Source organism: Parus major, chromosome 1, assembly GCF_001522545.3.
Source record: "Parus major isolate Abel chromosome 1, Parus_major1.1, whole genome shotgun sequence".
NCBI lineage: Eukaryota > Metazoa > Chordata > Aves > Passeriformes > Paridae > Parus > Parus major.
Genome location: NC_031768.1, coordinates 85434629 through 85503190, shown reverse-complemented (window position 1 = coordinate 85503190; position 68562 = coordinate 85434629). Strand labels below are relative to the sequence as shown.

General features: G+C 46.6%; 3 protein-coding genes across 7 annotated transcripts in view; 2 read left to right on the top strand and 1 right to left on the bottom strand.

Moving 5' to 3' along the window:
* The window catches only part of LOC107210942 (alpha-2-macroglobulin-like protein 1), a 22320-nt gene extending 10199 nt beyond the window's left edge, over positions 1–12121 (top strand). Inside the window, exons 12-34 of the mRNA XM_033514511.1 lie at positions 255–345; positions 691–836; positions 1119–1268; positions 1502–1654; positions 2241–2325; positions 3122–3236; positions 3737–3962; positions 4092–4218; positions 4778–4899; positions 5354–5408; positions 6018–6101; positions 7035–7211; positions 7354–7435; positions 8213–8369; positions 8582–8656; positions 9051–9213; positions 9607–9821; positions 9956–10171; positions 10276–10400; positions 10701–10791; positions 11481–11549; positions 11843–11945; positions 12079–12121. Coding sequence (XP_033370402.1) covers positions 255–345; positions 691–836; positions 1119–1268; positions 1502–1654; positions 2241–2325; positions 3122–3236; positions 3737–3962; positions 4092–4218; positions 4778–4899; positions 5354–5408; positions 6018–6101; positions 7035–7211; positions 7354–7435; positions 8213–8369; positions 8582–8656; positions 9051–9213; positions 9607–9821; positions 9956–10171; positions 10276–10400; positions 10701–10791; positions 11481–11549; positions 11843–11945; positions 12079–12119 — 2868 coding nt within the window. The 3' untranslated portion in view covers positions 12120–12121. The remainder of the gene's footprint in view (positions 1–254; positions 346–690; positions 837–1118; positions 1269–1501; positions 1655–2240; positions 2326–3121; positions 3237–3736; positions 3963–4091; positions 4219–4777; positions 4900–5353; positions 5409–6017; positions 6102–7034; positions 7212–7353; positions 7436–8212; positions 8370–8581; positions 8657–9050; positions 9214–9606; positions 9822–9955; positions 10172–10275; positions 10401–10700; positions 10792–11480; positions 11550–11842; positions 11946–12078) is intronic.
* A 330-nt stretch (positions 12122–12451) lies between these two features.
* Positions 12452–36831, bottom strand: LOC107200641 (alpha-2-macroglobulin-like protein 1). 4 transcript variants are annotated; one of them, XM_015619416.2, is made up of 36 exons: positions 36592–36830; positions 34203–34389; positions 33702–33864; positions 33220–33272; positions 32893–32913; positions 31482–31635; positions 30998–31082; positions 30277–30397; positions 30060–30177; positions 29098–29207; positions 28588–28758; positions 27929–28153; positions 27749–27812; positions 27101–27246; positions 26796–26945; positions 25780–25977; positions 25041–25128; positions 24260–24413; positions 23240–23468; positions 22767–22890; positions 22465–22586; positions 22005–22056; positions 21529–21612; positions 20978–21154; positions 20592–20673; positions 19573–19729; positions 18908–18982; positions 18575–18746; positions 17887–18101; positions 17389–17604; positions 16874–16989; positions 16127–16217; positions 15777–15845; positions 14454–14556; positions 13734–13775; positions 12452–12628 (listed from the first exon to the last, which is right to left on the bottom strand). In XM_015619416.2, exons 1-35 carry the CDS (start codon positions 36660–36662, stop codon positions 13735–13737), a joined length of 4404 nt encoding a protein of 1467 aa, XP_015474902.1. In that variant the 5' UTR covers positions 36663–36830; the 3' UTR covers positions 12452–12628; position 13734. The 4 variants fall into 4 exon arrangements, with proteins under 4 accessions (XP_015474902.1, XP_015474893.1, XP_015474910.1 ...); XM_015619407.2 differs by having other exon boundaries at positions 12454–12634; positions 36592–36829; XM_015619424.2 differs by having other exon boundaries at positions 12454–12634; positions 32893–32910; positions 36592–36829.
* Positions 36832–38390: 1559 nt separating this feature from the next.
* LOC107200667 (alpha-2-macroglobulin-like protein 1) lies at positions 38391–67399 on the top strand. Of its 2 annotated transcripts, none has more exons than XM_033516615.1 (37): positions 38391–38561; positions 39182–39365; positions 40405–40455; positions 40791–40935; positions 41577–41629; positions 41942–41962; positions 42491–42650; positions 43260–43344; positions 43738–43849; positions 45097–45205; positions 45745–45854; positions 46664–46828; positions 47122–47346; positions 48244–48307; positions 48750–48895; positions 49469–49615; positions 50808–50981; positions 51973–52078; positions 52632–52740; positions 52835–53060; positions 53294–53420; positions 53560–53681; positions 53856–53907; positions 54218–54301; positions 54878–55054; positions 56262–56343; positions 56443–56599; positions 57862–57936; positions 58682–58835; positions 60218–60399; positions 60774–60989; positions 62230–62351; positions 63103–63193; positions 63838–63906; positions 64161–64263; positions 65429–65516; positions 65859–67399. In XM_033516615.1, exons 1-36 carry the CDS (start codon positions 38494–38496, stop codon positions 65473–65475), a joined length of 4320 nt encoding a protein of 1439 aa, XP_033372506.1. In that variant the 5' UTR covers positions 38391–38493; the 3' UTR covers positions 65476–65516; positions 65859–67399. The 2 variants fall into 2 exon arrangements, with proteins under 2 accessions (XP_033372506.1, XP_015474954.1); XM_015619468.2 differs by having other exon boundaries at positions 38392–38561; positions 65429–65470.
* The last annotated feature ends 1163 nt before the right edge of the window (positions 67400–68562 follow it).

Sequence of the window (68562 nt, the reverse complement as noted above, 5' to 3'; positions counted from 1 at the left end):
CACTCACCAATCTGCAGTGACCCCACTACCCGTCCATTGTCCTCACTGAACAGACTAGACCAGAGACACCTGTGTTAAAGCTTCTTCTCCCAGCTGTGATGCCTGCAAGTCTCCTCAAGTCTGGGGTTGGATTGAGCCCACAGTTAATTCTGGGGGTTTTATTTTGCTTTTGAGAGCCAGATGCACATAGGTAAGTGTGGATGTGCTCTGGTGGCAAACAGCAGTCTGCTCATCCCATGTCCCTCCTCCGGCAGGTCACTGGCAAGTCTGGAATTGTTGTCAGAGGCCAAAGGAATATCCAGATTGGGAAACTGAACAGTAAGTCATGGCAGAGAAGGGGAAAGAGTTGCACCCAGTTGTTTTCTAGGTTGGATGTGAGGCCTTCCATAGTTTCTCCCAAATTCCCTCATTCTATAGGTCCATAGCAGCCAACAGGACAGAGGGAGGCTGAGGAAGCAATTGTGTCACCTGGAAGAGAGCAAAAAGACAGAATAAAACAATGATGGGAAGAGAGAATGGGAGGATGTAGGGGAAAATGGAGTATGTAGGCTCAGAGAATGGAGGGAGAGGGCAGACAGTGCAGCAGCAGGAATCGATTAGACATTTTGGGATTATATAGCACAAAAAGGATAAGGGCACAAGAAGGTCTTGGTGGCCTATGATGAAAATATTCTGCCTTTCTCTCTTCAGTGTTGAAGGGCTCATTCTTCATCCCTTTGACCTTCAGTGCCGACTTGTCCCCATCACCTTCCTTAGTGGTGTATGCCATCTTCCCCAACGGAGGGGTCACAGCTGACAGCATCCGTTTGGATGTTGCCTTGTGCTTCCAAAACCAGGTGAGACTCACCTCTGTGGCTGGGAGAGAGCTGATGAGCAGAAGTCAGGAGGCTTGAGGGAAGGAGATCAGAGCCTTCCAAGAAAGAACTGGGCAGAAGAGATGGAAAGGGTATCTGCAGCACAGTGCCAGGGACCAGGAAAGCTTCAGCAGCGACTTCTGATAGCTGTGGCTGAGCAGGGGAGATTCCAGCTAGTCTTCCTCTTTCTGCTTGTGCCATCTGTCTGTCACCCTCCTCCATCCCCTTCCTTTTTCATATTCCTTTCCTGGTGTGTTGCTGCAGGTCAGGGTAGGATTCCCAGATAAAGAAGCCCATGCAGGGTCAGCAGTGCAGCTGCAGCTGCAGGCAGCACCTGGCTCCCTGTGTGCAGTCCAGGCAGTGGATGAAAACATGTTCTTCACCAGACCAGACCGTGAGCTGACCAGCCAAATGGTGAGTGTCTGTGCAACCAGGCAAGACCTCGGGAGCGATGGATGAGCTGGGCAAGGGGCTGTGGCAAGGAGAGCTGGAGGCCAATGAATGAGGAGGTCTGTGAGTGAAGGAGAAAGCAGGGCCTGCCTAGGAAGAAGGACAGGAACTGATGTGCTTGCTAGGGGACGATGGAGAGAAGCATCTGGAGGTACCTTCTCCTTGCCCAATCCTTCCCTCCCTGTGAGTTTCCCTAGGTCTATGGTTTGTTCCCTGCTGCCTACCAACGTGGATACCCTGCCCAAGTAGAAGAGCATTCAGATCGCTGTGTGCAGCCCCAGTCCATGTCATCTCTGCTACGAGGAAGGCCACAGAATTCCTTTCAGCCTGACATCTTCAACCTCTTCCGGGTAATCATCCCGTGATGTTTCCCAGAGCTGTTGCAATTATGAGGATCTGAGGTATTTTCTCCCCAAGCAGTTTGAGAAAGCCTTTCCTCCTCCAGCCAGACCCTGCTGTCTGCCCCGACTGAACTGTGCTGTCTCAAAAGATGTACAACCCCATTGAGTAGGAATACCTGTATTTCCCTCCACACATGCACAAAGCAACATCATGAAATCCTAGACCATCAAATTCCATTTTTTTGGACTTGAGTGGGAATGAGGAATGAGGTCCTGGGGTGTGTACTGTTTGTCTACAGTATTAGAGAGAGACAGGCAATTAGATCACGGACTAACAGTGACGTGGTTTAGTTGTTAGCCTGCTCTTTTCCACTGTTTTGGGCAGTTCCCAGGCAGACCTCTTGGTGTCTTTAGGGCAGATCTCCTCCATGCCTCCCTCAGCAGTGTCTGCTTGGGCCAGTGCTGCTCTGGGCTGCCTGGGCACTGGGTTGTCCTGACCCCCACGGTTTCCAGAGCAACTTTGAAGAGAAGCAGTCAATCTTCCCCACTCACAGATGCTTTTCTGCCTCCCCTGCCCTCCTTCTTTTCCTAACAGAACATGGGTCTGAAAGTCTTCTCAAACCTTGTAATCAAGAAGCCCTCTCCATGCCCTCGTCGAGCGGATAGGAGGCCAGTCATAGGTGAGCACTTTGAGCCTATCTGGGACATGAGATCACATCAGGTGGCAGAGCCCTCTGATCTTTGGGGTTTGCTGGTGGTGGATATTGCCTCTTTTAGGAGTATCAGGTGCTGCTGCCACAGTCTATAGCTGCCCAGTCCACCAGACTCAATAGAAGTGACCCTGTCCCTATAAAAAAGGGCTCTGAAGAATGTCACTACCTGGATGTTCCCTGACACTAAAGGATGGCACTCCCTTTCCTCACAGACAATCCCAAGTGGAGCCCAGGATCTGTTTCCCCAGGCTGTACTGAGACCCAGCTTCTGTCCCCACTTGGGGTCAGAGACAGTAATTTTCTTCCTCTATGTCTCAGTTTGCACTTGATAACTTGTACTAAGCTGGCTCACGTGCCTGCTGTATTTAAACCATTGCTTGCTGTGGAATGTGAGTTTTGTGCAGCAAGAAAACAGTACTGTTACTCACAGAATTATAGAAGTGTTGGTTTAAAATGGCTTTCCAGAGGTTCTTAGTCTCTTGAGCAACAACTCTGGGTCAGGTCAGGAAAGGGCTCTGTCTATCCAAGTCTTGGAAACCTTGCAGTCAGCTCACTGCAAGCTGCTTCTCCTGCTGTCACTCTCTTTTCCCTTCATTTCTAATCTCTCCCATGAAATCAGTCCAGTCCCTTGTGCTTTCCTCTGCCAGACTCTCCTCATGTCTCTCTTCCTGCTTGCTTTGCCTCCAGCCCCACTGCTAGGCTGTCTATGGTTGGCAAGGTTCACCTCTCCCACTCTGGTGGGACTCCTTACTTTTTCTTTCAGGGGTGCCTTCTACAGAAGACCAAAGAATCACTGAGGAACAACCCCAATTTACAACTCACAGAAGATTTCACCGCTATTTCCCTGAAACTTGGATCTGGAATGTGTACCCTATTGGGTAAGTGATTCCTGACTTCACAAATGGACAGGATGACCCTTTGTTATAGAGACTTGGCTGACTTGAGTTTCTGTGAAAAAGGTGTAAGGAAATCTCTCCATGCAAATTATGTTGCTCTTCCCTGCATTTGTAGTGTGTCAAACTAGTAGATTTTGAGATGCAGAACTGAAGTGTACAGAGATTTGTGGAACAGGAGTACAGTTCCAAACCAAACCACCATGAGTGTACAGAGCTGGAATACTTGGGCAGTGTCTTGCTCAGGAAAAGGACATAGAGGACATTTACTGATGGCATTTAAATAGGCTTTATGGCTCAAGAGAAAAAATTGTGCCTTTCTGTGAGCCACTGGAGCAAAAGTAATTAGCAGTACAGCAGAGGTTGATGCAAACATGAGAACCTGCGTCACCTCCCTCAGCAGGGCCATGAACACTCCTCACAGCATCTCCTTCCCTCTCCACCAGCAAATGAATCTCTTCATGCAAGTTGTCTCTTCCTCTCAGCTCCAATGGCAGCAGGAATGTCTCAGTCACAGCCCCTGCTGCTGCTGCAGAGTGGAAAGTCAAGATGTTCTGCTTGGCTGGGAGGGGGTTTGGCCTTGCCCCAACCACGGGCCTCAGAACAGTTCAGCCCTTCTTTGTGGACGTGACACTGCCGTATTCCGTCATCCGTGGAGAAACCTTCCTGCTGAAAGCCACTGTCTTCAGCTACCTGCAGCAGTGCATTCAGGTGTGTGCCTGTGCCACAGGCAATGCTGTGAGGGACAGACCTACTCTGCCCTCCAGTTTTAGAGCTCCTTGTGCCAAGCCATCTCACCTGAGTTGCCCAGTTACTCACCTGCATCTGTCATTCCCTCAGATCCAAGTGGCCCTGGCTAAATCCTCAGACTTGCAGGTGGAGCCATGTCAGGCTTGCAGGGACAAGGAGTGTCTGTGTGCAGAGGAATCCAAGATCTTCATGTGGAATGTGACAGCAGTCCAACTGGGTATGGCAGCAAAAAGGGGCTGGTGGTGGGGAACCCTAAAACTGAAGTGAAAGGTTGTGGGAGATCAAGAGAAATTGGCAGACCCGGGTCTCCACTGAATCCTGAAGTTTGTCCTTAATGCTGCAAACATTCAATCCATTCTGTTTGCTTTCTTTCTCTCAGAGTCACCAGAGAGGGCAGGAATTCCTGAAGAGAGGCCTGTGGAACCAGCTGGGGAGGAAGAGGCTGTGTGGATGTGGGTGGGGGAATTTTGTATTGCTGGTCCTGTGCTTCATATGCAATGGGAAGGGTATGCTGGGGTCCAAGGGCTGCTGGACCCTTGTTGTTCAAGCCAAATTGCAGCGCAGTGAAGTCACTGCTGGCAAGACATTAGTGAGTTTCCTCATGCTTAAGGTGTCTGGACAAGCTGTCAGCGCTGGCTGGCTCACCTTTACTGGCCAAACCACCGAGCCCATGAAGACCAACAACCCAAAGCACCTCAGGCCACTATTGGTCAAAGAAAGTTTACTCTGTTTGGCCACAGGTGTAAGAAAAGGACTCTGTTGAATTTATTTGCTAGGGACTCTGAATATCTCCGTGAGGACAGAGGTACTGGACACCACGTCACGGTGTGGGGGCAGGAAGCCCTTGCCAGCTGCCGTGAGGGGAAGGCACACACTGACCAAACACTTGCTGGTCCAGGTCAGTATGAGAACAGCCTCACTTCTGTCTGTGATATCCCTGCCCAAGGGGGAAGGCAGACTGAGGTGGGCTAGGTAGTTTTATCACCTCAAATTTTGGCCAGCAATAGTATACCAAAGCTGTGGTTTAGTTCACTTTATTTCTCCAGGACCTAGCCAAGCCAGTTCTTGCAGTACTCTTTCTACAGCTGCATTCCCACATCTGTGTTTCTCCCTGTACCTTTCCCTGCTTTCATGCTGTACCTGAGCTTCTGTAAGTGCTCACTGGCCAGAGAGCCCTGTTCCTTGGGCTTTCTCTTGATGCTTTGAGCAGTGAAGCAGGCACAGCTGCCAAAAATGAGGAGGGTGGAGTCCCTGACCTCTGAATTCAGACTTGAACTTGCTCTGAAATGTTGCTGTCATTTGGGAATTTTATGTGTTTCTCCTGTCCCATGTGCATGTTCCTGCCCTGGCAGCCAGAGGGTGTGTTAGTGGAGAAGTCCTACAGCTCCTTTCTGTGCCCAAGAGGAGGTATGTGCCTGAGACGAGGTATGTGCACAGCCTGAATGGGTTCTGCAGCCTGAAATAACTACACCTGAAAGCAGAACTAAACTGTGGGAGGTCTCATGAAAGCATGCTTTGAAATTATTTTTCATACAGGAAATTTCACTTCCTATCAGACACGAATGAATAAGGAATATTACTCCCACATATGCTGTCCTACTGAGTTTGCTGCTAAGTGTCAAAATCCTGCTCTGTAGTCTCCTTCCCACAGTGCAGTCCTTGGGTGTTCCTGGGGCTTGATAGTCACTAGTGAGAGGTGCTCCAACCCTTCCTGCAGCATTGCAAGTCTGGCCAGGATGTCCTCTGGTTGAGAGATGTCCAGCTGTGATTCTTGTGAGCCTTCTGAAGGGCAGTGAATTGAGCTGAAGTGAAGCTTGGTGGGCCCTCAGTCCCCCAGCACCTCTCATGTTTCTAATTTGAAAAGTTTCCATGCAATGCACCTTGGTGCAATGACCAGGAGAGTAGGTGTGAGCAGGATGTAGGCAGTGTCCCACTTACTTGGGCCAGTCTTGTCTCTCCAGTTAGAGCCTTTTTGCTTGGTTTTTCATGCTACACCTTTTATCCTACTGTTACCAGGAAACATAGCTGAAGAACCCGTGTCCCTTCGCCTTCCTGACAATGTAGTAAAGGGATCTGCCAGGGCTTCCATTTCTATCACAGGTAAGTGACTTCTGCTGTGGGCTCACAGGCTGCTGGTACCAAAGAGCAAGGCTTAACTTGGTGTCAGAGGATCCACTTGACATGAAACTGCTCAAAAGAGAGGATGCTGTGTTTCTATGCCCTGCAAACACCAGGCTTTCAGATTTTTTGCTTTCATGGGAAGATTAATCTTCACAGGAGAATAATCCTTTTTCTAGCTAGGACCTTGGAACAGGGACTCTAGGACCTTGGCTATTTCTGTGTAGGTAGAAAGATTAAAGCTCAAAACCATGCTACAGCAGAAACTCCTGGAGAAAAGCATTTCTCAGCATTATAAATTTGCAAAAGAACACTTTGAAGAGGCCAAACCTACCATTAAATACGTCTATTTGTATTGCAGGCCAGAACTGGTTGGAAGCCAGGCCTGGCATAATATTGTGAACAGAACCCCAACAGAGGAAACAACACAAGGCTTTTCTGACTGGCTGGAGGATATATGGACACCTTCACACCATCTGACTAGCACCCCTGCTGGCTTCCTCACATTTTGGTGCTTGACATATGGCCAGGTAGAACAGGCCTGGATAAAGACCAGAAGTATTTTAACCTTTCCCTGAGAGTTGTTATATCTGCTTGTCTATGTGACACAAACTGAGCAGGTGCAGCTCTGCTCATAGCCTTTTACAAACAGTATTTTTTATATCTGGAGCTCTTCAGAATGCAAAAGCTCATATAAGGTGAAGTTCTCTAGGGTCTCCATAGTGTAGTCATGATGCCAAGCTGCAAGGAAGCAAAACAGTCACCACTCTCCATCTTGCACTCAGTTGTTTACTTCTCTTTTCTCCTTTCTCTGGCACTTTCCCCCTGCTGAGATAAAGCACTATTATCCTGCCTGGCTGAAAAGGCACCTCAAATCATACTTGCACCTTCTTTGTTTCTTACACCCCTGCATAGCTGACCTCATGGGGACAGCACTGCAGAACCTGGACCACCTGGTGCAGCTGCCCCATGGCTGTGGGGAGCAGAACATGGTGCTGTTTGCCCCCATTGTCTATGTGCTGCAGTACCTGGAGAAGACGAGGCAGCTGAGCCCTGAGATCAAGGACAGGGCAACAGGATTCCTGCGCAGTGGTGAGTACAATAGACCCACCTTGCCCCTCTGCCTTGCCCTGTGTCCAACATACACTGGTAACTCTTGCTCTGGCACCTACTCTGTCAGCACTGTCCCCTCTGTGTAACTGTGCCATATTAATCACCGCTCCCATCTCACCAGGGTATCAGACACAACTTCTTTACAGGCACAGAGATGGCTCCTATAGTTTCTTTGGGCAGAAGGATGGAGAAGGAAACACTTGGTAAGCACTGAAAATATCTCTCACTTCTGATTATTGCTGTCCTGGTCAGAGCAGCTAATGTATCTGAGAAAGCTGACATGATGTTCCTTCTGTGGGATGGAGACAGAAGGAACTGTTTGACAGGGAGAATCTGAGGCACTTGAGTCACTTGAAAAAGCAGTCAGGCAGGGCAGCAGAGTTTCTGGAAAAGTAAAACAGCAAAGATGTGGTCCCAGGGAATGAAAGGTCTTTTTTTGTCTCTGTGCCCCTGCTGTTAGCCCATAGACAATACCAGGTCATGCTGCTGGTGACCTGGCAGCCAAGAGGGGTACACATGTCTGGAAAAAAATCAGGTGAGAGCAATAAAAAGTCCTGTCCTCAGAGTGGAGAGGAACTGCCTTGGCACAGCTTACACCTATGGTGCTTGGCCGAGATGAATGGAGAAAGGAAGGGAGGAAGAAAATGGGGAATTCCAGATTGTCTCTAGTAATGTGGGGGAGATGAAGTGGAACAGGTAAAAGTAGAAGGATTAGGAAGGTTTTCACCTGTAAAATGACTGGGTACTAAGTAGTACATAAGTAGTATATCTATGGAGATGGGCAGGGAGAGGAGCCACTGGGGTGGGTCCTGTGGTCCATTTCCACTTTTAGATTGACTTTCTCGATGAAAATTAGTCTTTTATGCACCTCCACTATGTCATTAGTTAAGGGACAAGCACCAGGAGACCTCTGACTTTCTCTTTGCCTTTTTTTTTTTTTTTTGTTTGCCTCTTTTTCTCATAACTCATCCTCTTCCTAGGTTAACAGCTTTTGTACTCAAGAATTTTGGCCAAGCCAGAAAATACATCTATGTAGATGACAAGAACATCCATGATGCCCTACGCTGGCTAGAGCAAAACCAACTCCCCAGTGGCTGCTTTGCCACCAAAGGGAACTTTTTTCACTCCCCTCTAAAGGTAATGGTGGGCCAGGACAGGTAGCACTGCTGGGGAATGACTGGGCAGATTTGTAACAGCAGAAGATTGTGGGATCCCAAAGGATCCTAGAAAGTCATTCTGCAAACTCTGCAAGCCCTAAAGAGAGGGAAAACATGAGGGGAATGCTTTTCCTTCTGCGGATTGGGCCCTCCTAACACCCCGAAAGAGTGAAAGATGTGTTCCCTTCACAGGGCAGCACAGATGATGAAATTTCTCTGGGGGCCTATGTCGCTGCAGCACTGCTGGAGATGGGTGTGCCACTGCAGGTGAGCATGCTCAGCTCCCTCCTGCTCCCTCCTGCTCCCTCCTGCTCCCTCCTGCTCTCCTGGGCACCACCACGGGGATACGCCAGCTTGTGATTCTGCTGTTCTCCAGGCCATGAACTGGGAGGGAACTTCTGGGAATGAGTCAATGTTTGGTCACATGATGAAGTCATTCCTCAAAAGAGCCAGTGTTGTGAAACTGGCCTGATGCAGTAGTGCCTGGTGGCGATGGCTCACAGCACACACTGGGGCTGCACTGGGTTTTCCAAAGACAGTCTGTAACTTAATGGGTTCCTCTGGAGCTACATGGGGAAGATATAGTGTGGCTCCCTGGAATGAGTTCCCCAGTCCCCTCTTTCACCTGTCAGAGTTTGGCACGTGTCTCCTCCCAACACAGGGCAAGCTGGTGCAGACTACTCTCCACTGCCTACAGAAGGCGGTCCACAACATCACCAACATCTACACAGAAGCCTTGCTGGCCTACACCTTTGCCCTGGCTGGGGACTACGAGACAACCCAGGAGCTGCTGTACAAACTGGAGGAACAGGCCATCAAATCAGGTGCTGCCTGCTGGGATTCTGGACTAATGTATGCCCAGCTACAGCAGTCAAAAATGATATGTGTATTTATAGATATTCCTTGTATTTGTGCAGTAACTGCATTATACTGAAAATACAATAACTGTGTGACTGAAAATACAAAAACCACAAGCTGTGAGGGTGATGTAGAAATAGTTTCTTCAGACTGGAAGATTTCAAGATCATTTGGGGGAGGAGGTAGGAGCCTGTGAGCTAAAACAAGATGAAGCCTTGGAGAATAAATTCAAGAAAGCAATCCTGACCTGAGTACAGGGAATGTGCAGAAGGAGGGCTGAAAGTACTGTGGGGTTTGTTTCTCTGAAACCCAAATTATGTCCTCCCTAAACAGCTTTCATAATCCTTTCCTTTCTGCAGGAGGACAAATCCACTGGAGCCCCAAGCCAAGCTCTCCAGCTTCCACAGACTTCTGGCCTGGTACTGAGTCAGTGGACATAGAGCTGACAGCCTACGTGCTCCTGGCGTACCTCTCCAAGCCACGGGTGCACGCGGGTGACATGACAACTGCAGCTGGCATTGTGGCGTGGCTGACGCGGCAGCAAAATGCCTACGGGGGTTTTGCCTCCAGCCAGGTAACCAGCAGGATTACCCCGTGGATCCTTTTGTACCCTGGGCTGGCAGCACAAGTCCTCTTGAGGTCTTCCTGTTCCAGGAAGCTTCGCTCCCGCTGGTGCTTTCAGAGGAGTGACTGTCTGTCCCTCTCTAGGACACAGTTGTTGCCTTGCAAGCCTTAGCGAAATACGCAGGAAGGACGTTCAGCACATCAGGCCAGGCAGTGGTGAGGGTGAGGTCCCAGAGGGCCTTTGGGAAGGCATTCCTGGTCAGCCGTCAGAAGCGGCTGCTGGTGCAGCAGGCAGCGCTGGTGGAGATCCCGGGGCAGTTCCTGCTGCAGGCCCACGGCAGCAGCTGTGTCTTCGCTCAGGTGAGGAGGTGGGATCAGCATGGAGAGAGGAGGACTCTGCCTCTTTTCTCCTGCATGGGATCATGCCTGGCCCGTCTTTCCTGCTCCTGGCCCTTATCCTGCAGACAGTGCTGAGGTACCACGAGCCTTCCCCACGGACTCCTGTGATCTTCACACTGCGTGTCAGCACAGAGCTGACCAACTGCAGCCGGGCGAATCCGCGTGTCCTCACCGTCCACATCCTCACCAGGTGAATCCAAGGGCTGTTTCCTCCTCCAGCAAGATGGAGGGAGCTTGGGGACAGCAGCCAGGAAATTCTTCAGGCTCCGATGGAGAGACCTGGCCCGTGGGGTGAACGGGGCAGAGGGTGAATCGGACGGGTGGGAGGCTTGGAGGGGTAAGGTGCTGGCTAACTCCTGGGAGAGGGAGCAGTGGCTGCTGTGCCCCCAGTCCCAGATGGGATATCTGGTTCAGGGCATGTGGTGGAAGAGAGGCTGGGAGGGCACTATCCTCACAGAGTCAGGCCCTATGTCTGTTTTTTAACCTCCAGCTACATCGGCAGCAGAGTCACATCCAACATGGTGATCATAGAGGTCTCCCTGCTATCTGGATTCATCATGACTCCCAGATCCAGAATGCTGGTAAGAACTTTGGAATAAGAAAACTCAGCTGTGGTAAATGGATCCTGCCTATTGTTCATTTCAGGCCAGGCAGTAGCTAAATTTGCAGGGGACCTTTACTGTTGAAATTGCACCAAAACTTGTTTTCCTACAGCCCCCACAAGGGAAATCAGAGGTGGTCCAGCTTCTGCCACTGACAGTATATGGACTTGGGCCAGGAACAAAGTTTACTGCTGGGTGTGCTGACACCAGGGTTTGTTTGTCAGAAATTCTAAGACAGGACTTCTCAGAGATACTCAAGCTCTAGCTAAAAATATTCTTTTTGTTTCCCAATTAAATCACAGCCCCCATGCAGGTCTTTAAAAGCAGTTGAACTCTCAGTGGGATGAAATAAGAGTCTCTGCTGGTGCCTGCACCCATTTGCTGACCAACATATCAGTCATATGTACTACCCAGACAGCCTTTGGTCCCCTGAGGGGGAGATTCCTCTGCCCTGGGCAGGGTCAGTGTGGTTCATACATGAGATGTTCACAAGGAATGTCCAAGAGGGACTAGCAAAGATATAACCACTAAAGCCCTTAGGCATGAGAAAGGCATAGCTCCACACAGAGTCCAGCTCTATACCTTCAGTAAAACACTGGGTCTCTCTGGTCAGGAATCCCTATGGAAAATGCTCACAAATTTCATTTTATTATTGTTCCCTATCCTAGCTGGAGAACAGAACCATTGTTAAGAAAATAGAAGTGAAAGCTAATGTGGTCTACATTTATCTGGAGAAGGTAAGCTAGAACCAAGCATTTGGTGTGGCACAGTGAAAGCAAAGGGTCAGAGGGCAAGGGGCTGTGTGAGGAACCTGGTCTAGGTAAGAAAAGAGCGCTGGTAAAATTGGGGCCAGAGGAAGTTTGCCCAATTTCATTGTCACTGGATTAGAATAGTGCTATTCCTCACACGATACTCCATTTTAAAGTCCAGATTTTCTAATGAATTAGAGAAATGTAATGCAGGAAAACATTCAAATCATGGAAGATGAAGATTCTCCCCTTCCTTGCTAATTTCCTTCCATCTCCACTAGCTCAATGATGAATCTCAGACTTTCATTCTGCAACTGAAACAAGTAATTCAGGTGAAGAACCTGAGACCAGCCAGCATCAAGATCTATGATTACTACCAGCCCGGTGGGTTGCAGATTTTTTACTCTTCTGGGGTGGGGAGCTGGGTTCCTGATTCTCTGGATGGGAAAAGATGTGCAGTCTTCTCTGTGTAATGCATGCATCCATGTGTAATCACCTTCCTCATTTCCTTTTGCAGAGGAGCGAGCCTTGGCTGAATACAGTGCTGTCTGTAGTTGAGGTAGGCAAAAAGTTCCTGTGTGACACCAACAGTGGCATCAGGAAACTGTGTGTCTTGGGTGGGAAGCATGGAATGTAAGCTGAGACAGGAAGGGGAATGGTAAGCAGTGGGGAACATGTACCCAGCTAGAAACAGGAAGTATCTGTTTCTAGGTTTATGGATCAGTTTTTGGGTTTTTTTTATGCTCTGTTCTGTCCTCTGCATGTCTGCACCTGGAGGGGCAGAGTTTTGTACAAGAGCAGAGGTAGAGAACTTGTTTTTCCCAGCTGCTCTTAAATGCAATTTTCCTGGTTTGGGAGAAAAACAGTAAACCTGAATAATCATTCAATCAGACAGTTCTAGTCTTCTACTTTTAATGAGATGCCACACACAGTCTGAGCCCTACAGAAACTAACTGCTCAGCAGAAAATTCCAAGCATTTTCTCTTTTCTTCATATCTCCATGTGGTGACAGTTGGCAGGGGTGACAAAGGACTGATGGACAGAGACTGCAGTGGAGGGATCTACCCCTGTTCCTGTGAAGACAATAAAGGAGGAAAAAAAAAGAAAAAAAAAAAGAAGAAAAAGAAAAAGAGGAAAAAAAAAAAAAAAAGTGTTCCTGAAGTATTAAAATTAACCACTGGAAACTCCTTTTTTGCACCTTGTGACCAAATGGTACTGTCAGGCCAAGAAGGACAGAGCTCTTATCACCTAGAGGGTGGCTGGGCACTGGAACAGGTTACCCTGGGAAGCAGTCACTGCACCAAAACTGACAGAGTTCAAGAAGCATTTGGACAATGCTGTCAGGCACAGGGTGTGACTCTTGGGGCTGTCCTGTGCAGGGACAGGAGCTGGACTCCATGATCCTGATGGGTCCCTTCCAACTCAGAATAGCTTATGACCTAAGATTCTCTCTCACTTTATCTATACAAAGCCTTTGTCAGAATCTCCAGTAAGGGTGTGGAGCTTGTGGCAGACATCCCAGGACAGGGTTGTGTGCCTCCCTACAGGTGATTGATGGAGCAGGTAGTTTTCCCAGTCTTGCAGGCTGTGGGCAGGAAAGTACACAGGTGCAGGGAAAGTTTAGAGCAGGGGCAGGCACTGGTCAAGCTTAAGCTTTGTTTGTGTTTGCTCAGCCTGGAAGGAGGACAGGCAGGTGTCTGTTCCGTAGTGTGGATCAGAAGCCAGGCTGAGGTGGAGAAAGGCTTAGCACTGAAATGGAGCCAGGCCCTGCAGTAAAGGTGAGCGTGGCACGCTGTGTGCACAGGGCTGGAGGGATGCAAAACTACAGGGAAAGTGTCAGGAAAGGGAACTGTGATGACTTGAATAAAGTGTATTTGATGCAAAGGGCCAGGACCTGTGATAGTACTTGGTACATGCAGTCCTTGTTTTCTGGAACGTATCTCCAACTTTGTCATGATCTTGTCACATCAAATCTTCTACTCTAGTTCTCTTTCCCTCAGTTTAACCACTGGGATATAGGAACTCACCCTTACTTGGCATTGCAAATTGCTTTCTACCCTGGATCTGCAGTCTGGAAAGTTTCCTGACCAAGGGCCTTTGCCTGCATCTCCCTCCCTTTCCATGTTCTTCAGGACCATGCCCATGATAACAAAAGAGGTGTTGGGCCCTCACCTCACTTGCACGGGACATTGTAGCTCATCACTGCAGTTTCTTCTGGAAGACAAGAAATAAAGTCCTGGTGAGACACATTGACAAAAACCCACGAAAGCAATCCAGCCTTGTGCCACTGTTCCTAGGAGAGGTGTTCCCTCAGTTTACAGGCTACAACTCCCTTCTACCTGACACATGAAACCACTGGTGTGTGCCACAACTCTGCAGCTGGTCAGGATTCACCCAAGGCATGAGTCTGCAAGTCCCAAAGAGGTCTATCACAGTTATGAATTCCTCACATTCTGAAGGAATAGCAACCCCTGACACATTTCTAGCTTTTTTTCCCACTAGGAACCCCACAGAACAGAGGACAAGTTGGTTTTGGTGTTATCCTTCTGAGAGGGCCCTTACTCTTCTGAGTCATCCTCTCACTATGGTCCCTCTGCCTGTGCTGTCTCCCATAAAGTAAGTGTTCAAAAGCACAGCTCCTTGCTCCACTCTCGTTGGGAGAGCCAGACCCTCAGTGGTTCTACACATCAGCTTCAAGCCTGTGAGTTCTGGAGCCAGAGAGAGGAGGACCTACCATTTTGAAAACCAACAGGTTTTCATGCCAAGAGAACTTCTAAGGGACAATCAGATAACTCTGTTAGAGATGGTATTGTCTTGGACTTAACAAAATTCAGAAATTTTCTTTCCAGAAGTACATTTGGACAGTTTTTGCAGTACAGCATCTGAGCTCACCTGGCATATAGTAATCATAGATCTTGATGTTAGCTGGTTTATGATCCTTCACTTGTGTGTCCTGCTCCACCAGGAAAGTGTAGGTTTGAGGCTGTCTAGTCAGCTAAGACCAAGAAATGCAAGGATTAAAAACAGAAAAGGACAGAAAAGTCCTGTAAGACAACCCCTTTCATCTGCTTGCACTCAGGTTCTGTGGAGACCTCACCACTGTAACAGGTCTGTTCTGCTTTCCAGTCCATCTCAGAAATATCTTTTACTTCCCATTCTGTAACCATCTCCCTCCCCTTTTTGGTCACCAAATTTAACTCAGCTCATGAGGAACATCAAAAACCTAGAGTGTCAGTGTGCACTACCTAAATGGAGTGCTAGTGTTCCTCACCAATCCCACCTTCCCATCCAGCTCTGCTCTGAGCTCCTTCATGCGCCTTGCCTGAGTGGCGACTTTCTTCTACACAGTGACATCAGCTCTCATTCTCCAGTCTCACATAACCCTCATCATTAAGCAGACAAATACGAGCTGTGGATGAACATCTGTTGTGGGGTAGTACTGCTGTTGACTGGGGTGTACCTTGTGTTACCTGGCAGCTTGAGCTGAAATACTTCTCTGTATTGCCTTTCTGCTCTGTGCTGTAGATGTAATGAAAGCAGCAGCTCTGCAAGCCTAATGCATCCAGGTGACACTAACCCACTTGCTACGGGGCCAGCTTAGCTCAGCCTACTGACAGAAACTGAGGATGAGGAATCACAGAATTGCTCCTTAGAAATGCTGGAGTTTTCAATACATGCCAGGTCTCATTTCTGGTGCTGTTTAGGTATTCATAGAGCTAGAAAAATGCTGGAGTGGTTGTTAATCTGTTGATTCATGAGAGTGTGGAGTGAGCACTTCTGTTCACACAACCATCTGGTTTAGTTTCAAATGATCTTGGAAAAATCTCTGAGGAATTTTGCATGCTCTCTGTTGCATTCAGGTTGCTTAAGAGCTTTCTAAGATTTCAGGCTTGATTGATGCTTAGATGCATCTTATTACTAGTCCCCAGCCCTCATCAGGCACCATATATATGGACTTCCAATAGTCTCTGAACAGTGCCATCTAACATAGGTTTAACATGAGAGTTTGCCTTGTTTCACTCAAGTTAAGTAGCCCTGTAAGTGGCTCTACAGATGAACAAATTGCCAACTGACCCTTCTCCAATCAGCAAATGTAGCTGGTATGCAGGAACAGCATCTCTGGATAGTTAAAATAGTAATGAAACCAGTAAACAAGAACAAAGCTGTCAGTCCCATAGCCCCTTTAATGATGATGTTAGCCCAAATTACACTCACTTCCTCCAGGTAGAGAACGACTTGGTCAGCTTTGCTTTCAACTTTCTTCACTAAAGGCATTTTCTTTAGCTGAAAATTTGGGGAAAATATCAGAAAGGTTTTAATAAAAAGCAGAAATATTCAGGGGTATTTGTCCTTGTGAGAGTATGGGCAAAATGTTTACGTGGCCAGGGAAGCTGTTGATGTAGGGAAAGGCAAGGTGCAGCTTGGAAAAGACTTTAAGGATTTCATAGGAAGAAAATAAGCCTGTTTCTCTGCCCACAGGAATGATCACATTTCAGCATACAGTCCTGCATGATGGACATCCATCACTGTTCCCATCCCAGCAGGACACAAATTTGTGGTCTCACCTCTTCCAGTGAACCTGCCACGGGGCTGTATCCAGACAGCAGCTCCACTTGGATCAGGACCATGTTGGTGGACACACGGTTCCCTGTGTAGCTGCAGCAGGAACCCAGGGGACAGCACTAATGTTACTTTCTGAGCCATCATCTCCAGATACTCCAGCCCAGCTTTGGTACTCAGGTGGAGGAATGTGCCTTTCTTTCCAGTGTTTCTCCTGTAAGCATACCTGTTTCTGTACTGAAATAAATCTTTGTGCTTCCCTTGATCTCGCTTTTAGTTGTGCCAAGGAGAATAAGATCCTTGGAAGCCTTCTGGTGCTACCTTCTTTAGGCATGGCAGGGAATATCACATCCTATGCCTGCTCTCTTGGCAGTTCTGTCCCAAACCAGGCAAGAGTACAGCAGAGGAGAGTGGTGTGACAGTCAACCAGGAGCCGAGGAGGGATCACTTAGGAGTGTGTGTCAGTCCCACAGGACCTTCACATGATTAGTGATTTGAAACCTAATCCTAGAAGGGGGTGAGACCCACAGACCTTGGGGGAATCTGTGGAGAGGGGCATGGGACAAGACAGAACTACAGCCTGAGCCACCCCTCTGGGGCCTTGTGCCTCTCACCCAGCTGGGGAGAGCACAGTGGGGTCACCTCAGTGCTTGGACCTCACAGGTGAAGGGGAACCCCGCCATCAAGAGACTGGTGTGGTGTCAGAAGCTTCTCAGCACAGGGGAGGAAAGGGGCAGCTGAGTGTCTCCTACCGAGCACGAATGGTGACAGGGAACCGGGTGGCGTCAGGCACGGTGCACTCCGTCTGCACGGATACAGCAAAGGTGGCCTCGCTCCTCAGTGGAGGGATGTGGTACCTCAGGGTGGCCTGCCCAGACAGAAAGAAGCTGGATGGCAGAGAATAGCAGGTTTGTTTTTTTTTTTGCTGGAGAGTATTCTTTTCTCTCCAGCAATGAGTATTCTTGTCTCTCTTGTATTGGTGTAAGAGAAAACTATGTGGCAGAAGCAGAGGTTCTGCTAGTAGTGCTCTGCTCCCGGTGGATTTCTTGGAGGAGAGGAGCTGCTTTGGCTGGATGGAGATGATCCAGATTTCAACTGGAGAATAGATGTTACTTTCCTGTTGGATCACAGTTACCCCCACCAGCCTTGAAGCCCAGTAATTTACTACAGCAGTTTGTTTTCACTGTTGGCTAAGCAGCAAGGTAGGATGTTCTCTGGGTTTCAAGACTTTTCACCAGGCAGACATTTTCTTCCTGGCTGGGCTTACCTGCAGGAAAAGACACCCATGGCCCTGCACACGCAGGGTATAATCTTGAGGAATGGCTGGCAGCTCCACTGTCTGTAGCAGGAGGCGATTGCTTTTGTCTACTTGGAAGTTTTGTCTGAACGCCTTGGAAGTGAGAGAAACCTGAAGATCAGGGCTATCATTGCTGAAGATGTTGGTTGCATACAGGGCTAGGGCTTCCAGAGCAGCAACTGTGTCCTTAGGAAAAAAATTGGGAAAAGTAGGATTCCTGCTTCCTATGCATGCCCAGTCCTTAGCCTTTCCCTCCCTCATACTGCAGCTACAGCACAATAAGGGTAGAACTTTTCCTTTTGACTTTTAGCATGGGAATATCCACAACTCCCAGGATCTGTAAATCGATAGGTCCTTTTTTAATTTATTAATTTTTTCTTTTTTTACCATGGGCTTTTAGAACCCATTGGTCTCAAAAATCCAGCATCAAATCTGATGACGATGATGATGGTGGCTTAAGGGGATTACCTGGGTTGAAGCAAAGCCTCCATATGGGTTTTGCTGCTTGGTGAGCCAAGACACAATCTGGGATGCCTTTTTGATTTCATCTGATGACAAACTTGACTTTGTAAGGTGAGCCATGAGGATAGTAGATGTCAATTCCACATCAACAGATGGAGCCCGATACCAAGATAGGGAATCTTCTTCCTGTTTGGACTGTTGACTCCAGAATATTTGGTCATCTAGAGGTGGAGTGGGAACGTTTATAGAGTGTGTAGCTGTATCTAGTGACCCTGGAGTTCTACTTAGCCTCTGTATATAGGTACTAAACAAACATGTACACTGGGCAGAATACAGCTGGACAAGATGTATGTGCATAGCTTCCTATTTGCTCCCCACACCTTGCTTTTCCCAGCAAAACCTTAGGCCTGCAGGCTGGGGAGGAGCTCCACAATATCCATGAAGCTCCCCTGGACTGGGAGGCCAGGACTGTGAGATCATTCATAGAGACAATCTGTCTCACAGTGTGGGTATAACCTGGGACAGCTTGGCAAACTGAGGCTTGGATAGCCAAGCCTTGGACTCCCCACAAAGCTCTGGCAGCTCCATCCCCCCCGCCTCCCATTCCTGCCCTCCACTCCCATGGTTGTTCAACCCAGGGATTTCCACACAGTTCTGCCAGATGCCCTCCCTCCTGCCCCAGAGTCTTTGGTACCTGATATTATGGCAGCCTTATCCAATCTTTTGAGGATTTTCTGCCTGAGGGCCTTGTCACCTGCAACTGCAAAGGCGTTTGCAGCCAGCGCCAGGCTGTAGAGGTTGGGACTGCCAGTATCAGCATTGACCAAGTCCCTTAAACATCTCAGAGCTTTCCCCACAACTGGGTCCTGGGATACAATTGAAAGCACTCTCGTTATGGGCAGAGCATTTGGGAAGGGAATGCAGATTTCATGTGTGCAGAAGAGGGTGGAAACCAAAGGCAGAGCCCAGGCACTGCCTGCGAGAGGCTGCTCACACAGCCCAGCCTGCTCCTGCTGCCAATACTCACAGAGTGAGGCATCCCCGAGTGTATGAGAGCTACCACGATCACAGAGCTCAGCCCCAGGCCTTCCTCCACTGCACCCTGCAGACACCACAAAACACAGAAGGGGGATGCTCTGAGAAGGCAGAGGGGAAAGGTTTCCAGTGCCTTCTGGTCCCCTAGCAAATGCCAGCACAGGCAACAGTGCTGGTCCTACTCCTTCTCCTAAGGAAGTGACTTGACTGGTATCCACTTTTAAAGGTCCTGCTTACCAGAGCACTTCTCTGCCAGGGTTCTCCAGTCTCTTCTGGGTAGCTGATTCCCTCCCTCTGCCGAGCACATTCCCCTTTTCCCTCCCAAATGTAAGATTTTTCTGTGGCAGATTTCAATGCCAGGGGAAAGTGATGTTCCCACAACCACCCTGCAAGGTGGCATGTGTCAGCTTTTGAGATGGACGTAGGGGAGGGCACTGTTTCAGTTCCCAAGTGCACATCATCAAATGAAGACCTTCATCATTCAAAGCTTGAACAAGTGCCACCATAACTAGGCAACCCTGAATGTCACCCAAGGTTGACCCTGGGCACTTCAGAGCCTTCCTCCTGCAACAGAGTTCATTTGTTCTTGACACCCAAACTGGACCAGAAAGTGAAGGAGCTCTGAGGTACCTAATGAACCACCAAGACATGTCATACCATCAGACCATTGTTGAAGAGCTTCCCCACACTCTTGAAGCAGCCAGATGGAGTCTGACTTTTAATCAGGGCACTGGCAGCATCCTTTATATTTTGTTCATCTATGTGGATGAAGTCCTGGGCTTGGCTGAAGGTCTTCAGGACAAGAGCAGTAAGCCTAGAGCCAAGGAAGGAAGAAATAAATAGAACTGAACTGTCACTTGATGCACATCTCGAAGAGGAGACAGGAGTCTCTGTGTCTTCTACTACATTCTGCCTGTAGAAATACCAGCAGGCCACAGCCCCTGTGCAGATGGAGAACTGGAAGCAATGCACATGAGCAAAAGAAGCTTGAGGCCAGAGCTATCTGCAGCAAGAGAGAAAAAATTCAATTCTTCAGACCTTCAGAGCTCTGCTAATTCCAACAGGGTGCTTTGTTGTCCTAGAGGGCTGACATTTAGTGAGCTCACTCAGACCCATTCCCATTCCTGTTTGGGTACCAAGCATTCTGAAAACCTATAAAGAAGGTGCCTTTGCTGCCAAGTTTTCAGAATCAGACTTATTTGGAGTGCCCAAGAACAAGCAATTCAACGGGGTACTTCCAGTTAGTTCATTGTCACCTTTGACAGAGGTGTTCCATAGATGAAACAGGAAGATTTTGTACATTTATCCAAACAGATAAATAGGGAAAGTGGTGGTGTACTGGGGAGTGTGAAACCTGGCACGACATTAATGTTATGGAGTAAGAGATGGATATTGCCTTGGTTTCAGCTGTGGCTGAGTTAATTTCTTCCCAGTAGCTGTTACAGTGCCATGTTTTGGATTTGGCATGAGAATGGTGTTGAGTGAACAGATGTGTAGTCTGTAATTTCCATCTGGGCTTAAGCCATGACACTGTCTAAAAGGTCTCAGGAGCAATTTCTGTTCAAAACTCCACACCTTCACACAGCCTCAGTTTCCCTAGACCAAAATCCAAGCCAGCTCGAGCCTGACCAGGTCAAACTGTTGTTCCTCAGTTATGTCTGGATATCATTGCTTACCAAGTGTTTCCTGGCTCACTTCCTTCCCCAAAGGCACTGTATGAGCCATCTGCGTGCTTGTACAGGAGCTGCCGCTGATATCCTGCAGGAAGAGGCTGGGGGTAGTGAAGATGCTGTGTGCCTGTCCTGCTCTCCAGGTGCCAACCTGCCCCACCAATCCTGCTGATCATTACAGAGAGCATTATCTCTGGGGAATTTAGCAGAGGGGTGCCGTGTGCCACTTGTTCTGCTGACACCCCCTAGCCTGATTTATACTGCTGTGATTACCACGATGTCAGGCAAGTGATGCTGCACAAATCCTGCTCGGTACCAGACCTCTGCCAAAGCTCCTTCCACACAAGTACTGTAGTGGACATCACCAGCTTAACAAGTAGAAATCTACTCACCGCTTTCCAGATAGCCAATTGCCTTCCGTTTGATTTCTGGAGTCAGCTGTCCTGTCTCTTCAAGGTATCGTGTGATAAAGACATTTGGGGCAAAATGCACCATGTTCTGCTCACCACAGCCACTGGACATCTGGAGAAGTTCACCTATGTTGTCCAGTGCTGTTCCCATAATATCACCTGTAGGACAGAACCACAGCTTTGAGAGACATACATATTCTTGTGTGTGAAACAATTCTGGTCTCACAGATTCTCCAGATAACCTGCTAATCTTGTTAAAACTGATCTCAGTTCACCTCTGCTCATGTGAAGTCTACAGACTGTAGGGACAGTGATATGGTACTTGGCTTTCTTTCCTCTGGCTTGGTGAAATTATACATTCATCCATCCAGTGCCACTTGGAGAGAAAGGATACTGCTCTGGAAGACAGTACCACACCTTGCTGTTCCTATTCCCTTTCATTACTTTGTTTGCCAAAGAAGACACAGTGGCACCAGAAGAGATGTGTCCTTCAGGGAAAAATATTACTGCACAAGACTCTTCTAAAAACTCACCTAAAAAAGAGATGTGGGCTCTCTCTGACCCAAGGACAATGTTCTCTGGCATAGTGAAAGAGATTGTCTCTGAAGCTGAAGTTCCTGCAAATGGCAAAAACATCAAATAGGCATGAGGAAGATGGCAGAGTCACAGATGTCCTCCAGGAGGTGGTGTAAATAGTTCTGGGATCACCTCACCAGCTGGTGAAATCAGCATTCAAAAGGGAGGATGACACAGAGATCCAGCCACCTATTGATGAAGGTCTGTGATGTGGTTAGACTGTGGCTGGATGTTGCCAGGAGATTTTAGTACTGGGTAGGGCTGAATGGCTTTGCCTACCCATAAAAGCTCCAAAATCCCTGGCTTTCTGCTCCCTATGCACCTCCAGAGAGTCCTAGAGTTGCTCAAACACCACACTGCATCCATCTGTTCTCCCTGTTCTGTGCACAAGCACAGCCCCTGTAAGACGGTATTTGGGGGTCTCTGCACCTACCTTCAGGGCACAGGAGTGAAGTGTGGGTCTTCTCCTCCAGCTGTCCCTCTGCCTGGTGGGGAAAAGGCTGGTCAGCTTAGAAGGGAGTGCAGTAAAATCAGAGAGCAGCTGTGCAGCACCCCACCTTTGTGCAAGCACCTTTTCTGTCCTTGTGGGCTTTGGCAAAGGGCAGACACAGCAGAGATATCCATGCCTACAGTGAAGCTGTACTGGGAAGCAGGTTTCTAAGCTGCTGCATGGCCTTTGACCCCACTGCCCTGCCAGCAAGCAGTTCTGACATTTCTGTCTCATCCAGTGGAGGAGCTCCAATCCAATTTACTCTTAGAATCGCTCCTTGACCAGTCTCCCTGAGAAATGTGGCCACCTCCCCAGCTGACTCTTTCTTCCCAGAGCCACCCACCAGACTGTCTTGAGCCCAACCCAGCTCCAGCCATGCCAGGACCCTGCAGTGCAGCCTGACCTTCACCAGCAGGTGTTTAACCACTGTGTCCTTCCCTCCAGACTCTGGCACAACAGCTGTATGCTCCGTGCAAACGTCTTCCCGCTCCATCACCTCAGCAGTGACAGTGAAATTCACCTTCCCTAAGAAACAAAACATCAAGAGGCTGGTTAGCACATCTAAGCCTACGTTCTAGTTCACTCAGCCTTGGGCTGCTCACTTGTGCTTTGCACAGCAGGCCAGTCTCCCTTCCAGCACAGCTCTGGCTTCCTCAAGCAGCTCTGCCAGTGCCTCCCATCCCCGCCCCTCCCTTGAGCCCTTACCTAATTTTGTAGCCTTCACGTCCCAGGAAAATGTTTTTGCTGAATCAGAGCACAGGCAAAGAGTGAATCTGACATTTTCATGCAGAAATTCAAAATCCCTGGAGTCCATTAGGCTGAGCTGGAGCTAGAGGTAAAACAAAAGGGAGTTCAGGTTACAGAGCTGCTGCTGCTGCTGTGTTTTTCCATTTGGGTCCTTGATTCAAATAACAATCAATCCCAGAAGCCAGGGGTGAGTATGATGATGGCCTGTTGCTGGTGGGACACCAGCAGTATCCCATGGACGTGCAATCATGTAAGGTTTGGCTTCTGGGGAGGGATAAACTGGTCAGTGATGGCTCTGTGTGGAATTGGATAACTTCTTTCGTGTCTTTTGCCCAGTGCCTAAGCAGGCAGCCCCTTTGTTTGGGTCTCTATTAGTAAAGTAGTTTTCACACATTCCCCTGCTCCAAACCATGCTGGAGGAAGCCACTCACCGCCATGCACTGCTTCAGGTAGCTGAAGACTTTGACTTTCAGGGGAAATGTCTCTCCCCGGAAAACAGAATAGGGCAAAGTGGGTTCCACAAAGAAGGGCTTGAAGCTCCGCAGGCTGGTGGTCTCTGAGATTCCCAACCCATGGCTCTCTGAGGTGCAGAAGGTCATGGCTCTCCAGTCTGTGATGCTGTCAGGTACTGTGACAGCTAGCTCAGCAGCCCCTGAATCACTGTGGAGAAAACAGAGTGGAAGAGGTTGTCCTCACCCTGGAAAGATTTCTGTTGGGAAGACAAATGCAGAAATTAAGACTATGAAATGGATGTGCATGTGAAGGCGTGGGGATTCCTGGCAAGTACGACAGAGGGAAGGATAGAAAATAGGTGGGCAAGGAATGACTTGAGATGTCAAGAAAATGCAACCCAAAATTTGCTTCTGGGCAGTGCTGCACCTGAAATTCTTCTTCTGTGTGGGCAGAGAGGGCTCACAAGGGTGCGTGTTATACACCCAGTCTATGCCATGGAGTATAATGTGACACTTCCTATTGGGAAGGTGTGGAGACAACAGAACACGTCTCTTCTGAGGTGCATATTGACAGGATCAAAAGTAACACACAGCTGGAACATGGGAGATTCTGATCTGACATAAGAAAATACCACAAGGATGGTCAAACACAGAAACACAGTTTGAGGAATCTTCATCCTTGGGGATACAGAGTAGTTTACTACAACTTGATATAACAGCACCTGCCTTATGCAGAATGTTGGGCTATGGATCTGTGGAGGCCTCAAATCCTACAAGAGTGTGTGATGTTAAATTCCTATAAGCATTTGAAAAATCTCAAGCAGAGACAGGAACTGAACCAAAACTCTGTTGTCCTTATCCACTTCTTCACGCCTCCCTCCTTTAGTTTATGCACAGAAGGCAATAGTGCCCTGCCTCTGCTCCTGCCCATTCCCTCTGCTCTGCTGTGTCTGGTAGAAAGTCTGTATCCCTGTGGAGCCACAGCCTGTGATTACTCACTTGATGGGAACCAGAGTCCAGATGAATGTCTCTGGGAACCAGGTACGTGCTGGTGCTGACTCGCTGCCCAGCTCGGTGTGCTCTGCCTCAGCAGCTTCCACAGCAGCATCTGCTTCTGGGTAGAAGCTCTCCAAGTCTGCCAGCTCATCAAAAGCTATTGGGAATACAAGCATTCATTCAAAGGCAGAGCAACTGTGAAACCAGGACAGAGTTCAGCCAGGAAAAGCTCAGTTCTCCATCCCTCCCACTCCCAGCCCGAACCCCCTTGTCCTCTCCAAGATGCCCTCAACTTCATTATTGTCTTCCACAAGACAACCCAGGGAGGCCAGGGAGATTCCAATATGTGTGTGCTCCCCCATGAGACATTTTACCTGCTCACAGTTTTGCTCTCGCTCTCTGCAGAAAAGCCTAGATACTGCCCAATGCCAATCTTGGTTCATTCTCTGATTTCCAGAAAGACCTTTCCTAGTCTTACAAACAGATTTTCTTTCCTGAGACAGATGCCCCATTTCCCTCCTTGATCATATTATCTTCTTGTTCACCAGCTGAAGCTTCCAAACAGGTTCAAACCCTGCAGCTACCCCACTGCCCCTCCAGCGCACTGGATGCACACTCATGCCAGGATCTTTCCCCTCTCCCTCTGGAGCACATCTCCTGTGCATCCTCCCACTCATCTCTGTAAGCCATCCCCAGCTCCTAAGCACACTGCATATTCAGCTGCCCATGTGCAGCCTATATGTTACCCGTGATCTCCAAAGAAACAGGAAAAATCGAGATGTACACATGTAGTCGTAGTCAAAAGTGGTCTGGGTGCGGCACTCAATTGGAGACTTGATTTTAAGGCTGGTTAAAAATGTTAGACCTGCATTCTGGAGGAAAGAGGAAGAAAAGAAGGTATATTTCTGTGGGGGGGTTGGTGAGTCTGAGGGTCTGTTTCTCATCCTGCCTCCCAGCGTATCACAGCTACTCTGTGTTGTTGCACCTCACCACAACCTGCAAATTTATATCAGGAGAGAAGGCAGAACTGTTGGGTTCCCAGAGCCTGGTGCTCATGCCAAAGGATTGTAGGGGTGACCACTCACATGTGCATGCCTGTACACAAAGTCATTATTTTGGCACCACAGTTTGCTGCCTACCCTAACCCAGACTTTTCTTAATCCTTCACTGCCATTCCTCCCTCCTATTCTTTCTCTCCTTTCCCTGGGTCTCCCTTTTCTCTCAGGTGCTCTGCTCTTCCAACCTCCAATTTTCTCTGATACAGACTGACAATCAACTCTGCTTCCAATCCCTAGAAAGTCTAAAGGAGACTAATGGGGGTTCTAGGAGTCTGCCTGATCAATGGGAATTTATCATGCTGGAAGCACAGTGTCATTGAACCCTTAGTTCAGAAGCTTAGCAAATTCAGATCATGAGGTCACCAGCATTTACAGGAAAGACAATCTGTGAAGCTACCTGGTGCTGACCTGGGATACAGAAGGGCTCAGCTCTGATATTTCAGGCTTTCTGGAAATTAGATTTACCTTCAGAAGTTCATAAACATCTGGTTGGGACACCGCATAAGAGTATCTGTTGTACATGAATGGTGACATCATTCCTGGAGAAAGGGTGGTCTTGGAGGCATCAGTGATTCCTGGGCTTTTGTGGATAGTGCAGTAGTCACTGTAGACATCTGTGAGGGTGCTGAGCTGCTCCTGAGCATAGCTGAACATATTATACACCTGTAGAGAAAGAATGAAAACAGTACAGGACAGTGTGAGAGGTGGGAAAATTTTCATTTCTATCCAGAGATTGCCTGTGACCTCAGAGGCCAAGCTCAGATTCCATGTGTCATAAAAAAACAGCCCCAAGGGGTTTTAAATTTTATGCAGAGCCTCCACAAATTTTGGATGCATAGCACCAGAGAAGAACATGAGCCCCTCTGGGGTATGGCTGCATAGCTGTGGCCACTTCTAGCTTAATAATTGTACCTGTGAACTCAATGCAAACACTAAGGACACCTTCCCTGCATAGGGGGAACATTGGGCAGCTTCTCGTCTGACTGAAGACATCCTGGATCCACCAAGACAGAGTGAAGGGCAATTCAGGTGTTCTTAGACCAAGATCTAGAGGAGAAAATGGACCCTTCCAGTGCCAGTGCACCACTTAGAGCCCACTCTGTGGATGGAAGGACTGTCTGGTTCACGTGAGCTGTAACAAGGACATGGAGCCTACCCCATATTTGGCATTTTTTTAACACGACTTCTTTCAGAGCACTGTCATGAATCTGTTCAGGAGACGGATGTCTCTTGCCTTCTGCTTGCCACTGTGGTAAAGCACTGTAAGTTTAACAAGGATATGACTTCAGGCTGCAGCTGGGGATGACAGTGGGTTATTCTGTTAGAATAACACTCCTCTGTAGACACTGGGAATTTTGGCTGGTGTTTAATGTTGGCTGCCATTTTTTCTCATTAAACCACACCCTGTCCCCATTCAAGGACTGGTTGGAATAACCACCATGCCTTATTAACCAGCAACATTCAGCACTGAAGTGACTCACGCTCTCCTTGGATAGCTCAGCCTCTGGCCTCAGGAGAAGGACACTTCTGTCGACTGCACGGATGCTGCACAGGGAGCCTGGTGCAGCCTGCAAATGGAGATGGACAGTCGATCCTGGGAGAGCCACTGCGTCTGAGAAGCCAAGCTTCACCTGAAACAGCAGAAGAAAGGGGGACTGCAGGCATCGAGATGTGAAGGAAAGGGGAAACTGTGGTTATTGGATTCTGCTGGATATCTACTGCCAGTTTGCAGATCATTAGCCACCCTCTAGCTCACTTGCCCTTCCATGTTTTGTGCACTGCTTACATGGTTCCTGAAGCAGCTGGAGACTTTCAGACGGAAGGTGTCAGCTGCCATTCGTCCCTCAGGGAAGGCAATGTAAACAAAGAGGGTAGCCATGGATGAAATGAGGTCAATGGGCAGAGTGATGTTGAAAGCCCCACTGTACTGACCTGAAAGAAGAAGGAAAAATTGAAGAAGTATGGCAAGATGCAAATATGTCTGCAATTCAAGGATTACAGCAGCAACATGCTTTTCCTCTGTAATACTCCTGCACAGATTCTTGGATAAAAACTGTTCTGCCTTGCTTCTGGGGAGGCCACAGCTAGGGCAGGATGGAGGTTTTTATAGCCATGACCTTATATCATGACACACTTTTGTTACAGTGAGCACTTGGAAGAGAAATTACTTCCCACTTGAACCCAGAAAGACTCCATAAGTTACCTTAGAAGTCTCTGATAATTTCCTGGTTGGCAGATAAACTCTGACAGTTTCATCATTTGATCAGCAGAAAAAAAAAAAAGGAAATTGGAAAAAAAAGCATATTTCCTACAGGCATTTTTTGTGCCATCTCTGTGGTTTCCTGTTAGATCTCTTTTCTCTCATTCTCCATCTAGGCTGGAAAGACTTTCTTGTTGGATCCTTAATCTGTTCCTGGTAGTTAGATGCACTTACCTGATGGTGGATCAAGAAGCACTGTTGTTTGGCCATGATGCACAAGGGACCCTCTGGCCATAACCTAAAGGGATAGAACAAAAGGTTGAGAGTGCCTCTGCTCCATGTTTCTGGGCCAGCAAAGGGGCCTGTGCTGACACAGACCCAGCGCAGAGCTGACCTCACTGGCGCTGCACTCACCAGGTGGTAGAAGTGTGCTCTGGCAGACCCATGGCCCAGCTCTGTGGCAAATATGTGGTAGTGCACAGTGACCTGCTGCACATCCCCACAGGCTGGCACTGCCTGCACTGGCTGGATCCTCACAGAGCTGCGGCTGGAGGAGTAGAAGGCCCTCAGCGGGAGCGATGCGGTGCCATAAGAGACCTTCACATTTCGACTGCTCGAGTCCTCCGGCTGGGACTTCGCCTGTGGCACAGAAGAAAGTGTCTGAGGATTTCTTGCAGCTCTTCCTACGCCAAAAGACTGTCTAAACAGTGGGCTCTGAACGATCCCAGGGTAAGGTGTCTATTTCCACCTACAATCAGTCCTCTTTTGTGGAGCTTGGCATTGCCTGCTGCACCACACTCTGGGATAACTAGTGCCTAAACAGGAGCAGGGAGCTGTACATTACTAGAGCTTTGGCTGAAGTCTGAAATCCTGCAATGCTGCTGCTACCCTGGCAGCAAGTCAAATCATTTGACTATGTAAAGTGGCTTATTAGCCCTGGATCAAGCCACTGAGCCCTTTGCTTCTGTCTGGTATATGTGGATAAGGTATTAGAGTGGATCTGCCCTTATAATATATTTCAGTTCTAGTTACCTGCTTAGCTCCAGACTGGTTTGCAGTAACTGGTTCCTAACCTGTAGTATAACTTCACTGCTGTTGTCCCATGCTGATGTCTCCAAGATGAAGGAGGCTATCCCAGTGTCATCTGTGAGGTAGGTCTTGGTCTGCTTCCTGCTCCCATAGGACACTGTAAGAATCACCTTCTTGTTCTTCAGGTGCGTTCCATTGGCACTTTTGAGTTCCAGCTGTAATGCAGGGAACAGTCAGAGAACTGGAGGCCTCAGGATTGAAAATCCACCTCCCAGGAGAAGTCCCAGTCTGCCCCTCTGCAAAGGGACTCTCATGTGAATTTTAACCTCTCCATTTTAAACCTTTCCCTATATACGCAGCAGCCATCTCATTTGGTGAGATGGTCATACATTTGGATAACCTCTTGGTAGATATGTCAAAGGAGGGACTGGGAAAGAGGATTGTGCTGGCAGCTTTGGGCAGCTCAGAACAAGGGGACCCCTGGGCACTTCTGTGCCTACCACCTGCTTAAGACCAGCTGCTGGGCTTTCCATGTTTCTTCCCTTTTCACTCACATTTCCATAGTAGGGAGCTCCCTGCTGATAGTAGTAGCTTGTCCCCCAGAACTGGAGAGTTGTGATATCAAAAGTGACCTTGCAGTTTTCAGTGGTGTTGAACTCCACCCCTGGGAAAGACAGGAGGCACATGCAGGTGAGTATCATGTCTAAGCAGGCATCAGGACTGGATGAACCCAGTTAAGGGCTGGACTGTCACTCATAAGGGATTGTAGTTTCTCCATGCAACTTCAGGAGTCATTTAACACACACACACATTCAGCTATAGTGCCTCCTACATTCTGACATGACAGAATAACAGCAGTCTATCTGGAGGTCTCTGTCAGACAGATCTCAAACAGTCTCTCCCACTTTAAGATGGTCCTACTCATAACTGACCCCTTCCATTCTCTTTCCCTCCTTACAGCAGTCACTGGAAGGCAGCATTTTTCCTTGCCTTTCCCATGTCAGCTCGAAGTCTGATGTCTTGTCCCGTGTGTCCATCTGAAATCACTGCAGTTGTTTGTTAATGGAATGTGTGTCACTGTTTCTGGCAAGGGGCTGAGAAACATTTTCCTGTAAGGAAGGCTTTGCAAAGTCTTGTGAGAGAGGGAACCTTATAAGAAACCTTATCTCCATAGCTGGGATATGGAGATAAATCTAATGAGGAGTGAACAACAGTACACAGTCAGGGCCTTGGTTATCTCTAGCTGTTCTGAATAACATACTCCAATGGACTGTCCTAAAATATGGTGTAAGAACAAGAGAACCTGGCCTGGCCCACCTCTGTACATATGTTTAATGTGATAAGAAAACAAGAAAAAACAGTTCTTGCTCATCTCTATCAAAACAAAATGACTGCCAGAGCAGGCATCAAGGTTGGATTAACTCAACTATCTCATAGATAAAAACCCAAAGACAAGTAAATTTTATGAGTGTAAAACAGAAGATTTTCCACAAAGTCTGGAATCTGTTTTTAATACCTGTTCCACTTTCTTTCAGAAAAGCCTCAACTTCCAGGTTGAAATCATAATTATCACCATGTTTCCGGTAGAAAATCTTAGTATTCACTTCAGTGGAAAAGCAGCCATCCTCGTTTGTCTGGGAACATGAAATTATATTTGTTAGCCAATCATGAAGGCAAAAGAGTATTCTGTTTGCCCTTGTTTCTCCCTTTTGTAAGAGGGGTGGATGTCTAACCTGGCCAGTGTAATCCTTACAAATACTGCGCTTGGCTTTGGAAGACTTCCGGTTATAGCGGATGTGTTTACGGCACACCACAGCCTTCACACTACCCTGGACTGCTTTCCCATAGGTGTACCTGGCAAAGGGAGCACAGAGGACTCACACAGAAACACTGGCTCAAGAGTGAGTAATGTCAGCTTTATCCTGTGGTTTGCAGCTATTCAGCCCAGCAGCCTATAGTATATAGCTGTATATATACGATACATATAGTAAATATATGTATATATATATATATATCCCCTGCAGTATATTCATGGGTCATCAGCTCAGCAGGGGAGGCCAAGAAGTACAAATGACCTCATCAGATTTCAGATTGAGACAGAAGGCAGTGGTGGGTGAGTTCTCTCCAAGTCAACACCAGTCCCACCAGGCAGGGCTAGGGGACATCATGTTGGCCACAAACAGAGCCATTATTCCTACGACACTGTCACTAACAAATACAGCAGAGGTGCTGTATTGTAGGGCACACACTGCCACACCTTCAGACTCACAAAGTAGGGAGAGAGAATATGGAGAAAGGTGAAGGTCCAGGAGAACTGCTTAGCAAAGGATGCCAGGGTACCAGTTCTTGGGGTGGGCATAGGGTTGGCAGAGACCATTTTGAGCTCAGTTATTGATGGCTGTGCATTTTCCAAACCAGTAAAAATGCACCTTCTGCCATGATAAGTCAGCTCACATGCCACAGACGTGGAGAGGGAAGTTTTCCTCTAGGATGGTGACCACCTGAGGCATCTGGATGGAGACACTGAACTTAGGCAGCACTGTGTGAAAGCAAGAGAAATATAATTCAGTGAAAATAGAAAGACTTAATTTGCTCCAATCATTCCTAAGTGATTGCTACAGAAAAAAAAAAACTCCTTTCTACAGAAAAAAAGCTCTCCTCTCATTCCCTGACTACCAGCACAAGGCCTGATAAGAGCACACCAACAGCCCAGCCAGGAGAATGGGATGGGAGAAGGCAGCTTGAGTTTCCTCCCCAGAGCACAGCTGTGGGACACTGTCTCAGTCCCATCCTCAGGACATGGGGGAGGAGAAAGCTGGGGGGGTCTGGGCAGGCAGCTGCACTTCCCAGGAGACAGCACAACCAGCACAGCTGGTCACAGGGGGGATGGCAACACACCTTTCTTTCTCTGCTGCCACCAGCTTCCTGAGACTCTTACCATACTCCTCGACCCTGAAGGTGCGTGTGAGGTCAGGCATTTTGATGGTGTACTCTCCAACCGGTGCTTCTGCAGCCAGCGGGAAGGACAGGTCCACAATGCCTCCCACAGGTGTAACATCCAGCCACTGTGCAATTCGGTTCCCTTTGGGGTCCTGCACAGGTGGAGTAGACAGTAGTTATTTTACAGTGCAAAAAGACTCTTTTGCAGGATGTCCAAGGTACCAGGGCGTGGTCTGACCACATATTCTCTTGTCCTGAGAGCCCAGTCTATGGCACAGCTACAGTGCTGTCAAGTGAGTCCAAGCTCAAAGAGGAAAGGACTTTTCTCCCTGTCTCATTGACAAAGTAAATCTATCATATCACTGTTCCCTGGCTGCACTGCCATCTCTTACTGCTGCAAAACTGCTGTTTACTGCCTGCCTGTCTTACTAAGAGAAAGAAGTGGTCCTTCTTAGAGATATCCTGAGCTGGCACAGCCCACAAGGTCACCATGGAGACATTCTGCCTAAGGCACAAGCTATGGGGGAGTGATTTTTAAGGAGTGATGTCTTGAATCCCCAGGAAAGAATGGGGAAACAAGTCATGGTTCTAGGGGAACCATTGAGGCCCAGTCATGAAGGACAGTTCTCTCCCAGTGCTGGTTCTGGGAGGGCAGGATGCAGAGCTCTGGGTACAGCCACACTGCTCAGCCAGCAGGAGCTTTGTGATAAGTTGATGGGTGCTTCATGCGGAACAAGTGGGCACTGCTGTTGGAAAAGGTGAAGCCAGATCAGAGTGCTATGTTTGCATAAACTGGAATAAAATATCACATAGATGTCTCAGAAGCCATGTTTATGTAATGATTCCTTGCTGGGTATGACATGTACATTAACTACTGCCCATTGCTAGTGGGAGCTCTGACCTCTCTGCATGGGTATTACAAACCCCATCACCACCTTCAGCTGTCTTTCCTCAGCACAGTGATTACACTGAACAGATTTTAGGAATAATAGCCTGAAAGCTGCTTTAGGAAGTGTTTCTAGCTGTGCAGTCACAACACTAGCTGGCCAAACTTTTGCTTTCTATATGATAAATATAAAATTCTCCTTAAGGAAACTTCAGGATTTTCACAAGTCTTCAGTTCATAGGCTATAGGGACTAGAATTCCAGTAACCACTCCAGGAAGGTTTGCTGTTTTTCAGTGGCACCCATCATTTACTTCAGGGATACCTGTGTGATTAGTGTCATGACACTGCTCTGCCAAACTTTTGTGAACACGGAATGAAGGAAGGACAAGCAGTCAAGGACTGTTCCCATTCATTCTGAGATAACTGACTTTCTGCATCCATATTTCCCTGCCACCATCTCCAAACCTGTGTCTTCCCCAAGGTGAGAAGAGTTCATCACTTTCAATAAAGTAGGAGCTTTACCTTCAGTTCCACCAGGCGCTGCTGTGGGGAGGAAACAACAGTTACTGGTGGGATGCTTTCAGGTAAGTTACCATCCACCTCCCTGGTAGTTTTTATTTCCCCAACCACCCATTAGTCTTCTCTATGCAATTCCCAGGGCCTGCCCATAACCCAACATCCTGAGCAGCTCCTGTCTTGCAGGTGGTGCCCAATGCCCTTTGTAAGCACCAAAAGCAATTTTGACACCAGCTGTATGCACATCTCCTGCCTGAGCCAAGCATTGATCTAAAAGACATGCAGGCAGCTCATAACATTTCCAGACTTCAGGTATCTTCCCTCTTGACTTACTGTTTCACTGCTGGCAATAAAGTTCTGATCCAAGGTCACAATCCGCAACTTGACTATAAAGCAAAAGGAAAACAGGATTGGCTGAAATGAAATCAGGACTCAATAGTAATTAGCAAGAACACATGGCTAAGAAAGATGTGTACACATGCTTCACTGAGAGGATGTGGGCAGCAGATAGAGCCATCCACTCCTAGGCCTATGCCCAAAGCCCTCCGAGAGCTGGCAGCCTGCTAGGGAAAAACCAAAAAAAGTGTTAGGAGAGGCAGTGTGGGGCTCTCTGGGAGGGCCGGCTGGGCTGTTCACAGTGGCATATGGCAGGGTGACGTAGGAGAGAGATATTCCCAAACCCCTCAAAGCCTAGAAGGAAGCCTATGGCCCATCTCCCTTCCTGAGCAGGTCCTGCTCAGAGGACTAGAGAGTACCCCACATTTGTGGCCTGAGGACCACTCTCTCCCTCACAAGACATGGCATTCTGTCCATACCAATTTGTCCAGGGTTGTACACAGGTTTGTCTGTCTGGATAAAAGTCCTCTTCTCTCCGTGCTTGATGAGGACTTTCTGTTTCTTCTGGAACTCTGAGTTGGCTTCCATGACTGTGATAACAACAAAAGCCACTTCATCAGGGTTTCCAGCAGGAGGAGGGACCTGCAGGTATAGTTATAACCATCATTCAGGGTGGTTCTCATTCAGTGATCCCAAGATTTTTGGAATAACAATTATGATATTGCTTTTGGGTTGCTCTAGCTCTTCTTGCCCGGAAAGACTTCACAGAACATTTCAAAAAGTTTTCTAGAAGGGTAAAATATTAGTGGGGCTACATAGCAGGAAGGACACTGGCAGACCTATGCAGGCTTAAGCCGAAGATTTACTGGCCAATTAAGATGTCCTCATGGGAAGACACAATTCTTTGCATTCCTGTCCAGCAAGAGCAGAACTCATGCAATATCCACTCTAGTGAGAACCCTTGAAAGTATCTTCCTCACCTGGAAGCTTGTGCAATGGAAGAAGGGGAACTGAGAGACAGACTGAGTGATCAGAGTCTCATTCCCAGCTCTGCTTTGCAAGGTGACTGACACATGGATTGGGACTGCTTGCTCTCTGCTGAGCTGGAGACACACTGTCTCTGAGAAGGGGTAGTAGAGCTGAGATGGTATTGCCACGGCATAGTTTCTGTTGAAAAAAATTAAGAGGGAAAGGGAAAGGGAAAGGGAAAGGGAAAGGGAAAGGGAAAGGGAAAGGGAAAGGGAAAGGGAAAGGGAAAGGGAAAGGGAAAGGGAAAGGGTTTTCTGATTTTAAACTGATTTCCTAAGAGGGCAGGTTTTGACCTGTATTTAGGTACTTCCTAACAGACCACTGGTGTCTTCATTCTGCTGTCATGACACCAGTGGGACATGATACTGTTCTCATCTATGGGTACTGCAGACACTGACAGTGAGGCAGCACTATATGCTCATGCACATATAAAATTATAAAGTCACTGCCTTACAAATTGAAAGTGAAAATAAGGTGAAGGGACCTCCCCACATCACCCAAAGGATCAGCAGCAGCTTGGCTCTCTTGCAGGTTTCCCAAGTCTTTAACATTTTCACTGAACCACTCTACATTATCACCCTCAGTTTTGCTGGCTGGTTTTCCTACTACTCTTGGGCTCAGAAACAGTGCCCTGTGTGAGGGACCCAGTACCCCAGCTCCATCACCCAGCCACAGAGACTGATGAGCACCTTCACTTCAGCTCCTGACACTCTTGTCCTCTTTGCTCTCTACTTGCTCTCCCATCTCTGTGTCTACTCTGAGCTGCATCCATAACACCAAAAATCTGTTCACAATTTGTCTGTTTTTATCTTTTACTGTACTGTAGCACCTAGGACCAACAAAAAGCCAACATTCAAGCAGATTTCAAAATTCTTATTGCTGTCTCCTCCCACTCACTGCCTCTGGTCAGGCTCGGCCAGCAGCATGTTTTGCAGGAAGCAGAGGGCAGGGCCTGGAAAGATCAGAAAAGCAGGAGGAACTGCTGGCAGTTCTCAGCTGGAGCTCAGCTCCCTGGCGAGAGGGAATCAAAGTCCTGCTGGCTGGGAGCCTTTGACTGCTGTCACACTTGAGTGCTGCCAAGCTGCTGTGAGGATCTCAAAACACATCTCAACAACATTTTGTTTTTCCTACTTGAGCTGACTCATGGCACCTCCCTCCTGCCACTTGTGCCAAAGGATGGGATGAACACTAAAAATTCACTATTTGAAACCTCCAATATCTTCCTTGCTCTTAATGATCCTTTACTCTGGAACATTTTCTTATACCCCTTTAAAAATTCATCCCTTGCCTTCTGAGCTATAAAAGTAAGAAAGAACATCTCTGGGGCTGTTATCCAAGGGTCTCAAGATCCAAGCTGGATCATGAATCTATGGAAAAAAATTGGAATGCAGGCAGGACAGCAAATAACTTATTGAAGCAAGTGGTGTTTCCAAAAAGCAAAGCTTCATGCTGAAGGTAACAGTGGCAAACAGACAGCAGTAAAGCCCATCCTTTGTGTGGGAGCTTGCCAGCCTATGGAACATGTCCTAGAGGAAATACTCCCACTGGAGAAGTTTTTTAAAACAAGGCATGGGCACACCATGCCACATGCAGCAGGAGGGAACCCAGCTACAACCCACTGCCATATTTTTCACTGTAACATCTACTGTTCATGCACAGTCATGCTTCTGTTTGCACTTGTGCCATGGCCACAGAAGCAAATGCCTTCAAAAAAGCCAGAACAAGTTTAGAAGCCAGGATATCCCAGCAGTGCCTGCTGGAACAGGAGTTGCATTCCTGACAAAGTATACGAAGAGAAGCTGTGTTGGGAATTGTCCTTGACAGAGGTCTGAGGAAAGGCGTGGTGGGAGCAGATGGCCAGCCAAGCCTGAGTGAACACACTGCTTCACCAAGAGCATCCCTATCAGAGGTATTTGGGCTCATGCTTGCTCACTCTGTGAAGACACTAAGCTTTTCTGGCTAAAATATTAAATGGTGGTCTATGACACTGGGAAGAAGAGCTTAGTCCAAAGGAAGCATATTCTGGAACACAGTAGGAGACATGAGATATTGGCAGGTCAGAATTAAGCACATGCAGAAAGCTGGCAGTGCTGTTCTGCCCGAGTCATTGCTGAAATACATGGTCTACATCAAAGGCACTAAAGAAAGAGCCAGTGATCAGGGGGAATGTGGGGAAAGGGCACATGGAAACCAAGAGAAATCTTGGGAACATGAGAAATTATGCCCCTCTGGAAAAACACTCCTCACCTTAAGACTTCTGTCCCATTTCTGTCATTCTGCCACCCCCCGCCAGGATCCCATACAAACCAGAGCACATTTGCAAAGCAGTGAAGTTCTTACAGCATTGCAGGCATTCCAGCCGTGCTAGGCAGGAGAAGGATGCAGCCCCACAGGAAAATGATCCTCCACATAGCTGATTGCAGGTTGAATTCCTCCAAGGAAAGCTTAGCCACTCCTCAGTACCCAGTTCTCCCCTGCTCCTGCTGGCTTCCTTCTCCCCCTCATCCAGAGCCGAAGGAGCACGCAACTCCTGCCCTGACTAGACGCCTGTTCCACCCTTGGCTTCAAAACCAAGGTGGAGATCAGGCTGCTGGTGGCTGGAATGTGGGCGGGAGAAAGGGGTGGCGACAGTGTTTACTGCCTACAAACCAGAGGCAGCTGCTTCCAGACTTTGTAAGGCTCGTTGGTGTTTCTCTGGGAGAGGGCTTGTCTGCACAGCTTCTGGCAGCAGGAGTACTTAGTTACTGTATTTGGTACAGGGACCTAATTTTTTTGAAAAAAATTCCCAATTTTTTACTGGGACGTCATCAGAAATATTTGGGTAGAAGTTGATTTTTTGTGATGTTAGTGGGTTTTTTTCTCCGTGGTTCTTCTTCTGCAGAACTTCTTAGGTAGTATTTGCTTCTTACTGAAATTTCAGTCCTAACCTGCAGCCTCCAGCTGGACCAGCCCAGGGCTTCACATGCAGCTCTGCCAGTGTTCCCCTTCTTCCCTGGAGAAAGGGAAGAACTTTAACATTTTATTATCTTTTGGCTGTCTTTCTGTTTTTGTCTTGCTAGTTTAGACTTGAACTCAAACCCCATTTTAATTTTGGAGGCTCAAATATGCTTCCAGATCAGTGACATACAGTGCTTTAAACCTGAGGTTTATCTGCAGTGTCAGTCTAGGTTAAAGGCTGGAGTGTCCCTGTTACATCAGACTGTGGTCTAAGAGAGTGGGTGCTAAGCACACAGATGGAGACTGTGCCAAAATAAATCCAGGGGATTGCTTCAGCTGGGAGCAGGGCATGGGTGGATGGCAAATTGTCTCTGTGCTTGTGTACCTTGGGTTGTGCTCTGCTAACACACAGCAGGGGCCAGGACAGAATGAGGATGTCCACCTTCAAGTGAGGTGGTAACTAGAGGGCAAATTCATCCAAGCACTTCACTGCTGCCCCTCAGGAGATGGAAACACAAAGGTGCAGTGCCTGGGAAGAGTCTGGAGGAGATGGGTGGTGGTGTCAGCACAGAATTACCTAATGCCTGAGGGAATCTGTCAGAAGACTGGGTATCCAGCTTGGGGACATGTAAAGTAGAAATTTGATAAAATATGTGTGGACTTAAAATGTCATGATTTATTTAGAAAGGCCTAACAGTGGGACTATGAGAGGAGCTGATATAGGTAGCAGGAACTGCCCTGGGAAAGATTCTGTACCAAGGAGGATCAGACATGGCTGGGATGGACAGGTGAACAGAGGTAGTGATGCTCGGAATGGAGGCGATTTGAAAGGTTTTTACTTGCTTGGAGTAATGACTGGATGAGGGGGAGATCACTAATGTTGCTTTTTACAAGCTGAGGACAGCAGCTAATGTGCAGATTTGGCTCTCATCAGATGCTACAGCCAGGATCCAGACCAACCACAGGTGAGATGAGACACTCACAAGTCCCCTTCAGCCTGAGTTAGAGATATGTATTTCCACATATCCCTTTTCAGTGTCCTGGCACCCTCAGCCTGGAATACCACCTGAATGTAAATGTGGATGGAGAACTGTGCTGTGTGACCTTCACTCTGCTGTTGGTGGGAGCAAGTAAATATTAGCTAATGTCATCAGCCTAGAAAAGATATTATCTCCATATATTAACTCCCCTACTCTTTGAACCTAGGAGTATCTGAGGGGGTATTTAGGACTGCTCCAACCCATCAGTACCTGCAGCTCTCTCCTCCAGCCTGGATCTTGTCAGCTGTCTGTCCCAGCCCAAGCAATGGGAGCACCACTGCTCCTCTTAGCCCTGACCCTATTCCCAGTTGCAGCTGCAGAAAGCCTGGAACCGTGAGAATTTCTCCTTTTGATTTTGGGGGCTTGGTGGAAGGGCCTGTGGTTGAAGGGTGGTGCTGAGGGGCTGCATTCTTTGGCATCACAGGGCTGGATGGTGGGGGCCTGGCTCCCAGGGAGGCTGAGCAGAAGCAGCTCCTGCAGAGTCCTGGGCACTGAGCACTGCTGCAGGGGCAGCCCCTGGTGTTGGCTTGTGCAGGAACTGCACTGCACACACCACAACGCTACAGAGGCCACAGGAGTTTTGCCTCTCTTCATGCTGTGCTGGTGGGGGTGAAGTCTGGTGTGAAGACAGAAGCCTTATACCTCAGCCATTGAATGCTTGGCTTCTTTGGCTTCCTTACACAGCCTTGCTCTGTGTGCTTGCAACTGGGAGTATCGTGGACTGGGCAGCTGTGTTCTGGCTGGTGGCAGGGTGGTGACACAGAGAAATTGGGAGTTCTCTATACTGGGCAAATTCCTCCTTGCTTGTTTAGAAAGGAGCTTAAAAGTGCTAAACTTCCTTCAATGCAATCCTCCAGATATTTCTCACCCTTGGTCTACCTCTTCATGAAAGCATTCTGGCCTGTCCACCTCAGCCTCTGACTTGTTTTTGAACACGTACTGCTCTCTTCTAGTCACTACATGGTGGTGTTCCCTGCTATCATTCAGCAGTCCCACGAGGAGAAGCTCTACATTCACCTCAGCTCCCTAACTGAGGCTGTCCATCTGGCCATCACCTTGCAGACAGAAACCCAGAATCACACCCTGGTGGAGCAGGATGTGGAGAAGCCAGGCACTTTTCAGAGTATCACCTTCCAGGTGAGTGTAGATGTGGCAACTGATTTGACAGTGGATGCTTTCATGTTCACACAAGAGCATGGCACTTCTCTGGGTACACTGTCCTTTTCCTTGCCGTAGGTTCCAAGCAGGCCAAGTATATTTCCCTACCAGTGCTAGGCAAATTACAATGGTGTTCTGGAGTCTAAGGTAGCAGAGAATCTTTCCTGGGCAGAAAAAAATCTGTTCATTTGATCTGTATCAGAACATTTCATCCCACTTGAAGCATGGTGTTAAACATTTATTTTCAATTTACTCATGGTTTTGTCCCTAAAAGTGCTTATATATCACAGCAAAAGTCAATGCATTGGGAATACATTATTTTCATCCTTGTTTCCTCAGGAACCTGCCCCTTCAGCTCTAAGAGAGAACCTTCAGCTATATTTCTGGAGAGCCATGGAGCTGTGCATGGTGCTGAGGCTCTACAATCTGCCCTGTCTTCCTCAGCACTGCACAAAGTCTCTGTCAAAAAGTCATTGTCACAAAGCCTATGCCCTGATTGCCCTGCAGACTCAGCAGAATTCAAGGAGGGGCTGTAGTCACTTTTGGTTTTTACATCAACATGACAATGATTAACTAAGAGTTTGGTGCCAGCCCTTAGGAGAGAGCGAGTCCTGGTTGTGGAAAGCCAAGGAAGTTCTGCTGCTAGTAAAAAATTAAAAACCACCAAAGAAAGCTTTCTCTTGTGGAGCTCAGTCTTTCTGATGCTCAGATGTCCTGTGTTTGCCTCATCGGTATCCCATCTCCCATTACTCCAGATCTGGCTTTCCTATGGTTTTACTTAGCTCCATAAAACTCTCACATTTATGTTAAGTGGGAGAATGACATGTTGGTCAGTTCATTAAGCTCATGACAAAGTGACTGCTTCTCCCTAGAATCACAAGTGGGTTACAGAGTTATACAGAAGAATTTGGATGGAAGTTTGGGGATTTTTTAAAAGTGAGATGATGCTGTATATCTGTGATAAGATGCAAAGTTTCTGATGAATTTATTTTCCATTTCCTTGTGTCAATCAACCTAGGTGCCAGACCTCATGTTAATCCCCATGAAAAGAGATTATTCCGGGACACAGGTAGGATATATCTCTTGTCTTCCTCTCCTCTTACAAATTAGAGGGCTTCAGCCTCTCCTGTGCCTGAGCCATGTTAATGTTGGAGATGTAGGGTGGGAAAGATAGGAAAGAGGAAAAATAAATGTGCAAAGAGGCAAACATGACAAGCAGAAAGGCAAAGAGAAGAGAATGAAGAAGCTGGACAACAGAAAGAAGACTATGATTGGGAGAGACTTAAATCACAGGAGATGAAAGGAGGAAGGGACATTGGAGATTCTGGAAGGATGAGTGCCTCTGTTTTTCTTTGAAGCTCTTTGGTAGTCTGAAGTAATTTGTTTCTTTTTTTAACCTGACAGTCAGAGGAGGTGGCTTTTCTGCATGTCCTTATCCACAGTGGAGACAATGTGCTCCTTGAGGGTCACAAGAAAGTTCTGGTTAAGCCCCAGAAGAATATAATTCTGATAGAGACAGACAAGGGCTTATACAAACCTGGAGAAACAGGTAAGGCAAGAAGCTGACATATGGAAATGGGGAGGGAAGGGTCAAGACAGCAGCCACACCTGGAGGGAAGATTTCACCAAGTGCAGCAAGCTAAGGTTGTTGGGGATGGAAGGAAGCAAATCTCTATTATCCAGTGTTTCTAGGAACAGTCTGAGCCAGAATGTTCCCCTCCAAGGTGTGCTACACCAAGTTCCCAGCCTGCTGCCCCTGGGTGCTGTTTTGGTGTCATATCTCTAGTGAGACCTAAAGAGAAAGCCAGGACTCTGCAGGACAATGGACAGCCTTGAAGGCTGTTGTTCATATTTGAGTAAAAGCTAGAGTGTCAGTTCCAAGCTGTAGAATTATAGAGTCCTCACAATCTTCACCATATGAGTGGACTGCAGACAGACCTCACTATAGACAACCCCAGTGTTTAACTTTGTAACCTGTCTAGGTAAAGGCACTGTGTTTCTGCAGCACACAGCTGTTTATAGGCCTCCCTGGGGTGAGAGATGCTGGGGAGGGCTGTTTGGGAAAAGACCTGAGTACCTCTGAGGTAAACAGAGAGGCATGAATACTGGGGCATAGGAAAGAAGAAGCATGTTTGTGCAAGGACATGTTGCAGCCAGACTGCTTTACTATGTTTTTCTTTTTATCTACAGTGAAATTTCGAATTGTGAACCTTGATGAGAACCTTAAGGTCATCAAAAATGAGGTGAGTGTCACCTTGTGCCTTTCTAGAAGTAGGAGCTTCAGTGTGAGATACATTGAGAGTCTGATGAGAAAGATATCTCCCTTCATGCCTGCTAAACCATAAGAATAAATTATCTTAGGAGGAAACCACTCAACCACTGGTCCTTTGGAGAAAGACCAGCGTAAGCTGACACAGAGGGAAGAGGAGAAGTACTGTGGGCCTGGATGGGGCAGAAATTTCTTCTCAGAGACCCATGTCAGACAGAGTTCTTTATACTGGTTCACATGAATGCTGTTTTACAAAACTAAGATTGTGTTTCTCTTGTTTTTACAGTATTCCCAGATATGGCTACAGGTAAGTGACTAAGAAGTGACCAAAGGGATGTATATCTGTCTCTTCTACTGTGATCTTTTGCTCCCGGAGTTGCACCACAAATGTAACTTCATGAAGTTGTGGTTATAGTTCAGATTCAGCCAAAGGTTTTTCCATGGTCAGCCTGGGCTTTTCTCACACCAATACCTCTGTGGTGCACACAGCTCACCAAAAGACAAGGCAGCACCCAATCTTTGCCCAACACCCTGGCTGCACAGAGCACAGCGACAGGCGCTCAAGAGATGCAGCACAGCTGCTTCTCCTTCCCATGGTGTTATGATGTTGCCACTTCCCAGTAGCTTTACTGTTCTTGGCAGCCTTTGTAGTTCCAAAGTCTATTAAAATTATACTGGAGGGAAGTAAAGGTCTCTCTCCTGGTGATCTGGAGTCCTCTCTACTGGGTCAAGTTTAAGCCCTTGTAGTGACTTCTTGTGCCTGAGCTTGGCTGGACCTGCCAAGTACATGGTCTCCCAACGTGACTTGTGGTTCTGCATGTCCTTTCCCAAATAGGATCCTGAATACAACCGTGTTGCTGAGTGGCTGAATGTAAGGTCAAATCATGGCATTGTGGATCTGTCTTTCCCCCTGGCATCTGAAGCATCCCTTGGGAAATATACCATCTCAGTGCAGCAGGGCATGGCTCAAAAAACCTTCCGTGTTGAGGAATATGGTGAGAGTCCAGTGTCAGAGGGGAGGGAAAAGCAGTGTGGGTAGCTGGAGGAGAGAGCAGGGTGATGCAGCTGTGTTCATCCCACCTTTTGCCTCAGGAGAACAAGAAAATGGGGACATGGATGGGTCTGTGTGCACACCTCACATGGGTCAGGGGGTTCTGCAGCTGCAAAGGGTACAAAGGAGAGGCTGTGGGCTGACATCTCCCTCTACCTGCATCTGAGCCCTGTAATGAGCACATTCTACTGCTCATTGTCACCCCTTTTCTGGGATGGGCTTGTCATCCACTCCAGTCAGCTGCTACAATGGGAAGTGTAATTACGTCTTAGTCACGCTAATTGGCATTGGTAAAGACAAAACCCTGTGCCATTTAAGTGTTAAGCTTGACTGAGCTGGAGCAGAAAGTCCCATGTGCAATTATAGCAGCAAATACAGGGTGGTGCGGCTGGAGGGAGTAATTCGATTACAGTGTGGCAATGAAGAACTGGGGACATCACTGTCTTTCCCTCACATGGACTGCAGCTATAACACAACTTCTGACAGTCTCCCTACTCATCCACACCATCCATTGTTTTTTTCCTCCATCCTTATCTTACTGTCTTCCAAACAGTGCTGAAAAAATTTGAGATGAAAATTGAGCACCCTCCACATATCACTACAGCAGATGAGGAATTTCAGCTGGTTGTCTGTGGCAAGTGAGTACATGATACCATTGTGATCTCTGCTCTTTGACTCCACTGTCACCTCCAGATTGCTCATAAAAAGTAAGTGCTCTTCCATTTGTCAGTATGATCTTTTTGCGTTTCCCTGTGTCTTCGGGAGACAGACCACTCTCTGACATGGGCTCCTTCTCACGCCTGGTCACTTACTGTGAGGCTGAAGGGACACTGAAGATTCTGGGTATAGTGGGTGGAGAGGGATGCAGAATGATTTTAAAGGATGAGCTAAAGCTCCTGAGCAAACAAGGTACAAAGCAAAGCTCTCTAGGCTCCACTTCCCCTGATGAGGATGGGAGGTGTCCTATATCAGTATTTCTGCTGACAGTCAGCAGACTGTCTTTTGGTGAATGTTTCTCTCTTTTGACATAGGTATACTTATGGGAAGCCTGTTCAAGGGAAAGTAAACATTACTGTTATGACACCATCCCAGGCCATGGGAGGCGATATTACAAGTTCAGCGATTCAGAAACAAAACAGCTGGGTAGGTGGACAAATAGGAGATCAAAAAGTATCATGTGCTGGAAATGTGTTTCTGCCCCCTTAACCTGCCTCAATGCATTTCACTTGGGCACCAACCTGTTCAGTCTGGTGTCTTCCCAGTTCTGGACGTGATCAGATCAGTGATTCCTCCTCCCATAACCCTGTTGCTTGAATTACTGCTCTAGCTGCACATCCCTGACTCCATGCTTCAGGAGAAGGTGTAAGCTATGGGAAGCAGTGGTGCCTGGGACCTTTTCCAAGAGTCTGTATCATATTGTAGGCAACCAGAGCACCCATCAGATGGGGCTATTCAGCCCTGTGACAACTACCATCAATAAGTGGGCTATCAGAGCATCACATGGGCTGTGGATCCCTGCCCTGTTTCTTGATCTATCCCTGCACAATGGGTCATCTTAAGCTTGCTAGTGTCTGGTCTGAAATGATGTCCATTGCTGGTTACACTTTCTTCTCATCTGTGTTCATTATTTTTTTTGTGGTTAGGCTTCACATTTGTTTTTTTCCCACGGGTTTCAGATGCAGCTCTTTTGGCCTGAGAGCCACAGGAAAACATTTCTAAATGTCAGACCAGCCAGCAATGAGCCAGAATATAAAAATCTAGCTGGATCTCTGCATCTTTTAAAATTCACTCCAGCTGGAATGCTGTGCAAAACACCAGCTGAATGCCAGCTCCACATGGCATGTAAGAGGCCCTGAAAGGTTCTGAGGAGCACTTCACAGGCATGGCTAGAAACACTGGCTATACCCAGGCTCTGCCTCAATGATTGGCAGAGCTCTTGCCATCTGTACCTGGCAGGGTGCCTGTGTTTAACATGGCCATGTCACAGCAATGGTCGTGTCTGGAAAGCCACACTGTCAGGCTTTATTCATCAGGGCCATAGCATTTCAGGGGGACCTTTGTCTCACATAATGAAATTCACACTCAGCTATGGGATTTGGGCTGAATTCAGCCTCCTGAGTTTCTCTGTGACATAATTAACCCTTATGTGATTTGCCTTAAGTGCTTTTTTTTTTTTTTTGCCACTTTTTTTTGTGACTGTTTAATCCAAGCATATTGATTTTCTTTTCTGCCTAAGCTATCCATGATGGGTTTCTGCATTTTCGATTTGGGAGTTTTCTTCTGTTCCAAAAATATATGGAAATACTTCTTTAGGATTGCCTGACATCTATGGAACAGTTTGTCTTCCTTCACATCACACTCCTTCTTTCTGTTCTCCTCTCTGTCTGCAGACAAATAAGGATGGCTGCACTACTTTCACAATGAAGACAGAAGCTCTGGAAATAAATGAAGCTGACAAACACATAATTGCAGTAGGAGAAATGGTGGAAAACGGAACAGGTACCGGATAATATGCAGATCATTCTCTTCTTCACAGGCAAAATTTTTTGTTTTGGTCTTTCTGTGGCAGTGGAATTTCTTTTGAAAAAGTAACTTGATGGTTCCCAAATCTTCTGTCATGGTAATAGTCTCTATTCTAGTACCTCATCCATCTGTTTTCACCAGATTTCCTAATCCTCTCCACTGTTCACCTCCCTTTGCATGTGTATAACTTTTTAGTGATTGCCTGGACACCAGGGTGCTCCCAGCCAGTTGCAAAGCGCTGGACTGTTTATAACTAAACAATCATCTAGTTTCCCTTTATCTTCAAAAAAACATAAATGAATAAACATATAAATAAATACTTATAGGCTATGATGCATCATGTCATGAAGCAGGAAGCCCAGAAACCTTGAGGGAATCATATCCTAGAAGAATGTATTTTCTCTCCTAAATTTAGAACTTTTCAGTGTTGTAGGTAGTGTTGAGGTGGCTTCTTTTCTTCTTCTTCCCTAAGAGCACTGCTTCAGGTTTAACCAATTTTTCATCTCCCCACCCAGGAGCCCATTCTATGGAAACTGCTTTAATTCCTGTTGCAACGACAATGAAATCTGTAGAGTTTATCAACCTCCATCCGTTCTACAAACATGGGATACCATACACAGGGAAGGTAACACTCATGGATCCCTTCTCTGCTGAGAATGCATCACAGATATAACTTTTTGTAGGAAGAAAGGAACAGTCTCTTGAACTCACTCCTGGAAAGTGAACGCTGTTCTGCTGGCACCCAGAAACTAGGAGTGAAGTGTCCTGCAGAAGAAGTTTTTTTTTCCCCCATCCTAACATAGTATATTTCCTGGACTGGAATTCTGGGGCCAGCTGCAGTTTCTGGAGGCTTCCCCAGGAGCATCTCCTGAAAGTAGTCTGTGCATATGGGATGGGGGTGGTGTCAGCAGGCACATTACATTCCCTTTGAATGAAAGCTGATGGTAACTTGGCAGAAATCTCTAAAGCCTTGCATATCAGTTCAGTGGCAGTCCTTTCTGACTCAGGTCCCCTGGGTGAAGCTAGGACTGCTGTCCTGAGGTTAAAAACACTTTCAGATGGGCCAGTACTCACCCCAGCATGGAGGGCAAGGAACAGCAAGAGTTAAGTTGTTAGGGACAAATCTCTTTCTGATCATCAAAGGTCCTGCAGCATTGTCCAAGAAACATCTCAGGACCTGAGGAATTCACCTTTTCCCCCATCAGAGATGTCTCATTTGCCTGTATTACATTTTGTTCCAGTCCTGAACAGCTTCAGATTGTTGGTTTCATGTATTTATTGGACTTTAATTTGGATCCTTCCAACCGCTCTGAAAAGCTAGAAGGGCTGAGGGAACTCAGTGATAGAAGCAATTAATACTGAGCACTGGCAGTGCCTCCGAGTCTGGCACAACAGGGTATTAACTTCCTTCCCTACTTCCCTACATACTTCCAGATGTTCTGCCACAGTGCAAAGTCTCCCCTCAGAAATGTAACAATCCATCTAATAGTTGACGTCAATGATGAGGAGACACAGCTGTCACTCCTCACAGATGAGAACGGAGAAGCTCACTTCACACTGGATACCACCAGCTGGAACAGCACTATGGTTTCTCTGAGGGTGAGTATCAGCCACTGAAAATCTTTTGTCTGGTGTGGGGTGTGTCCCATGAAAAGATACAGGAGGAAAAATGAGATTGTGGTCAAATCTACTAGGCTTAGATTTTTGCTAAAACTTTGTAAGAGGAAATCTCGTAAGAGACTTTAAAATGACATTTCAGCAAATTATTTTAAGCATACAGATGTGCACTCTGCCATCAGCTCAGGTGGTAAGAGAGCTTCAGCAGGTGTACAAGTTCCCTTGCATGACTTGATACTAATTGTATTGCCACCTTGTGTTTCTGTGCTTGGAAGGGTACCTACAACCCTCCACGTGATGACAGACCATCTTTTGAGATTGAAGAAGAGGACAGCTTCCACTGGCTGAAACCTTTCTACTCTGAGAGCAACAGCTTTCTTGAGATCAAGGCCAAGGATGATGTGATGTCCTGTGATCAAGAGCAGGAAGTGCAGGTGGATTATATCCTTTCCCAGAATAAACTCAGCTCTGAAGAAGACCACATTGATTTCTACTATTTGGTGAGCACAGAAGACAGCTGATTCTCAGGGCAAGGTTATGCTTACTGGCATTTTACCCTTTCCTCACAGCACAGAGATACTCAAAGAAAGGTAAAGCTACTCCTAGACAGTCAGTTTGTGATAGATAACTATCTATCAAAACTAGATAGTTTGTGACTTCTGTTCTGCCCAAATCTGTGCCTGCTTTCCAGTTCCTGGACCTGCTCCTAGACCCCAGCTGCGTTGCTTTGTTATCCATGTCTTGACCTAAGCTTGGGTGATAGATGCCTGCCATTTGCCCTTCTCTTATGTCTACATGGGTGGCAGTGGAGGGCTAGCCTGAACTCTGCCCAGAAGGTGTGCCCCAGATGTCTATCTGTGTCTGGGGCAATCTGAGCTAAGGGGCAATCTCTGGGGCAGCTGACATTCCCCCGCCTGTATCTGTGCAGGGAAAAGCTTGAAAGGCCCTTGCCTTGATCCACATCAGAGGTATGTAATAGTGTTTTGATGAAGTCCACTTTCAAGAAAGTGAGTCAAAACAAGGGTGTGACTAAAGACTAGCTGAGAGGGTATGACTGTCTTGGTTACTGGACTGGACTCACTCGTACAGTCAAAAAGTACTGTATCCGAGTAATGCAAAGATCAGAGTTCACTGTGTCTTAAGAGCAGCTGCCCATAGCTTCAGAAGTACCTCTGGCTTTGCAAGCAGCCCCCCTTCTCATGGCCTAACCAACACCTCTCAAGTCCTACCAAGCTGTACCATCAACATCTCTGCTGCAGAGCTCTGGAAATCATATCCCGCCAGAGGAACTTCTGGGGCAATATTTGTCAGACATAATTCTCTCTTCTTGTGTTGTTTTCACACTCTCATACTCCTGGGATTCAGACCCTTGAATGGTTCCTCTCTTTGTTCTTCAGGTGATAGCAAAAGGCAAGATCCTTTTCAGCAGAGCAAAGAAGGTGCCAATTACCCAGCATGAGAGTGAGTAAAAATATGAAAAGTGTCTCATAACACCCATAAACCCAGAAAACTGACAGCTCTCCAATGACTCTGTCTGCAGGTGTTATTCTTATCCACAGGTGGGAAATAAAGAACTGAGTTCTTAGTGGTGATTCTTTTCATAAGACCAACACAATCTCCTCTCAATTCAGTGTCTTTATAGGCAACTATCCTTCTTTCTCGTCTAATTGATCTAATATCCAATCTTATGACTTTGCTGCTAACTTGTACCTTTGGAGAAGACACGAGTCAAAGAAATGGCTGGTATGCTTGGTTTATTGTTAGGTTGTGACACTGTCTGTGTGGGGTGTTCTTATCTGCAGGTAGAAATTATTAAGTCTTTTGATTCTTAATGTGTGTCCCACTCCAATGAGCTGATTCGTTTGGATGTTATCCCTCTCTTCCTTCCTGCTGTCTTGTGCAGATCTGCAGGGCTCCTTCTCATTGACTCTGCCTGTTGGCAATGAGTTCCTGCCTGGCATCAAGCTTCTGGTGTATGCCGTGTTCTCAGATGGAGAGGTGGTGGCTGATGTGGAGCAGTTTGAAGTAGAAAAGTGCTTCAGACATAAGGTGAGCAGAAATCACACAAGGAGTGTCATGGAATCGTTGATGTGCTCTGGTCTGCTGTGATTCCTGGTCATGTTTTATCCTCATCTGAATGGTGAAAGCTGGATATATGCAAAACCAGATGCCCAGTATTTTTGGCTGGGAAACAAGACAGGTAACCTCCTTCTCCCTGAATGCCTAGTCGTGCTCTCCACAACACCAACTGGCAAGCTTTGCTCAAGAAGTAAACCGGGTCCCCTTGAACTCTGTTTTCTCTCCCTGTTCCCCTTTACTGACTTGAGAACACACTGTCCCTCAAACGCTCCCTAATGCAGAAGAGAAGCCTGTCTGCTTAGCTCCCTTTGGCAGTTCTGGATCAGAAGGCTGTGGATGTGTGGTGGTAGAGGAATTCTGGCTAAGACTGTGTGCACTGCAGCCTCTTCAACCTTCCCAAAGGATTTCCAGGATGGCCTGATTCAGCACCTCATCCCCCTTCCCTAACTTATTCGAAGGCTTTCTCTCTGCTACCCAGACATATAAGAGTCACAGGGTCCCACTCTCCAAGGCTAAGCCCCCAGACCTTGTCTTCTTTTGCAGGTGGCACTGGAATTCTCACACAAGGAGGAGGTCCCAGGATCAAAAGTCAGACTGAACCTCAAGGCTGCCCCAGGGTCCTTGTGCTCTGTGCAAGCTGTTGACAAGAGTGTCCTCCTGAAGAAGAACCAAACCCTAACAGCTGACAGCGTGAGTGCAGCCTGCCGTGTCCAACCCCCTGATGTCTGCCTGCCTTCTGCCTCCATGCATGTGTGGCAGGAAGCCCACAGTACACCCCAGGACAGCTGCAGTGTTGGCTGGCTGCCCTGCCATTCCCTTCCTTGGCCTCTTCTGAGCAGTTATGGGGTGATCATCTTCCTCATCCTCAGCTCTTTGCTGTCAGCCTCTGCCTGAAGGGTGATGGATGCTACATGGCACTGCAGGGAGAGCTGCTTCAAGGAGATGCTGGTGCTTGCTGCTTGGAGGGAGGGTGCTTAGCAGCCTCCCTCAGATCCACATCTCTGCTCTAACATCTTCCACCAACCAGTGAGGTTAAGCCTTTAAAATGGAATTTTGCCCTGGCAGTGTCCTCCTATTTCTGTGCCCCAAGCACTTCAGAGTTATAACACGTGACAGATCAGTGGTTTGGAGCAGTTCTTTAGAAAACAGTAGCTAGACGAGAGCACCCAGAGCACACAGCGGCTGGTGGTCAGTATTTTGTCAGCACCCAGGTGGATTCTGAGAATCAGAAGGGTTGGAGACACCTACCTTAAAGCAGCTGTGCGTTCCAGAGGAATGAATTTAAAACTTGGAGCATAAATACTGCAAAAATTGAAAATCCTAACATAAATCCACAATGTGTAGCAGAGATAAAACAGGTATATGCCTCATGGGAAGCTGTAATTTAAATTATAGCAGTACAGTGTGCTACAAAGAAGCCTCACCAAATCCAGGGGGATGCACTACACCTGTTGATAGGGCCCACAGTGTGAGCTGTTGGTCCATTTCATAGGGATGCTGTTCTAGTGCAGAGCACTTGCATAATCTACTAACAGGTATTTTAAGTAATAATCTTTAAATATGTAGGTCAGATGTGCCAATGCCTTGTGTTTAAACTGAAGCATTTTTATCCTAATTTTGTACCCTGATCTTGAAAGGCTTGAAACTGTCTTGCAGCCTAAAAACCACTTGTCTACCTCCACTGCTTGGATTTATAACCTTTAGTATATATTATCCTATATATGTCCTTTATATTATATCCTTTAGTGTAAGCCAGGTCAGTGCCAACTTTCTCAGCTGCAAAGCTCTAAAATATGTAACAGAGGGCTACAACCCAAAAGTTTGACCCATAGATGTGCTTGTTGGCCAGCTCTGTTGGAAGACCTGTGTTTTTCCATTGCAGTTGTATGAGGAAATCTTTGAGGACAGCTTCACAGTCGGAGGCCGAGGCTTGCCTTACCGCTTGGAAGACTTTGAGGCATACCCTTGCCTGCCCCAGCAGCCCAGGCCCCACAAAAAGGCTTGGATGGGTGCACCATGGTACCAAAGTGAGGCTGATGTCTATAGCCTGTTTAAGGTGGGTGCCTACACCTCCTCTAAACTTTTCCTGAGCTAGTGAGTTCCAATATGCCGTCCTGAATGCCTACAAGAAGTCATCTGTTCCTTGCTGTTCAGGGTAGCCACACTCATTTGGGGACTATGGGGAAAGCTGAGTAAGTAAAAACCACCTGATCAGAAAAAGATAGGGTGAAAATGAACAAATTTACTTCAGGCCCACATAACTACAAAGGGGAAGTGGCAAGAATACAGCAGTTATACCTGAGCACCTCACCATATTCTGACCAATAACCACTTGGCTGTTTTTGTATTTACAAACTATTTTACTCTGTGTTTGATTGAGTGTCTCCTTACTTATCCTCAAAGCAGTTTTAATAAAAGGAAATCTTTCACAGTTTGGCTTTATATCTGTTTATATCTAACACTGTTGTCTTGTCAGACAAACAATGAAATAAACTAATGTTCTAATAAGAATGATAGCCAGAAAATGTTAACATGTCTGCTAACTGAAATGCAAGAAGTGCTTCTTCTGGCAGAATGAATGCTCTTTAATAAAATATATGCAAGTTGAAGCATTTCAAAGTAGGAGAAGAGGGTAACAACACACTGAAAACAACCCAAAATGTAGTCTGAACTGCATGGGTTTCCTAAGTTGACAGACCTCTACCACACAAATGCAGACCCTGATTCCTTTCAAAAGGCATGTTACTGTGCTGTCTCCTAGATTCTTATTCCTTAGACTATGTGTCATTGCTAGGGTCAGGCATATGAAGTGCACATCTAGTTGAAATTTACTGGTATGAGACTTAATAGCTGGTCCCAGCATTCCTCATGCACTGGTGAGAGTCTGAGCCTGTAAAGTTTCGCATATAGGTATAAACAAGCAGCATTTAAAAGTGTTTTCCCACTGGCCACCAGCCTCAACTTGATACCCATGATCACAAGATAGTTTCAACATTCCTTATTCCCCTTTATTTATATATTATTTATTATCTGTACTTTCTTATCAGAAACTGCGCATGAAAATATTTACCAACACTAGAATCAAGAAACCTGTTTCCTGTGTGCTTCCAGAGTTTAAAAAAAAGATATATCTAAAAAACCAGTCTATACATGGTAAGGAAAACACATGTCCAACTTCTTGAGTGAAGGGTCTTCCCTCTCCCAGTTCTGGCCAGCCTGCAGCTGAGACAACTGGCCCCCATCCTGCTGGATTTCTTGTTTGTGTATGAGAGTAACAAAGCTTGTGTCCATTTCAGTGGACCTGATTTACAAATCACAGGTAGAAGCTCAAATCTCCATGCTTTCTTGGTGTCCCTGTGTTCAGTGTTTTTCATACAAAATGTAATGTGCTTTCTGCCAGCACTTTCACAGATTATTTAAAGGAGTGTGACTCCATTTTAGCGTGCTGTCTCCCCCTGGATCCAGATCAAATTTGGATCCATCAGACTGAGCCTTGAGCTAGACTCCATCCAACTCTGTCTCCTTAAACTCTGTTCCCCAAAGATACCCACACTGTGGCAGATTGTCATTGAGACACCAGCCCTGTCCACTCTTGTTCTGTGTCACAAAACATTTGTGGTTTGTCCTAGATTGTATGTGAATGAAGAGCTAGTTACACCTGTAGCTTTATATGCTGTTTTCTGAGGTATCACTTGCTTTCCACCAGGCAGCCCAGGTACCCTTGCTGATTCTGAACCTCGCTCCGATGACAAGGAGAAGCCAAAACCACGGACGCTTTTCCCAGAGACCTGGATTTGGGATTTGGTCTCTGTTGGGTTGGTAACAGCCTCTGCCTTCCTTCCCCAGGGTCCCTCCTGGAGTATTCTCACTGCTTCTAAGCAAGTCCTCCTCTTCTGCTTCCTGCTGCAGGGGCGATGGACAAGCATCTCTCCACGTTGCTGTACCTGACACCATCACAGAATGGAATGCCAACACCTTCTGTGTTGCTGATACTGGCTTTGGTTTCTCACCTCTGACCTCTCTTAGAGTCTTCCAGCCATTCTTTGTGGATGTATCGCTGCCATACTCTGTGATCCAAGGAGAGACTTTCAGTCTAAAAGCCACTGTCTTCAACTACCTCAAGGACTGTATCCAGGTGAGTTCCTCCAAGTGAGTTTCCCCAATTACATGGCCTCTGTCAGAACAAAAAGTTGAGGCCAAAGGCAAGTTCTGAGCTCCTCAGGACCCCTAGATGCTGATATCTGGGCCATAAAGCACAACCTCACACTTTATGACCCAGGGTATTTGCTGCTGGCTGCAGTGCCTGTTACTAACACTAACCCAATGTGTGCTTGGGTTAGTGTTAGTAACTAATCCAACCACACTCAGGTCCACACCACCCTCATGGAGACCCCAGAACTGAAGGTGGATGCCTGTCCAAGCTGCCAGTTCACCAGCTGCCTCTGTGCCAACAAAGCAGAAACCTTTGTGTGGAAAGTGACGGCAACCAAGCTGGGTGAGGCTGGGTTGGGGAGGCATGAGGCATGGTGGGAGGAGGGGTGGAATTTGCCCACATCTGCATGTCTGGACCTAATGCTCATACACACAGCTGTCTGCTGCAAGTGCTCAGCAACGTGTTCCTGTGCTCCCTGCAGGCAGAGTGAATGTCACCGTGAGCAGCGTGGCAGAGGAGTCACACGGCCTGTGTGGTAACAGGACTGCTGTGACACCTTCACAAGGAGGGAGAGACACAGTGATAAAATCTCTGCTTGTGAAGGTTGGTCACATCTCAGGGTGGAGAACCCCTGGGGGCAGGGGTTTGTCCCCTGGGGCAGTCAGCAAGATGCTAAGAGGAAGTTCAGCTCTTTCTTGGAAATCAGGCAAACTTGCTAAGGCAGGGTGTCTTCCTTTCCTGTCTTCCCTATCTGAACTATTCTTCCTCCATCTGCAGCCAGGCGGTGTCCTACAAGAGAAGACCCAAAATGCCTTTCTCTGTCCTGCAGGTAGGGGACAAAAATTCCTCACTGCCATGATCATGAGACCAGGATGGAAGGGACAGGGTTAATGTGAATATTCAGAGGTGGGGGGGATTAATCAGAGAACAAGCAAAATTCCTGCCTGGAAGAACAACCACTATAATTTGTCCCTGTCAATCTTTTACCTGGCAAAAGTTCCTGTATTGAGGCATTTGTTTGCATGTCTTGGCTCCTGTGACTAGATGTCACATTATGCTTCACCTGGGTCTCCCTGGACGTTACCCTTTGATGAATGGCTTCTTCCATGGGACAAATGTTTGGGTTCTGCCTTCCTCAGATAACACCATCTCTGAAGAGTTCTCCCTGACTCTGCCTGCAGAAGTGCTGGAGGGATCTGCCCGAGTCACATTCTCTGTGATTGGTGAGAAAGGCTTTCCCTGCTCTTGAGCCCATAGTGATAAATCTTGTGCAAAACTTTGGCCTTACTGATGCATTGACCCAGCTCCTCATGAGATCATCTGTAAGAGGTGTGATGTAGGCCTCAGAAATGTGGATCAAGTAATATTTTCCAATATTTATTCCTCTCATAAGGAATGATCCTAGCTGATCCCCAAGTGTCTGGAGGAAAAGGCACAAATCAGGATATCCTCTATGACTTCTGTCGCTGCCATCCACCTAAGTGAAATAAAACCATCCCTGCATATTTCCACCAATTTTGTAATTCCTTTCCCACCTTGGTACCCACTCAGGAAAGACAGCTCTCTTTACCTTTCTTCTGACCCCCTCAAGCTTCCCTTCCTCCTTCCAGAACCATGATGTCTTCTCTTTCTCTACTGGCCTAATGTAGGAGGGGTCACCAGGAATCTCATTCATGTCTCTTCATCCAGAGCTCTTTCCTATGATCCCAGCAGGGTCTAGTGAAGGCAGCAGTCCTTTTGTTTCACACTGCTCAGTGTCTGTGCTTTTCCCTTCTCCTGTCTCTCCTCTCAAATGTAAGGTGACATCATGGGTCCAGCACTTCAAAATTTAGACAGGCTGCTAAGCATGCCCTTTGGCTGTGGTGAACAGAACATGGTCCTGTTTGCACCAAACATCTTCATACTCCAGTACCTGAACAAGACTAAACAACTGAACCCAGAAATTAAGGATAAAGCATTGACATTTCTGACAACAGGTAAGCATTGTCCTTCTTTCTGCTGCAAAATGAAGCTGCAATAAATCAAGAGTGTGGGCAAAGAGTCTGGTGGGGAGCTGAAGGGCAGGAGCAGGAGTTACTGCCAGAGCTGTGACAAAGGAAGGTATCAAAGGAAGAGAAAAGGGAAATGTCTCATGGAAAGAAAAGTTTCTGAAGAAAACATGACTTGTCTCTGTCGGTAATTGAGGTACTAAGTCTGCTTTTTTGAGAAAGGTGTAGGTAATTAGTGATTTCCATCATTATGTGATGCCTATTTGTTCCCTTATCAGTCCAAGGCTCACAGAAGCATCTTGTGGAAAGAGGGCATCAGCTGCTATTACGTGGAATAAAGAATGACCTTTGAAAATAGATATGATTTCAGTAGCTTAGAGTTTCCCCATGTTTTAGAAAACATATTTGGGGGCATGTCAATTCTCTCCAGTATAATCTGAATTTAATATAGTGACAGTGTCTGTCTCATGTTGTAATGTGCCTCATATTTCAGCTTGCCAGTCTCTTTGTCTGGACAGGATTTGACTCCTTTTCTCCTTTTCCTCTGGTACTGCAAGCATTTACTGAGAACAGGTACATGTGTCTGGAGAGGGGTAGCTACCCAAGAGAATGGTGGTGGCAGGAAGGAAAGTCAAAGGGTAGACAAGAAGGCTGTGAGGAGGGTGGAGGGAGAGAAAACAGATGCAGACAGCAATCTGCCCTCAGAGCTCAAAGGCATGGCCTTGTTGCTTCCTGTACATCCCACAAAAAATGCTTTGTTGAGTCCCAACAGGGCTAGGAGAAGTGCTGAAAAGCAATTAGGGTTTCATTTGTGTCACCTCTAGGAAAAGCCTTCCTCCTCACTCCTACCACTCTTTTTATTCACAGCAAAGCTCCTGTGGGCTCCCTGAGACATGGGGAGCCATGAGGTGGCTGAGCATGTCACCTTCTGCAAAAGGGCAGGAGCCCACACTGCTTGCTCCAAACAGCTCCAGTAATGCAGAGCAGCCGCATGGCCACTTCAGCAGTGCTGTGCAACTGCTTCTTGTCACACTGATGCTGTGGGATGCAGGAGGAGCTGGCCTGGTGTGCTTGTCTCAGCAGCTCTGACTGTAGGACCTGGTGAAGCCTCTTGCTGTGAAGACATCTTCCCATGGCAGGGATACAGTCTGAGGTGCTACAGGTCCTCACAACCAGTCATGTCCTGTTATCACAGGTTACCAGCGTCAGCTGCTCTACAAACACGACGATGGCTCCTACAGTGCCTTTGGGAAAGGGGATGAGCAGGGCAACACGTGGTGAGTGACCAGAATTTCTGTTGCCATCCTAAACCTGTCATCCTTGCTGGTTCATCTCCTGGCTGTGACGTGGGATTCCTCCATGTGCTCTGCTCACAGGCTGACAGCTTTTGTAGCCAGGTCCTTTGGCCAGGCCAGCTCTCACATTTACATCGACAAGGAGCACGTGCACAGCGCTCTGCGCTGGCTGCAGAAGCAGCAGCTGCCCAGTGGCTGCTTCCAGAGTGTGGGGAAGCTCTTCAACAATGACCTGAAGGTATGGCTGCCAGACATGGGAGTGGGAGCAGGAGGAGCTCCATGTGAGGCACAGGGTTGCTTCCTCAGGCTTTTCCACTGTTAACAGTAGCACAAAGCAATGTCCCCGTGGCCTAACACAGCTATGGCACTTTCTCAGAGCAGAATGAAAAACATGGCTTAAGCCAGCAGTCATTTCCTCTGTGTGAAGTTTTAGACTCTGCTAGGCTTTCTTAATTTTCACTCTAGCCAAAAGACAACACAGCTAATTGTACCAAGGCACTACAAAGACACAGGGAAATGAAAAATATTTTAATATGTTAGTGCTTGTCCAGAGTACCCTGGCTGGGTTCTCACTCTTCTTGTATCTTACAGTGCACAGTACTCTGTGCTCTAATACAGGATTGTCTGAAGACACAGTGGTCCCTCCACTGCCTCAAAAACATGACTTATTCTAGAGCTTTGCACCCCCCAAATGATCCCTGCAGTGTAGCTGGAAATGCACCAAACTCTTGGTGAACATGCCCTAGAGCTTAGGTACTGAACAGTGCAGGTGCAGCATGGCAGGTTTGAGCTCATTGCCTTTGTAAAAGTACAAATAATCCACACTGGTCAGATTGCAAAATTGCCCACATTAAATACAAGGCAAATTTATGAAAGAAAAAGGCTGTTACATTACTAAAGCAAAGGGTTATACATTTTTTTCCTAAAATTTGGATGCAGTACAAAATAAAACAGAGTACACATGCAGACAGATCATGCTTGTCTGACTGTCATTAATTTCACACCTTGAGCTTTCTATTTGAACAGAACTTTTTGGAATAGGTTTTGCACCTTCACCTGCCTCACACTTACAAAGTTTTTTCTAGTCAGTGTGAATGATGCTTAGCCCAATTTCCCCCTCTCATTTTAGATCTATGCTTGTCTCATATCTGAGGATGTAAGCAGAACCTCGCCAAGAATGAATGTTCTCTGAGATGAAAAGTCAGATGACTTATATGCAAACTTGCATAACTTCTTGTATGCAAATCCTGCATCATAAAAACTTCATTCAAGTGCACAGTGGTAACATATTTAATAAAATAAATTTCTTACAGTTTGCTTCATGCCCTTCTATGAGAAGGGGTGTCTAGGCTGTGTGAACAACATGGCTGAGACTGCTCTCAACAGCAAACTTTCAGGATATTCAGCAAGTGAGCCTGGAGGGTTTTTCTGTCCAAGAATGCCTAGAAGCACATTGCTGCTGGGTTTCTCCTTTCCTGATGACTGCCTGTGTGCTTGCAGGGTGGTGTGGATGATACGATCTCATTAACAGCCTATATTGCTGCTGCACTGGTGGAACTCGATCTGGAGAGGAATGTAAGTCACACCTGAACTCATGCAGGGCTTGGGAACATGCTCCACCATTAATTTCTCCCCTGGCTGGGGGCTTCAGGGAGTATCCAGCTTGAGCTGGTGAAAGGTTCTGTCATTCCCACCTTGCTACACTGTAAGCTAAGCAGGAAAATTTTAACTTGGTGGGGAGGTCTTAATATAAATGGCCTGATTTGCAGCAAAGCAGAGCACTTGCTTTTCCCAGCTCATCTCAAGGGAAACAATTGTGTCTGAAAATAACAAAGGGCTTGCAGGGAGAGGCAGTGGATTTCATCAAACTGATCAACAGAGCTAAAGGAGAAATAAAAGACTGCTTTTCAGGTATGCACTGTCCCCCCTTCCCCCAAATAAAAGCAGTGATCTTCAAGACTGTTCTAGAAAAAAAAAGAACTGATATTCCAGGCTTAATGGTACAGTTCTAAAAACATCATACTCTTCAGGATCAGACACCCACAGCATGTGTATCTGACATTCTGAACCAGTATGTTAGCAGATACTTTCTACTGCTGGATTCTCCACTGTATTAGCAATCCCCAATCCCAATGATAAATCCAGCAGACCTTTGCTTCCAACCCACAGTCACTGATGCTTTGACCACTCCACCTCACACTTCACAGTCCTGGGGGAGATGCTGGCACTAAACTGCATCAAGGATGTGTCTGAGACAGATGTTCACAACAACATGTTGTTTGGTCAGAGGAAATTCACTTGGTTTGGATTCCTTTTTCAGGACACCATGTTGGATAATGCCTTACACTGCCTCAAGAAGGTAACACTTGATGAGACAAGCCTTTATGTCAAGGCTTTGATGGCTTATGTCTTCACACTGAGTAAGGACATGGAGATGAGAAAGCAGCTCCTGGATATGATAGAGAAGGAAACTGGTAGGTTGTTGCTTTGGGGTCCTAGAGATCACGACTGTGTTCAAGGTCTGATACCTGTAGCATTTAATTGCAGCATTCTGGGAAATTTAGCTATTCTCAAGTATGCTTTTGTGTCAGAAAATCATAATTTATTCAAGCTATGAGAATCACTAGTTTTCTCAGACCCAGGAAACAATTCCTAATCAAAAGCAGCAGATCTGAAGAGGAGATCCATGCTTAAATTGTGCAGTTAAAATTCTTATTTTTGTCATGGTGCTCCTGTTATTCTTCAGCAATTCATACATAGTACAAGAGATCTTGCAGAGCAAACTTGTTTCACCATGTCTGTTCTACCTGAAAAATTCAAACCTTTTGACTGCTTCCTCATTGCTGCTCTACTTAGCTCAGGGCCTTTGGATGGGTGGACCTTTACTGCTGTGCTGCTGAGCTTGGTTCTTTCTTTGTCTCATTAGCTTGGGGAAAGACTTCTGTCCTGAGTGAGAATGCTGGGGTGGGTGTTCAAAGCACCTAAGCCTATGGCTAAACAGTTGTAATATTGTCTAAGTTGGTTTAAGTAAGTTCTTCCCCACATTTGTTTGTCTGGCAGTGTGGTGAACCACACTGAGGGCTGAAAAATAACATTAAAAAAACAAAGGGAGAGAGGATTTTTCAGCCTGATCAGCTACTGGGTGTTGCTCACTGCACAGCCACTCAAGCTGGAACAGGAAAGAGTAGAATTGCACATATTCAGTGCAATGCTTGTTCAGAGTGGCTTCTATGATAAAACACATGGAACAAGGAAAAAAACCTTCCACTGTGATAAACATAATGAAAGTTCTCTGAAGTTTTCTAAATTCTGAAGTCTTGAGGCTGGTAGGATGCAAACAAGTGATTTGGTGGTTCTTCTTTCAAAAGTGAAGATTTGTTCTGAAAACTGACTTTGAATTCAAAAGCATTTCAGGTTTTCACACTTGTACCATTGCAGAAGATCCCAACACAATTAAGCCTGGCACAATTAAGCTAAATCATTAGCTGAATTTTTATTAGTTTCCTACTACCACTGGGGCAAAATATTCAGTAGTTGTGAGCTTGGACCTGAGGTGGGAGCCCAGCTTTTGCTTAAATTGCCCTTCACCATGCACGGCATAATGAGGATGCCAGCAAAGTTGGGTAGCCTTTCTCCTCCAGTAGCCTGATAGCAATTCTCCCTCAAAGACTGAACAATTATTTTACAATAGGTGCAAGTGACTGGAAATGAGTCCTGGAGCTTTTCAGCACAGGGGGTCCTGTTACTCTATGCTAGGCAAATGCAGAAACAACAAAAATGCTGAAGCTTGAAGACAACTTTGAATATACACAGGGACCTACAGTTCTTCTTATCCCTATATTTCTTCCCTAATCAGCACAGCTACTGACACCACAATCTGATGATGAAAAGTCCTCTTCCACGATTGAGACAGTAGCCTACATCATCCTGGCTCATGTCTCCAAACCAGACTTGTCACACAGTGAAGCCTCCGTGAGCAAGCTTGTGCACTGGCTCAGTGGACAAAGAAATGCCTTTGGAGGATTTGCTTCCACACAGGTAACAAACCTAGAAATTCATGGGGTAAAGAGAAGGATGTTGTGCCTGAATCTCCCATGTGCATGCCACTCTAGACCCATCCTTTTCAGACAAAGGTATATGAGCCCTGTTTGGGAAGGGGAGTGCCATCAGAAAACTCTGTGTAGTGTAATTAGGATTACCCAGGGTCACAGGCTGCCTTTTCCAGGTAACAGAAATCATCCTGCTGCCTGTGGCATAGACCCTACCTATGCACTTAATGTTACAGAGCCTGCCTGTGTCAGAGGGTGAATCATAGCCATGAGGACTATGGTTTTCCCTGCAGTCCCTGAACTGGTGTGCTGGCTCTTGTCCTGCATGGCCCCACAGCAAACTGACTCTGACTCTCCCTCCAGGACACGGTTGTCAGCCTGCAGGCCCTCGCTCAGTATGCAGCCCTGATTCCTCAGGAGATCAGAGATGTCAAGGTGGCAGTGAAAGGGAAGGGGGCTTCTCCACTGGAGTTCCATGTGCACAGGAACAACAAGCTGGTCCTGCATCAGGCATCTCTCCTTGCAGACACAGGGACCTACACAGTGCAAGCAACAGGCAGTGGCTGTGTTTACGTCCAGGTATGTATGTGTAAGGAACAGAGCTCTCAGGTTTTGCCTCTGACTGCTGAAGTGAGGTTTGGCTTTAAGCAGGTACTATAGCCTCAAGTTCTGACTAGGATTCTGCCTTCTAGGCAGAATCATGTCAAGCTTGAAGGTACTCAGGTGTTCTTTGTTGACAGGGTTTCATGTAATCATCTCTGGTATTTTCTCAGAAATGTCTCAGCTTTGCTGTCCTAGCCTACAGAGGCATGCCATTTTTAAGAGACCAGTAGATCTGAAGTCAGAAGTAATGAGACAAAGAGTACATGCTTCTATTTTGAATGTGTGTTGTTGTCACTGCTTCAGGAGCTGCACACTGTAAGTCTTCTGACACAACATTCTTAGGTTGTTATCACATGCAGAGATGAGAAGTGATGTGGTACCAAGGTCTTCTTATTCCAGTACAGCAACACAACTGATCTATCAGGAGGATACATCTTATTTTTCTGGCAGTTTTGATAGTTCACTTGTGAGCCATTCATGCAGCAAAGAACTCAAGTCACTCCCTGTGAAAACCTTCTTTGCTGGGTCACTTCTGTTCAGATGATGTCCACAGAAAATCTTGTGACACAGAGATTTTGCAAGCAGTGTCTAGTTGAGAGAACACAACCATTATTAATTATTAATGCATGTAGGAGGTAACTAGAACCTCACTGTTGGGCTACACTTGCATACAGTCAATGAGCACAAGACATCTGATGAGCACATGCTGGGGAGTCAGTCAGCCACCAGGCAGGTGGAGGAAGATTGGTCTGTGCTGCTCTTTGGATGAATGTGATCATCCTGCCTGCTGTCTTCCAATCTTTTATTCTTCTTTCTTAAGAGAATTATAAATGTCTTACCAGTATTTTCCCCTTGAGACCTAGAACTACTGACTATTAGCATGTCAAGAGTTAGCAGTTAAACTTCTTTCTCCTTATGGGGCAGTGTTTTAGCTAATGTGCCACCTTGAACCTTAAGAGTGTTTTTTTTAATGAGACTGAATGAGGCCTTGAATCACAGACAGCTGAGTCTCCAGGTTTGGGGTTGCATTTGGCAGGTGTATCTGATGCAGTGTGTATCTGATGCAGTGTGCTAAACAGCACATCTCTGAACAGAAAGTGCATGAGTCCACCTGTGTTAGCCACTGGCCACTAACCCATTAAATCTGGAGGCACAGGTAGTCCTTTACTCAGGGAAACTCTGGGGAACTTCACAGAGATGTTTTCTCCCCCACCAGACTACTTTGTACTATAACATCCCACCACCAAAAACAGAAGAGGTCTTTGTCCTGGATGTGGAAACAGTACCAAGAGAATGTGATGGTGTCAGGAAAGAGTTTGACATCCATGTGTCTGTCAGGTATGAGACCCCTCGAGGCTCTTTCTTCAGTGGAAAAAAGCATGAATCCGGTTGTACAACTAGAACCCCATGAAAGCCTCTTGTCTGTAGAATCAGAGACACAGGGATGACCCTCTTCTTCTCCATACATCCCAAGGAGATAGTTAACTGAGAATTAAAGCCTGGAGAAGCATGGCAGTGCACTGGTAGTGTCTTGCAGAACCAGAGCAACTGTCTCAGGCAGCACAGAGCATCTCAGCAGTCCCCAGAGCACCAGCAGCTGAACTCCATTTTGGGAGATGCTTGGCATCCTGGGCTGAACCAGCTCTGAGGTGCATCCCTCTGTACTGAGAACCTCTGCTGGAACTAGACTAGTGGAAGCTCCAGTCCCTATCCACATTTCACTTGCCTGCTTCTGTCTAGGATGAGAGTCTTGATCCATATTCTGCATGCCTTACTGTCCTTACTGAAAGAGAACAATACAAACACTGCCACTCAGCCTGTAACAGCAAAGGTCATTTCCACCTGTTGGAGAGGACAACAGGATGCCATATTATTTCCACATTAACCATACACATATTTGCTGCACAATCTATCTCCACATTGAGTAGATGGGGACCATTTTTTGTCCCTTTGTCCCAGCAGTTAGACATACTGCTGAGCTTTCATATCACTGTAGGGCAGAGCAAAGTCTGGAAGTGCCCATTAGCATCTCCTAGAAATGCTGTGCTGCCTTCCACACCTAATGTGCTTCTCTCCTGACCCCCTTCAGATATGTAGGGGACCGTGGGACAAGTAACATGGCCCTGGTGGAGGTGGAGATGCTGTCAGGGTTCATTCCTCTTCAGAGCTCTGTGAAAGAGGTAAGACTTTTCCTTCAGCTTGCCTTGAGGATATCAAAATCTATTTTCCAGAAGTATCTCAGTCAGAAATGTCCAAACATTTAAGAAATGTCGGAGAATGGTAATTACAAGTGCAGATATAACAGGCTATTTCACAAGGCAACTTTCCATTTGCACCAGTGCTTGAGCAGTTTTTCATGTTCATAGTGAGGATTGCCTACACAGGAAGAGGTCAGAGAGGAGATGAAAAAGCACCTAGTTAGACTCACCTGGGGTGCATTGGGCCCCTTTGCAGTTACTAGTGCCATTTTTAGAGATATTCCATAAAGTGGTGTTGAATCCCATAGAGTGGTTCAATTACATTCTCCAGTGTTCAAAAGAAGGAAGATCCAACACAGCCTTGTGCCAACCAGTTTTCCCTTTGCTCCAAGTGATGAAAGTAGGATCACGGCTCAAGGACACTTGTGCCAAAACTGAAAAATATTTTCTAAGGCTTGATGTGCTCCCAACAATCTCAGTGCCGAGGAAGGCAGACCTGACTAGTCCTCAGGCTAGGCTAAGTGCTTTTGTCAACAGTGGTTCACTGACAAATACCAAACCTGCTGTGAAACAGGGCAGGCCAATAAACCTATGCTAACCAAGCTCATCTCTTGCTTCCTACACAGCTGGAGAAGGTACCCCTTGTGAAAAAGACAGAGGTAAAACCAGACAAAATCACAATCTACTTGGAGGAGGTAAGAGGAAGGCCACAGGGAACTGGCCATTCAAGTAGCAGTAACTGATGTACTTTTGCATGGGGACTTTTGCAGATTAGAAATACAAATCTCTAGGCTGGTCATGTAGGCTAAACTTTTCACAGAAGAGGAAGAGGGTGGAAGAACCTGGAAAGATAGAAGAAAACCCTTCTGATGTAGAAGGAGTAAAGTCAGTATGTAGGTGATTTTGAGATGATCAGTGCATTTTTGCTCACTTCCATCCTTCTCTCCAGCTGGGTGAGAGTTCTCTGAAGCTTAACATCTCAGTGGAACAAGATGTTGAAGTGCAAAATCTGAAAGCTGCAACAGTGCACATCTATGACTACTATAAGCCAGGTGAGATTTCACTGACAGTGGTGTAAAGTAAGTACTGTGCCCCCCACTCAGACATAATTCTGTGACCCTAATTCCCTTTAACTCCCTTATTCCAGTGCATGTCCTCCTGCAACTCCAAACTTGGGTTTCCTCTGTACAAAACTTCAATATTCAAGTAGGCACTTGCTTAGAAAAGTCCTTGAAACAAGGCTGCCTGGCACTATGATTATGTTGTGGGGTGTTATGTGTTCCACAACTGTGTTTGTTTTCTCCCTGTGGCTTCAAGCTAGAAGACTTCTCTGACAATTTGCCATGACTTCGCCAGCTTTTTAGCTCTCTTGAGAATACTTGGGCATTTATTTAAAATCAGTGTTACATAGTGCTACCTTGATCCACTAGAAGGCAGAATTTAGTTGTATGTGTTTCATGTATACTGTAAAAATTCCACCATCCATTGTGTTCTGCCGTGTCTCAGAGGATAATAGGAAAATAATTTGTTACCCTTTAAAGCTCTAAATGAATTATTAGCACAGAGAGGAGAGATCTTGATGATATTTTGAGTCTCTCCAATTATTCTGTACTCAGTATGAGACAAAACAGCAGATAGAACATTAAGATTTTTTATTTTATTTGTTTTTTAATTTGAGACCAAAATGGAAAAACTGCTGCTGGAGATTTAGGAAGCAGCACAACATGTCATATACTAAATTCCATTCTTGTTGTCCCTTCCCTACCATGTCAAGAAAAGGACACTTTTTAATCCAGCTATTACAGAGCTAAATATTGTCACCTAATATGTTCTTTCTCTGCTATTTCATCCTGTACAAGAATTTTTGTGCTTAGTACATACAATTTAAATAGTGCTATCTGACATGAAAATACTAATTATCACTAAATAAGCAAGGCTATCAGGACACACTGGGGAAAGGTTTTTTATTTACAAAACGTGTCCTTGCATTAGAAGGTGTCACAGCGCACAGAGTGATCTTTTGTAGCTGTATGGGGATACATGTTGTGGGGACAGATTGCTGGCTGACCCACTAGAGATGTTTCTTTGTTCCTGCATTCACAGTCTGAGGAGTGAAAAATTAAGGTAGTGAGATGGTTGTGCTGCTGAGAAAGAAATTTGGCGCTACCCTACCGTGCAGTCCTGCAGCTCACCACCCTTTCCCCCTTGTTTCTACAGATGACCGCACGGCAAGAGAATACGCTTTCCCTTGCAGTTCAGGTTAGTATTAACAGACTTCCAGCTGGAACAGAGCAGAGGAATGGTGGTAAGCAGGCAAAACATCCCACCTCTCTCTGCATTTCATGCAGTCATGTGAACTAGAGCCTTCCTGAAGGTTGAATTGGGATCTACTTCTTGTGGGCACAGTTTCTAGCCTGGGTATTAATCTCAGTGTAGACCAAAGCTTGAGTATACCATGGAAGGTTAAAATAATATCTAATTATTTAATTTCCATACAATCCTCACAGCATCCCAAATCAAACTGGACATGCCTGTGTCAGTGATAAAAAGATGTAGCAACTCACCCCGTTAAAATCTCTTAGCCCGCAGACATCTTCCTACAAATTCATCAGGCACTTTGCCTTTTCTTTCCTCTTTTTTTCTACAGGTGCCTCAAGGCAGGTTTCCTCCTAGTATGCTCTGACTCTGCAACCTGAGTTTTCTGCCTTTATAAGGAAAACATTGCTTCAGCTCTCCTCTTCCCTGCTGTGTTGGCAGCACCCTATTTCATTTGCCCTATGTTTCTATGTGAAAACTGCCTTAATACACATTAGTTTGAGAGAAAACAAAATAAAGCATGTGGAACCTGTAAAGAAGGCAGTGACTTGACAGCTGATGAAGATTTCAGCACATGAAAAAGAGGGAAACACTGTGCATGTTATGGCTACATACTTTGCATTTGGTTACCATAATGGTTTAAATCTCTCTCCTCTTCAAGTCCCATTTCTGAGCTCCTTTTTTATTATTAACTCAACTAACACCATGGTTGATCTGCAACCAAACTCCATGTGAAAAAACCCTCTCATTTTTAACCCTGATCTGGTTTACTACCTGACCCTGTAATTTTTCTGTCACAACTGAAGAGTAGGAGCAGGCAAGGGAATGCTGAGGAAGAAATACTTTACCAGTTCATTCAGACAGAAAAGGCCTGTACAGCAAAGTCTTATGAAGTGAGGGCATGAAACCAAAATAACACTCACTCCAAATTCACTACATGTTTAGACTCTGACAACACCTAGTCCCATCCTGTCAAGACATTAACCCAAATGACTAATCCTTACCTGTGGCACTACCTAAAAAAGACAACAAACTGAGGAATTTCAGGATGCAGCACATGCAACAAGACAACAGAGTGTATGCAGATGGCTCAGCGGGATACTCAGTGCCATCAGGAAGATAGCACTCATGAAAAGGGGGATACTAGATAAGAAAAAATGGGTACTAGTTTTACAGAGCTGATTGCCAAAAGAGAAATTACCAGGACAGTCATGCCAAAAATTTGAAGTAACAAGGCCAGGGGCAATGGAAAAAAAGTGAACAAGATAAGCTGGGGATTTGGGAAGCAATGACAAAAAAGGGGAAAAAGGAACATGAATGAAGGAGGTGATGTGACAAGGATTGCTTGGGTTATCCCTGTGTAGTAGCCATTTGCCTGATCAATACAGTTTGCAAAAGGAGAGCAAATATGGTTTTTTCTATGACCATTCAGAACAATTGGTTCAAAAAGTAGGCAGAACCAGCCCTTCCACACGGGGACAAAAAGAAAATAAAAGCCTCACTGCAGTGCTTAACAAGCATTTAGGGGAGGTAGAAAACCTGAGGAACCAAGGGATACATTCTGTGGACAGCTGATACAAAAAGTGGACAGGGTTGAGTTCAGGGAAGCAAAAATAGGAAAGGACTGATCAGGCCTGCAAGGATTGTTCCCCTAGCATTGTCCCTTCCCGAGACATTGTAGGAATCAACAGAGACTGTTCAATGATGCTCTGCAAAGGGAGCTAAGCGAGACCTGTTGCCTGTCCTAATTGCCTTCTTGGCAAGTCTCTTCCTCTAGATATTTGGTCTGGACTGGAAGAGCTTTGGGGTCAAAGCCCTCTGATCTGTTAAACTTCAGAGAGGGAGGTTGCAAATAAAACCTGAAGCCTGTAACCCAGCGTGCTCATTGTGCCTGCAAGCCAGGCTCTCCCATCTCTAAATGGACATGTGCCAAGGGTCTGCTTTACAGTTCATTGGATCAGATTGCCATGAAATTAGATCTTGACAAAAGCAGATCCAACAACATTCTTCTGCTTCTGATGATAGGATGTCTTGGTACCTTGTACCTGCCTGGGGTAGATAAGTAAGAAAAACAAGTGTGTGAAATATGAATACAAACAGATATTTCCAGGCTGTGGTTTCAAATCAGATAGATATTATTCAGCTGCAGATGAGGGGGCTGAGGAAGTTGGCAAAGCAGAGAGCTGAAAAAAAGCTGATGTGCAGCAAGCTCTCATAAGATAGGAATGTACAGTAGAAGTCAGTGAGGTGTTAGCCTCTTGAATTAAATATTAGGGAATGCAATAAGTGGCTAGATGTGCTGAATGGGGAATTTGATGCTTGCTCAATTCTGTGGCTATTGAAAAGTGCTCCCTGTCCTTGGTGACATCCATAGGAAATACCTTCCAGATCGAGAAAGGAACCTTTGTAATGTGTAAGCAAAGGAAGAGCTGGTGGCCAGGAGACCTCTTCCACCACCTCACTACAAGCAGCTGTGAGGGTCTTGCTTGCCCAAATGGTCTGGAGGCAACTGGGAAATTTTCTGCAGAGTTTTGCTGCTTTAATCTGTAAAAAGAGAAGGTCCAGAAGAGCATAGTACAGGCAGCATCTAACAGGCAATCTGGCCACCAGCATCTCAGACAGCAAGGGATTTTTCTGCAAAAAGAAGCTCTTAAAAGGAGTGGGAAGTAGGCCTCTTAAAAAGAGGACAACTGTAAGCCTACAGGATGGCCCCAAATGGATTCTGACCTTGTTAGGCCACTATTAAAAAAATATTAAAAAATTATAAAAAACCAAGAATATTTAAAATCTGTACATGAAAAAGGTAGTCTGTACAATGAACAGTCCACCACAGAGACAGGGTTTTCCTCCTGAGGTACCTGAAGGTGATGGTCTCACTTCCAGGCTGAAGTGAGTAAATGGGTGTGGGAGAGAAGTGCAGTTACACAGACTACATGTCTGTTTATATGCCTGTACTATAAGAATCCTCACGGCACAATATGCAGGCTCATGCTCATGCTACAAGCTGTTTATTCAGCTGTGTATAAGGTTCGTTT

Coding starts and splice junctions, on each gene's coding strand:
- LOC107200641 (XM_015619416.2), bottom strand. CDS start 36,662: ATGTGGAGGATCATTTTCCTGTGGGGCTGCATCCTTCTCCTGCCTAGC. Junction 29,208..30,059: donor TCTGAAAGAAAGTGGAACAG/GTATTAAAAACA, acceptor TGTCTTTCCCAG/GGGTGGAGTTCAACACCACT. Junction 21,155..21,528: donor AGCCCACATCTCTTTTTTAG/GTGAGTTTTTAG, acceptor TCTGTCCTACAG/GTGATATTATGGGAACAGCA.
- LOC107200667 (XM_015619468.2), top strand. CDS start 38,494: ATGGGAGCACCACTGCTCCTCTTAGCCCTGACCCTATTCCCAGTTGCA. Junction 41,630..41,941: donor TTAAGGTCATCAAAAATGAG/GTGAGTGTCACC, acceptor TTGTTTTTACAG/TATTCCCAGATATGGCTACA. Junction 60,400..60,773: donor GAGGATTTGCTTCCACACAG/GTAACAAACCTA, acceptor CTCTCCCTCCAG/GACACGGTTGTCAGCCTGCA.